We start from the raw sequence: 60,385 nt of genomic DNA on the forward strand, positions 1-60,385 counted from the left end.
GTTTGGGGGTCTGGGAGAGGCAACAGGACTCTGCTCTCCACAACTTGGGGCTCTGTGTTCTCATGGGAGATTGCAGTCTCTTATCTTGAGTCTGAAGACACAACCGGTCAGATGCACTGAAAGATGCTTCCAGGTGCTTACATGGGCCAGGTCTTTTATCCCACCTTTGTCACTCACCTTTCACTGGTCTCTTCTGTTTCCGCTTCTGAGCAAGCCACTTAAAGTCTTGGACATTTCAAAGTAACCACATAAACAGGGCTATTTAAGAAACGACCATATCCACTTAAGCAGTGTACACTTAAAAAAAAAGTTGTGGAGAGCAGCCAGAGAGATGGCTAACGTGCTTGTCTGCAATCCCAAGGACCCAGTGTGGATGCTCAGCACCCATGTGCAAAGCTGGGCACCGTGGTATGCATATCTAGTCTTAGCTCGGGATGTGGGCCATGGACGTGGAGACAGGGGCATGTATAACCAATCGGTGACTTCCAGGCGCAGTGACCCCCTGTCTCAGCAAGTAAAGAATGACTGAAGAACACACTCGGGGTTGACTTCTGGCTTCCACTGTCACGTGCACACCTATTCCTGTGCAAGCACACACCTAACGACCTGGAGAGACCTTCCATTTACACTGTAGGCCAATCCTTAAGCATAAGACAGTTAACAATGAAAAACAAACAAACCCCGAGGAAAAGGTCATTTCCAGAATCAACACGCTGTCAGATTCGAGTGTTCAATTGTCAATTTAAAAAAATCAGAAGTTTTATGAAGGTACATAAATATCTCTCATTCAATAGAACAACAACAACAACAAAAATTGACAGAAACTCTGCTTGAGAACAACCAGACGTCAGACACGTTAGGCACTGATGCTAAAATGACTATCTTAAAAATGCCCAGGGGACTGAAGGAAGATCTGGGGACAGCCAAGAAATTGAGGTACCAACAAAAAACGAGAGCACAAGAAGGGAAAAAACAAGACAATCTGAAGCTGGGAAGTAAAACTTTTGAAATAGACAATTGATGTGGGAGCCAAAGGCAGATCTGAGGGAAATCGAGACTCCAGTGACCGGACCAGGGTGTGAAACAATGGATTAAAGGTAATGGACCAGGGACTGAACAGGTCGAGGGACCCAAAGCTGCCACCAGAGACACCAAAGGACAAACTGGGATTCTGAAAGGAGAAGAGTGAGTGAGAGGGCTAGAGGCGTTGTTAGGAGAAATGTGTGTGAAAGGTCCCCAGTTTCATTAAGGAATGAACACCAACATCTAAGAAGTTCAGTGGATTCTAAGATGGCCTCACAGCTGTAGAAATTCGTGAATTGAGACAGTGGATAATTTATGATTTGGGATGGACGGGTGGACGCAGTGTAACGATGCGCTACTGATAACTGGAGTGGGCTGAGGGGCAGACCCATAAGGGAGCTGTTGAAACTGAGTACATGGAATGTCAGCTGTAGTGTTGTGATGTCATGCAGTTTGATGTAACCGCAAAGATTTGCTACACTGCGTGCTCATGTGAGTGCCACTGTGAAAATCTACTAAACAGGAAGACAGCAGCCATCAGGAAGTGTGGGACAAAAAACGAGAAGGTGCTTAGAAAGCAAAACGACACAAATAAACTCGTTACCAATAGATGCTGTTGGGAAACTCCCCAGTGAATGAGGACTGGGCTGGGAGGGTGGCTCAGAGGACAATGTGCTTGTGACGAAAGTGTGATGTCACGGGGTGGGTGTGGCAGTCCATCGGTGTGTAATCCCAGTGCTTGGAAGGCAGAGACAGGCGATCCCTGGAGTAAGCTGGCCAGACTAGCCGTATCAGTGGCCTCTGGGTTCAGTTGAGAGGCCCTGCCTCAGTGGACAAGGCGGAGACTGACTGAGGAGACTTGCCATCAGCCTCAAGCCTCTATGTGTGAATGCACACCAGCTCACATACATGTGCATACACATACACACATGCATACCACACAGACATGCAAACAAGAGATAGAGGTTAGCAGAATTTGCTTTTATTTATTTGTTTATTTTCAGAATTAGGCTTTTTATTTTTTGTTTTTTTAAAATATATTTTATTAATTTATTCATATTATATCTCAATTGTTATCCCATCCCTTGTATCCTCCCATTCCTTCCTCCCTCTCATTTTCCCCTTACTCCCCTCCCCTGTGACTGTGACTGAGGGGGGCCTCCTCCCCCTGTATATGCTCATAGGGTATCAAGTCTCTTCTTGGTAGCCTGCTATCCTTCCTCTGAGTGCCACCAGGTCTCCCCATCGAGGGGATGTGGTCAAATATGGGGCACCAGAGTTTATGTGAAAGTCAGTCCCCACTCTTCACTCAATTGTGGAGAATGTCCTGTCCATTGGGTAGATCTGGGTAGGGTTCAAAGTTTACTGCATGTATTGTCCTTGGCTGGTGCCACAGTTTGAGCAGGACTGCTGGGCCCAGATCTGCCCATCAAAATGTTCTTCTTGTAGAATTTGTTTTTAAAAAACGATTCAACTATGCACTGTCTGTGAGAGGCTTACCTTGTCTGTCTGTCTGTCTGTCACAGCAGTCCTCAACTTGTGGGTCATGACCTCTTTGGTGAACCTCTCTCTCAAAAAATATATTATGGTTCACAACAGTGGGAAAATTACAGTTATTAAGTAGCAACGAGAATAATTTTGTGGCTGAGGGTCACTACTACAACACCAGGAACTGTATTAAAGGGGAACAACTAGCCTATCATCTGTCTGTCTGTCTGTCTGTCTGTCTGTCTGTCCTGAATTCAAATCCTGGGCCTTGTGCATGCTAGATGAGTCTTTACTACTGAGCCACACTCCCTGGCCCAAAATTCTCTTCAGATACAGAGCCATGAACAGGTTAAAAGTGAATGGGCAGAAAAAAAAAGTAGGACAGTGTAGGCAGAAGGAAGACAGAGGGCTACCTTGCCAGTCAGAGACAAGTCAGAAGAATTGACTGCAGACAAAGGAGGTGCTCAGTAAAGGTACAATACAGTAAGAAGATGTATTTTTTAAATTTTTTCCTTTATTAATTTATTCTTGTTACATCTCAATGGTTATCCCATCCCTTGTATCCTCCCATTCTTCCCTCCCTCCTCTTTTCCCCTTATTCCCCTCCCCTATGACTGTTCCTGAGGGGGATTACCTCCCTCTGTATATGCTCATAGGGTATCAAGTCTCTTCTTGGTAACCTGCTGTCCTTCCTCTGAGTGCCACCAGGTCTCCCCCTCCAGGGGACATGGTCAAAGGTATGGATAAGAATATGTATTGATGACAAGTATTTGAGTATCTAGTGAGAAACCATCAGAACAGATGTGAACGCATGAGCTGCTGCACGAGAGACCAAAGGGGAATTCTGCCGACGAAAATAAGCCAGGTTGTGGAAAGATAGAGAGGCTGAGTTGGGGATGTGGCTCAGTGCCTCCAGTTCCTGCCTCGTATGCACAAAGACGACACAGGTTTCACGACAGTTCTGCATAACATGGCCATGGTGATGTGTCTTCCTGTAATCCCAACCACTGGGGAGGTAGAGGCAGGAGGATGAGACATTCAAAACTGCCCTCAGCTACGCAGTGAGTTCCGGGTTGGTGTGGGCTGTCTGGAACCCTTTGGAGGTCCCTGGAGGATTCGGCTCCATAGGAGAAAGGAAGTGGGATGGAGGAGGGGGTCCCAGGGTCTGGAGAGGATAATGAGGTTTTCGTGTCTAAGGGTGACAAGTTCAGTCTGTGAGTGAGTGGCTGGTGATGGTGGCGCGACAGTTGGTGTGCTCACCTGCCACTCAATAGTTTAAAAGGAGCTACAAAGGTGAGGTAGATGTTTGTGGGTGTTTTACTACCACAATAAAGTTTTATTAAAAAACAGACTCACTACGCTGGGTGTGCCAGTGCGTGCCTGTGCTATCGTCTCTTTGGAGGTGGAAGGAGGAAGAGCCGTAGTTCAAGGCCAGCCTGGGTTACAAGAGACAAAAACAAAAACACTCCAGAAGATGGCTAGACCTTGTCCTCGTGCTGCATCCTCAGGAAGACTGCATCAGGTCACAATGACCCTGAGTCCCAGAGACTATGGGTCTGGGAGGGATGGGCCTGGGGTCTGACTGTGGGCTGTGGGCTACAAATGTTGACCATTGTGGTCCACTCTCTACTTGGGGCAAAGTCCAAGGCTGGCAGGAGGCCTCCAGCAGTGGGGTTGGAAGCTGAAAGGCCTCTGCCATCCATTTTGGGGGAGAGCTTAATTCTCTTTGAGGAGCCCCTGCACTTGCTATTTGATGATCAGCTTAATCCTTCAAGGCAGAATCTCAGAGCTGGGCCCACTTCCCATTGGTCTGCTTAGTCAGTTGGATGCCCGATGGTTTAGCCACGTAGTCAGCTAAGACCACAGATCCAACAGCCTGAAATAATGCTACGCACTTATTCCTTTTGCTTCTGAGGTCAAAGGGGTGGGGTGGCCATCTGGACAGAAACCACCACACTCCTGTTTCTGGAGGGTAATATCCAGTTTCTAGAAGCTTTTCTGATGTATTCCCCTTCTTGTTTCTGTCCTCAGCGCTTTCAAGCCCTGTCTTCTGACCCTACAGCCTCACCCGTGTGTGTGTGTGTGTGTGTGTGTGTGTGTGTGTGTGTGTGTGTGTGTGTGTGTCCATGTGGCACTCACATACATGTGTGTACATGAACATGTGTGTGCATATTTATGGAGGCTAGAGGTCAAGGTCAGTTGTGGGTCCTGTACATATTCTCTCTGTGTCTGTGTCTGCCTGTCTGTCTGTCTGTCTGTCTATCTGAGACGGGGTCCCTCACTGGCCTGGAGATTACCAAGTAGGCTAGACTGACTGCCCCTGCAAGCCTTAGGGATCCATCTCTCCCCACTTCTCTAATGCTGGAGTTGTAAGCACATGCCACCACGCCCCACTTCTCATGTGGGTTCTGGGGCTCAAACTATGGTGCTTATGTTTGTAAACCAAAAATTCTGCTGACTGAGCCATCTCTCCAGCCCTCTGCCTCACTCCATAATCACACTTGAGGGATCCCAAGGTCATCTTCCCATGCCTCAATCTTTAGTTTATTTCTCTCTAGTGAATCACCTTTGGGTAAGGCAGTGCACCCCCACACACTAGGTTTAGAATGTGGACAGTTCCAGGTGTCTGCAAGATCTGATGACTTCCTACTGCTCTGTGTAGGTTGTCTAGAGGACCAAGGCAACAAACAAGCCTTCTAGTCTGCCAGCTATGACTGGTCAAGGTGTTGTCCAAGTCCCTTATCAGGAATGTCTGCCTCAATGGGCTGACCCCTGAGCCCTCATTATTCTAGAGAAGTCAATCACGACAACAGAGTGGCTGAGCTCACTCAGCCTTCAACCTTAGACTGCTTTTCTGGGACTAGCTATGACACCACCCATGTCTCTGGGAGCATGAGTGTGTCCATGAGGCTCTCAGCACAGCTGGTCCAGGGGCAGGAGGCTGCGGTGTCTGGCTGATGGCCAAGGTCTGAATGGGATGTGACCCCCGTCACTGGGGTTTCCTATGAGTCCTGACCAATGCATCTGCCTATTCATTGGCAAGCCAAGATGGGTAGGGTCACTAGACTGCCTAAATATTGCTGTGCCCCTAGGAGGGCGATGGCTGTCACTGTGCATCTTGTCTTGGAGCCTCAAGCCCGTCAGGGAAAAATTCTTAGCAACAAGATGTGGGCCTCAGGGGAAGAGACGTCTCTATACTCAGTGTGACCTGGCTGGTCCCTTCTCCCTCCGGGCTTCCCATTTATTTGCCATATAATGAGGATGGAATGTACATGTGTAGTACTGGAAGTTGGAAAGAAAGACCAGTTTCTACACCTGGCATCCTTGAATAGCTTTACAGATCTGAGTCCTGTTTAGCTAACAGTAATCCAGGAGACACTAGGCCACTTCCAGCACCCTGTCTTCCAGAATCCCCAGCCTACTGCTTCCAATGTCCTCATCCCACTGATGTCAGTGTCCCCAATTTATTGGCCCCCAGTGTCTCCGTCTCACTAATGCTCAGCATTCCCACTCCACTGACATCCAGCATTCTCAGCCCACTGACACCCAGTATCCCCACCCACTGACACCCAGTATCCCCAGCCCACTGACACCCAGTATCCCCAGCCCACTGACACCCAGTATCCCCCACCCACTGACACGCAGTATCCCCAGCCCACTGACATACAGCATTCCCAGCCCACTGACACCCAGTATCCCCTGCCCACTGACACCCAGTATCCCCCACCCACTGACACCCAGTATCCCCCACCCACTGACACCCAGTATCCCCCACCCACTGACACCCAGTATCCCCAGCCCACTGACACCCAGTATCCCCAGCCCACTGACACCCAGTATCCCCAGCCCACTGACACCCAGTATCCCCAGCCCACTGACACCCAGTATCCCCCACCCACTGACACCCAGTATCCCCAGCCCACTGACACCCAGTATCCCCAGCCCACTGACATGCAGCATCCCCCGCCCACTGACACCCAGTATCCCCAGCCCACTGACATACAGCATTCCCAGCCCACTGACACCCAGTATCCCCAGCCCACTGACATACAGCATTCCCAGCCCACTGACACCCAGTATCCCCAGCCCACTGACACCCAGTATCCCCCACCCACTGACACCCAGTATCCCCCACCCACTGACACCCAGTATCCCCCACCCACTGACACCCAGTATCCCCCGCCCACTGACACCCAGTATCCCCCACCCACTGACACGCAGTATCCCCAGCCCACTGACATACAGCATTCCCAGCCCACTGACACCCAGTATCCCCTGCCCACTGACACCCAGTATCCCCAGCCCACTGACACCCAGTATCCCCAGCCCACTGACACCCAGTATCCCCCACCCACTGACACCCAGTATCCCCAGCCCACTGACACCCAGTATCCCCAGCCCACTGACATGCAGCATCCCCCGCCCACTGACACCCAGTATCCCCAGCCCACTGACATACAGCATTCCCAGCCCACTGACACCCAGTATCCCCAGCCCACTGACATACAGCATTCCCAGCCCACTGACACCCAGTATCCCCAGCCCACTGACACCCAGTATCCCCAGCCCACTGACACCCAGTATCCCCCACCCACTGACACCCAGTATCCCCCACCCACTGACACCCAGTATCCCCAGCCCACTGACACTCAGTATCCCCAGCCCACTGACACCCAGTATCCCCTGCCCACTGACACCCAGCATCCCTAGCCCACTGACACCAGTATCCCCAGCCCACTGACACCAGTATCCCCAGCCCACTGACACCAGTATCCCCAGCCCACTGACATACAGCATTCCCAGCCCACTGACACCAGTATCCCCAGCCCACTGACACCCAGTATCCCCTGCCCACTGACACGCAGTATCCCTAGCTCACTGACATACAGCATTCCCAATCCACTGACATATGGCGTCCCTGGCCCACTGTTCTCTGTGGTGTTTCCTTTCTTTTCTGATTATGGAGTGAACATCACTATGGATTCCTTTTCTGTCCCCTGGAAGGTCATGGATTTATTGAAGGAGCCGAGGGACCAGAAGGAGCCCTCAGGACATGGGGTGGGGGGCAAGGGGGAATGCCCTCTACACATCAAGGAATGGGGCTTTGAGTGGATGTTCCCTATGAGCACTGTGGTCTGGGGCTCCTTACTCCTGCACCATGAAAAGACACTTTTCTGGTGTTTCAACCCATGCCTGGACCTTTTCTTAAGATTGGCAAGGAACAGACAGATGATGGCCTGGCAGGAATCATAGCAGCACAGCTGGCTGGGTTCGGGATTGGCGACGTCTAGGGGAGCAGGAGAAACGGAGGATGGGCATTGGGGAGAGGGTTTGGAGCGCTAGACAAAGCAACCTTGGAGTTATTTACCTTCCAACCACACACCCAGAGATGACACAGGTAGGTAGTCAGGGGTGAGAGAGGGACCAAAGCCCCACCCACCATAGCAACAAGGACTATAAAGACAGGCTGATCCAGTGCTAGCAGGACAGACATAAGCTCTGCTTGTCCATTGCTCAAGATGAGGACTTACCTGCTTTGGCTGTTGCCCCTGATTCTGCTGGGATCCTCAGGTGAGCCAGGAAGTAGGTACCCCTGTCCTAGGTCACCAGAGCCCCTGAGGACTCGGGTCGCATCCTGAGGGGTAGGATGACACCTGCCCACCCCCTCCCCAGATGATGTGGTCCTACTGTCCAGAGGAGGTGCTGGCTCAGGGAATAGGACTTGTTGGAGGTCCCACAGCCAGGCTGCCTGAGCTGAGAGTAGGACCACAGTCCAGCCATGGAGTCATTTCTGGGTACCTTTACTCACCTTAAAAAATTCTTTTATTTATTCTCTCTCTTTTCCCCCCTCCGTCCCTCCCTTCGCCCTTCCCTCCCTCCCTCCCTCCCTCCCTCCCTCCCTCCTTCCTTCTCTCCCTCCCTCCATCCCTCCCTCCCTCCCTCCTTCCCTCTCTCCCTCCCTCCATCCCTCCCTCCCTCCCTCAGTGTCATGAGTGCAGTGCTGTAGGGAACTGCTGCAGGCCTACCCCCTCTCTCCGTGTATATGTAAAGTGTGCATGTAGAGGTCAGATGACAACTTGTTGGAACTGATTCTCATCTGCTCTGTGGGTTTTGGAGATTGAACTCAGCTCTTCAGGCTTGGCAGCCAGTTCCTCTACCCACTGAGCCATCTCATGGTTCCCCCTCACTTTTTCTATTAAGCCTAAATGCTCTGCTGAACTTGCTGTCTCTTTTGCAAAGTTTTGTGGCATTAGCATCAATTGGCTGGTGACATTTTCCCCATGGCATATGACCAGCAGCACGGACTGCTGGCTGCTCAGAGCCTTGGTCTCCTGTCCCAGGACAGGGCCCTATGTCTGGTGCCTTGGCGTGGCTGCCAAGAGGCTGTCCATGTCGGCGGTTGGAGAACAGCCTGGGTTGCTTGGTGGTCATTGCTCTCCACGGAGCTGGGTCCCATGCTGTCATGTGTGGTTATGGAGTGCCTCTGTCTCTGACCCCAGCTGTGTCTCTCCAGCTCAGGCGCTGCAGTGTCACGAGTGCAGTGCCGAAGGGAATTGCTACAGGCCTACATCTTGCAGTGACAGGAACCGCTATTGCTTGACCAGCTGGTACAGTGAGTATCTTGGTCTTAGGTGCGTGGGTTGTGGGGCGGAACCTGCATCTGGCACCTGGGGATGCCAGCATAAGACAAAGCCTTCTGGGAGAATTGGGAGAAGCTGGGAAGATATGGCCCCGAGACCCTCCTGCATTTGTTCAGGATAGTGTTTTCAGTGCCCTGTCCTCCCTTCAAAATGGAACCAACACTGCTGCCTTAGAAAGAGTGAGTGGGATATCCCAAGTGAGCTCCTGTATGACACACGCAATTATGTGAAGCACGCACTTCTAACTGTTGTAAAAAGTTAAGTAAAAAGTGCTGTTTAGGCCGGGCTTGGTGGCACATCTCTTTAATCCCAGCACTTGGGAGGCGGATTGCTGTGAGTTCGAGGCCAGCTTGGTCTACAAAGGAAGTCCAGGACAGCCAAGGCTAACACAGAGGGGAAAAAAAGCGTTGTCTACTCAAAAAAGAAAGGACAGGGGCAGGGGAGAAAAATAGGGGAGTGGGTAACCCTAGTCACATACCTGACCCCTGACCCCCTGGATCCCACATTGAGCCTTGATTCCGGTCACTCTCTGAACCCTGATCCTGATCACGCTCTGAGCCTTGATCTTCATGAAACTGAGCCCTGACCCTGGGCTGGGCTATATACTAAGGTCTAACCATGGCCACATACTGAGCCCTGATCCTGGTCACAACTTGAGTTTGACCCTATTGACATCTTGCCGTCTGTCCCTTTGAACTGGAGGCTGTAGTTGACCTGGGTTTCCTGATGGGGCCAGGAGGGATCTTAGAGGTCTCAGTAAATGTCCCTCTGCCCTCTGTTTCCAGCACCCCCAGGCCAGCCAATGAACGTGATAAAAGCATGTGCGTACACCTGTCCCGACGTCAATCAAAACCAGGCCTACACCAAGGACTCCTGCTGCAACACGGACCTCTGCAACAGTACCGTGAGCCTCCACGCCAGCTGGGGGCTGCTGACTCTCAGTATATGGTATATCTATCTCAGCCAATAGGTGCAGAGCTCCCACGTAGGCTCGCAAGCTGCAGAATTAGGAACTAGGTGCCACCCTGTGACTGGAGTGTTCTGTAGCCCAAGGCTTGGTGCTTCTTTCACTCCAATCAGAAGGACTCAAAGAGAGGATGCCTTAGGCTGATGGAGACCCTCGCCACTGTCCAGGGTGCTGCATTCAGAGCTCTGTCTGCAAGGTGGCCATCTGCTGGCCTTCAAGTGCTGGTGCCAGGAAGTCCTGAACTAGTTACTGGGGCCTGGAGTAGGCTCCTCAGGAGGCCCAAGGAGCTATTTTGGGGCCTTTTTTTTTTTTTTAAAACACATCCCATGGCTCCCTTTCTCTAACTACCTCAGAGGACTTAAGCCTGTGTATCACCACTTCAAAAGAACTGAGCTCTGCAGCACCATTACATGCTGACTCCCGGCCTCGTAGTGAAGTGTGCTTCTTTAACCTGAGTCCGAAGACCCTTGGCAAATGGAAACCCAATGGAGAGGCCTCCAGTCTGGCTGGGACAGATTTGCTTGAACAAGGCTTGGGTCAGCCCTGGCATCAGCAGGTTTGTTGCATGCAGTGCCAGCCGTGTAACCTACAGCTCCAGAATAACTTGCTCCTGGGATGGACTCTGAGGATTCTATCCTGGGATGACAGCAATCTCATCAGGACTTCAGGAGCCCTCATGAACTCCAGTCTGTCTATTCTAGAGCAAAGGGAATCCAGAACCAGGAGGGTGAGGAGCAGGCTTAGCTCAGCTGTGAGTGAAGCCTGAAGCGTTTCCTGCCTTCTCTGCTTGTGGTCCAGCTCGGGGACCCTATCAGTCAGCCCTGGTGATTGTATATCCTCCATCGAGGAGAAGCTGTGGTCTTTCAGTACGCGTCTGCCTCTCTCCACACACCTGAAAGCCTGGTCAGTGCCACGCCGCAGTGAAAAAGTTGGACCTGGGAACTAAATTCCAAGCTGCAGGAGTTTTGGTGGGTGACCCCATTGGCTGGATTCTCTCTAACTTTCCAGAACCGTGTTTGGAGCAGAGAGTGGGTTCAGGCTCGTCACTCCCTTCACACCCTGTCCCACCCATTACCGGTTCTTTCTGTGGTGCTTTCCTAGATTGTGCCTAATGGAGACCCGATCACAAGGCCACATGGTGCCACTACCTCCTTATTGCACAAGGATGTGCTGTGAGGTACCAGATCAGTGCAGTGGGGACTGAGAGAGGGCTGAAATCTGGTGACCTTCCATCTGTCACTTCACCAGGTTCCAAAGACTTAGTGGGCTGTTAATGGGCTGTTCCTGGACATAGGACTGGTCAGGAAGGACAGAGCTGGTGAATGCGCTCAGAATCTTACTTTGTGCAGGTCTCGCGGGTCCTAGAGGAAAGCAGGTGAGAGCAAGGCATACTGTGTGGAGCTGCATGAGAGGCCTTGTTGCTCCAGAAATGGAGATTTCTATGAATACCCTGGCTGGTATCTAAGTTCCCCAGGTTGGTGGGCTGCTTGTACAGAGCATCCTGTGGTTGGGGGCCTCATCAATCATGCTTTGGGCAAAACCCAGGCATTCACTGGCTTCCTTTGCATGTTCTGGGGGACCCATGGCTTCTGAGCTGTCCATATCCAAGGCTGATGCCACAGAGATCCAGAGACTGGGTCAGGGGCTGGTATTGCATAGACTCCAGGGGCCTGCATAATTTACTTTATTATAGTGTCCATCCTTCAAGCATCCACTAAAGGATAGTCTTCCATTCTGCCACCCACAGCCTGCTGCCCGCTGGTAGGACCCATCCAACCTGGGAAGGGACCACCCCATGCTGCCACTTACTTCCATGTCCTCAGGCCCAGACCTTGATTTCTTTGGGCTTAACAATAAATTGAGAACACGACGAGGCTTTGTGTCAGAAACGTAGAAACAACAAATTAAGGCTCAAGGACATGGCTGAGATAGCAGAGAGCTTGCTTTGCATTCTGTGGGTCTCTGGGTTCCATCCTCAGTGCTGCGTCAACAGAACTTTGTGGTGCCCATCTGTAACCCCAGCACTCGAGAGGTGGAAAGCAGGAGGGTCACAAGGTCAAGGACATCTTTGGGTTCATAGCACTTTTGAGGCCAACCTGGGCGACATGAGACTGTCTCGAAATAAAGAAATGATTAAATAAAGCCAAACTACGCCACCATATAGCCACATCATGTCTCACTTGTACACCTGTGCGCTAACCTGTTACCTGTTGTTATGACAGTGTTCCCTAACTTCTTTTAAGATCTCTGCGGCACCTGGAAATGGTGAGGACTAAAGGGGTTGGATCACAGAGTCAGGCTGCTTCTAGAACTGCACATCTCTTAGGCAGTGTGCGCAGCGCTGAGCACCTCTGATGGCTGCTCACTGACTACCCTGTGTGTGCGCGGTGTGCGGAGCTGCAGGTTAGTGGGTTAACCCTCTGTCTGGTGATGCTAGTCTGACACCAAAGGTCAAAGGTTTCTTGGTGCAGATGCCGATCCCAGATTGTCCAAGGAGAGGAGCCCACGTGGGCTGCTGGAGTCACCCAAGCTGGTGGCAGTCCATCACTGCTTATCTTCTGCCCAGAGCATTCGTCTCTTGTCAGCTAGTATCTCTGTGAGTTGGGGCAGTTGATTTCCCAGTTCTCTTGAATTTCCTGTTCCTTATCTTATCTATGATCATTTTTCTTTCTTTCTTTCTTTCTTTTTTTTTTTTTAAAGAAACTTCCGAGGGTTCTTGAGATGAAGGTCTTCTGATTACCAAACTGACTTTGTCATTTGTTTGAAATGTTTTGTCCCATCCTCTTGAATAGACACTAAGCTGGACTTAAACTGCCACACCGATGGCCATGTCCCCTTTGTACATGTCTTGTATTATGCTATCATCTGCTGACATTCAATGGCTCTGCTAAGGCACACTTTAGGTCATTTGTCTTTGCTTTCTATGGACTTTTAATACATTTGTTTCATTATTGGCCTTCTGTGCAGAAACTACGAGAATGCTCACTTTTATAACACCGTTGCTCTTGGCTTTGGGCAAAACTGCCTAAACCACAGCCTTCTTTACATTGACATATTGGATTGTTCATGTCAGTTACTGAACATAGAACTAAAGAGAAAAATAGAATGTTGTGTGCAAATATTCACACTGTCACAAAATCAAGACATTATAGGCCCAAATGCCATGAGTCAGGGGTATCTGGGTATTGTGCCTGTAGGGCGTATTTGAAAAAAATATAGGCAGGACACTCCCCCACACCACTATATCACCCTGTTTATGACACTGTGAGCAATAGTCTGATTGCGTGTTTCCACGTAGAGTCATCCTTCCTGGTGTCTGGCCTACAGAGTGGGTGGTGCTGTACCTTAATGAGTCCTCGTCTTACCGCAAGCAACTGCATCCTGTCTACATTTGAACACTGACAAAATAATTAGGCTCATTGTGCAAGCACACCTTTCCATAGCTAAGCTCAACAATGTAGAGTCACCCCTGAAAGACTCCCCATTTCACTGACACATAACTCAGTGCTTGGTACAGATCATTTCCCAGCAAGTGCATGTTGGCTGGGCACATAAACAGGTGGGCTTGGCTACTTTAGGTTTTTATAGGCAATGACACAGCTGACCAATATTCTTCAGACACCAAAGGCTGATGAGCAGCCATTCTTTATATATATATTATTAATTTATTCATATTACATGAGCAGCCATTCTTAAAATGTGGTCAGATTTCTATAAGGAAGGCTTGGAGGATGCTTAAAGCAAGGAGGCTTCACTCACTGAGGTAGATGTCACTGAACACCTGTCTCTCCACCGCAGCCATGGAGGCTCTCCCATGGAGACTGCTGCCAATGCTTTTAGGGTCTTGGTGAGGCAGAGACTCAGATAGGGCCGACAGTCTTCCCACATCTAACAATTTCAAATCTTCAAAATCATATCAAAATGCACTTCTTTGTAGAAAGCACACAGCAGCTTCTGGAGCCCACAAGGAGGAGGGACCCGTACAAGAGGTCAGGCAACACAGGAAGCAGTTTAGCGAGTCCCTGGTGTGGGCACAGTTCCAACCTGTGTCTCATGGCCTAATATGTAAGGCGAACGATAAGGGGCTGAGATATAAGTCAGGTTCAAATTTGGAACAGAAACCTCACAGTCGGCCTATAGCCTCCAGGACTGTGAATTCCTGGGTAGGCTCAGCAGCAGCATCTATCCACCCACAGGGCAGAAGGAAGCATCCTCCTTCTTAACCAGGAGTGATAGCCCACGCCTTTAATCCCATCACTCAGAAGGCAGAGGCAGAGGCAGAGGCAGATGGATCTCTGTGAGTTCAAGGCCAGCCTTACCCTCAGAGTGAATTCCAGGACAGCCAAGGACAGAGAAACCCTGTCTCAAACAACAACAACAACAACAACAACAACAACAACAACAACAACAGAACATCCAACTCAAGGCATCAGGATGATTAAGACCCTGCACACTGTTAGATGCATGCTGATTTGTCAGAGGAGACTCTGCAGTTTGCATAGTAGAGACAGGAGGTGGGACTTGTGAAGATTTATGACTTTCTTTGTGTGTGTGTGTGTGTGTGTGTGTGTGTGTGTGTGTGTGTGATTATAGGAAACAGAAGGTTTCTCGTTGTTTCTTCTGAGCCCTTCAGGTCAGAATGAAACTGTGTTATTATCTTGGGTGGCCTATTTGGGATTAGCATTCTGTAATCTCCTGCATAGGTGCTCTCTCCAGTTACTTCTGCATTGATCTTCTTTCTCTTTGAACACATTTAAGATGTAGCATATTAATCTTTTCTATTCCTGGGGCATGGGAGAGCACAGGCTGGTAACAGGAAGAAAAAGATCATCACCTAGGAAATATCCCTGACCCATGTCTGGCCTGTGTGAAACTTCAGGTGAACCTACAGAGAGCAGTCTGCTATGGCAGCAGTCCCCTCCCCCTAGCCCTGCACCAGAGGCTTGTAGCACAAGGCCTCCTCAGAGGTGGGAAAAGGCCAGCAGTTCACAGCGCAGCCTGAACAGCTCTTGTGCAGTTCTTCCCCCCAGGAGCTGAGGTTACAGCTGTAACTCAGTCACCCCTCTCTTACACCTGTTATACCTCTTACAACTCTTTTGATGCCTCTGTTGCTCCCTCACTCCCTTCCTGAAACCTGGCTCCAAGGCAGCAGCAGCAGCAGGAGCAGCAGCAGCAGGAGCAGCAGGAGCAGCAGCAGCAGGAGTAGCAGGAGCAGCAGGAGCAGCAGCAGCAGCAGCAGCAGCAGCAGCAGGAGCAGCAGGAGCAGCAGCAGCAGCAGCAGGAGCCCCACATGCTATGAGTGTCCTGAGTCTGGGGTGTCCTGAGCTTTGTGCCACTCAGGAAGTATCTCAGCTTGACTCCAGATAGTACTAAGGGATGCAGATGTGTAAAGCCAACATCAAAGGAAATCCTTTCTGATTGTAGCCATAGTGGCCCACAGGGAGTGCAGCCCATGAGCACCTCTAGGAGACCCGGGGCACTGTGCCCGCTGAGGCTGCCCTGGAGTGCCAGTTCTCGGGGGCAGTATGGAGCCTTGGGAGCCTCTGTGCTGTCAGGGCTGGTGGAGGAGTTGCCTAGTAGTTTCTGAAGAACCAAGAGGCTGATGAGATAAAGCTTGGACGGACCCTCTGAGAAATAGGTAGACGCAAAATGTAGTTATGTTTGCCAAGGCCTAACCTACCTTGTCTTAATTAGTTTCAGCTATCAACTCGACACAGCCTAGAGCCACCTGAGAGAGTCTCAATTAAGAAATTTTCCAGACCAGATTGGCCTGTGTCACATCTGCAAAGGATTCTCTTGGTTGATGATTGATGCGGGAGTCTTCAGCCCACTGGGGGCTGTACCATTTCTAGGCACGTGGTCCTAGGCTGTATAAGAAGGCCAGCTGAGCAAGCCAAGTAGCGAGAGCCAGTAAACAGCACTCTTTGATGCTTTCTTTTTTACTTCCTGTCTTGACTTTTCTCAACAATGGATTGTGAGCTGGAAGTACAAGTGGAAATAAATATTTTTTTTCTCCCGTAAGTTATTTTGGTCAGAGTGTTTTATCACAGATAATTAGAACACTTCCTTAAAAAAAAAAAAAAACACCGGCTAAATAAAACCAAAGGTCATGAAGGAGGAGCTTTTCTGATAATAAAAGTTGTCATGATAAACTGTCTAGAGCCATGGCGGTGCATAACAAACGGAAACAAAACAAGGACAAAGCCTACTTGATAGTTTTAGAGAGCTTCCTAAAATACACACATATACAGTACACACATATACATACATGAGAAGAGCTTAAGAGGAGTTAGTTACCTTATAATAGGAGCACAATTCTGTTGTAGTATTAGTAATATTTAATATTGGTTCATATAATTATTAAGACATATGACAGTTTTTCTATTAATATTAATTAAAGCTAGTTATCAATACAGCAGCAGTTATTCCTTAACCTGCTATTTTCCACATAAAAGACACAAAGGCCTGTTAGATTTAATACAAGCCTTAGAGTTCTGGGCAGATAATCAACACTCTAGGCTGTCTTGTCTGCTTTCCATCCACAATACTTGCACATGTTCCATTTGGGCTGCTTTTCTCCATCACGCCAATCTTCGGGGCAAGCTGCTCTTGGCTGTGTGCTTCTTGTGCACGCTAACCCATGGAGACCTGCTGTCTTCTCTTTTCCTTGTGGCTCTTCTGCAAACCCTCAAAGCTCATGAATCTTAGCTCTGTCTCCCTATCTTCTGCCCAGCCCAGGCCGTAGGCAACTTGGTTAGCCAATCAGGCATAATTTGGGAGGCAAAGTTCATACAACATTATTTTGGATATGTGAGAATTTGCTCATAGGACGTTAAGGATCTTGAGGAGCAAGCTAATGGCATTTGAATACAGAGTAGCTCTAGATCATACCCAACATTTCCCCTTTTCTGTCTAAATAAAAAAGCTATTGTTTTTATATATAAAAAACTACATACAGTAAGAACAATTAGGAAACAACCAGGAAAACTGTATGTTATGTTCACAATGCTCAGTTTATTTGTATTTGGCAACCTGGAAGAAAATACTACCTACTCTGTCTTGATGAGTCTCAAGTTCTGCATCTAGATCATTCTCTATCACATCTTGAATTTATCAACCCAAAAACATCTTTCTAGACTTTTAAAACATTTTCTTAAATCCTAAACAACTTAAGCCTAACTGTGAAACTATAACTATCTAGACTTTAACCCCATCGGAGACTTGAGAAGAAATGAAATTATTACCTGAGTAAGCAGGAAGTGCAGGCAAGCAGCTTCCAGAACTACAGAGATGATGCAGACAGTTGACTGCCTGGAAAGTCCCATATATTTTTCTATAACATTGGAGCATCATCTTCAGCCTTCTGACCCAGTATGTCTGACAGGCATAATTTTGAAGCAGGAACTATGAAGGACTTGCTTGCCCTATCTTGGGAGAGCTAGGCAGTAGACTTAGCCTGCATCTAACTGCCCATTTTGGACAGCATTCTGTCTGTAGTTGAAGCTAGGACATTTTCTTTGTCCAGTGACTTGCTTGCCACTAATGAAGCTATCTCCAAATGTAGATTTTTTTTTCAATGCTCATGATCTTCTTTCAAGTTGAAATGAGGTGCTGCCAGGAGCTGACATGTCTCAGGTCAAGAAAGCTTTAAATTAATGAAAATATCTTTAAATGCCTTATTCTGTAGGTATCTGAGGCTTTTAAAGACCATTATCTATCTATTTGTATCTACATAGTATTCAATCATATCTATCTATCTATCTATCTATCTATCTATCTATCTATCTATCTATCATAAATATGAACAGGCAAACATTGTTTGTTTCTAGGTATTTATTATCTCTTCAACCTAGGATGTATATTTCTGTGATAAACTATACTAGTATCTGACATGTTCATGAGTTTGATTGAATAACTATTAACTGATATGTTTTTATTTCTGAGACAGGGTTCAGCCTTTGTAGACCAGGCTGGTCTTGAACTCACAGAAATCCACCTGCCTCTGCCTGCCAAGTGCTGAGATTACAAGCATGTACCACCATGCCTGGCTTAACTGATACTGTTTTTTAAAACCATCCTGAACAGTTTCTAATAGCAGGGACTGGAAGTAAACATTGGCTTTTAAAAAGAGTAGCATAGGTACAATACCTTATATGAGTTGAAACATGTATTATATTGTAACAAAAATAATCTTAATTTGTGTATCAATATACAAAGATTTATATTTATAAAACCTTAAACCTGTATCAATATACAACATTCTATATCAATGTATCAAAATATTTGAGAATAACAATCTGAAGAGCAGATTCAATAATCTACCATTTTATCTCTATTATTCCTGTATATTTTCTATATAATATTCTTACATTTCCCTTTCTTCTTCTCAACCTTCCCCCCTTATCTAAGAAAACTAGAGGAAAAAAGAAGGAAAGAGAGAAATACCCAAGTTTAAGTTCCTATACACTGTTTTCTCTCTGTTTAAGATCATTAATAACATAACCATTCCCTTTGTAATGACAAGCATCCATTACCCAAGAGAACAACCAAAACCCACCCACTGGGATGACAGTCTCTTTAAGATTATTTACTGCTGATTGGGGCCATAGGATTGCTTTTTGGGGGCCTGAAAGGAAATAGGGAAAAATGGCTAAATAAGCTAGCAGTAACATTTATTGTCTAGTCTCTAAATGTAGTGAAAATGCAGGCTTAAATGAAGGCCTGTTTGGAGCTGTTTGAAAGGCTGGGCCAGTTGAGATCAGCAGCTTTCCTCCAAGCTGTCCTGGAAGCAGGTTCTGATGGAAGGGCAATTGGAGCAGTGTGGGCCTTGGTCATGTGTCAGCGTCTTTCTCAGCATACTCCTGGGTCAGGGCCACTTTATTCTATTCTGCTCTGTAAACATATACATTCTTACAAGTAATATTAGGTTCTGTAATTAGCATAAGTATGGAATGTGTAGTGCACACAGCTCAATTAAAGATCATTTTCTGCTCTTTGTATGAGCAGATGAAAGACCCGTCTTATTTTTTTTTTAAAGCCAGTCTGGATTATGTACCAAACTGTAATACCAATTTTTCTCTATGCTATTTAAAAGACTAGCATGACAAATGCAAACGGACGATGTGAAAGAACTGGCTTGCTTTCTCATTGTTATTGTGCAATGTTCAAAATGGTAAAGGCTTGAGCCCGTGGAGGGGACCAGGCACACGTGGGTGCTATGCACACTCACTCTGCCTGTCAAGTGACACAATTATTTGAATGAGGATTCAGACTAGTTTTAATATATATTTTCAACTCCAGATTAATTGCTCAAAGAGAATGGGGAAAGGTGTGGCTAATATGGCAAGACAGAATAAAAAGACTTATACAAAATTAAAAATTTCAACTAAAACCAGAAATGAGAGAGAGAGAGAGAGAGAGAGAGAGAGAGAGAGAGAGAGAGAGAGAGAAACTAAATGTAAGAGCAAATAATATAGGCAACGGATGGAAAAACAGCCATTAATATGGCAGATATTAACTATTCCAGGAATCCCTTCAAATATCAGTGGCCTAAATACACCAATCAAAGGATAGGACCTAACTGGGTGTCATCTGTAAGAAACCTGCATTAAAAATGAAAAGTAAAGAGATGGAGACAGTGAGGAAGGGCCCAGTGGATAAAGGTGTTTGTCTGATGACTTGAGTTTGATGTTTTGATGCCTTGATAACTTGACTACGGGACTGACATGGTCAAAGGAAGGAACTAATTGCTGTGGGTTGTTCTCTGACCTCTGTACTCCACCTTCCCCAGGGGAAAGACACCCAGCGCCAACCTTTCAGAATGGCACAAATGCAAAACACGAATGTTAAACTGGTAAAGACGTTGTGCACCAAGAATCTCCATTCATTTTGGATGAGACCTCAGTTGCAGCCACTCTGGAAGACATGTTCAAGACAGGTGACAGCCTGAAAATGTGCATCTTGGCATTTATTCTAATAAATTGTAAGTAGGAGCCACAGAAACGTTGCCAGAGGCCTTATTCCTGGTCATCAAACTTGGGCGGAGTTAAGATGTTCTTTTATCGGCGAATAGACAAATAAACTGTAGCTTATACAGGGCCGGGGGTGTTACTTAATGCTAACAGGAAATGGTGGGTCCACCAAAGAAAACCCGAATTACTACGAGAAAGACGCCAATGTTACAAGCCTACAAGGTATATGACTCAACGCTGTGAGGAAAGAAGACAGTGAGAAGGCCTGGGCTGGCTCTGCAGGTGGAGTGCTTGTCCTGCCGGCCTGAGGATCTGAGTTAAATTGTGAAGCCTGGGTTTTTTTTTTTAAAAAGCTCACCCTAAGGCTGGAAAGATGGCCCTGTGGTTAAGAGCACTTATTGATCTTCCAGAGGACACTTGTTCAGTTCCCAGTGCTAATGTCAGGCAGCTTGCAGTTGTCTACGGCTTGAACTCCAAGGGAGTTCACTGCAAGCACCCGCATTTGCGCGCTCATGCGCGCACGCATGCATGCATGCACGCACGCACAGAGAGAGAGAGAGAGAGAGAGAGAGAGAGAGAGAGAGAGAAGAGAAGAGAAGAGAGAGAGAGAGAGAGAGAGAGAGAGAGAGAGAGAGAGAGAGAGAGAGAGATGAACGAGTGTAAAGGAAAAAAGAGTGGGAGAGTAGAAAGGTCAGTGATTGGCAGAGATCTGTGGAGGGGGATGAGCAGGCAGAGGCAGACATCTAAGGAAAGCATCCTATATGAGATTCCTATGATGTCACTCTACAGGTGTCAATCACACAGTGTGTGGAGTGCCAAGCCCCTGTGGAAGCTGAGGTCTACTATGAAGAGTGCTGCCAAGGCTGACGGGGGGCAGTGTGTGGGGGGGTATGCCTGGGGTGAGGTGTACTCATGGGAATTCTCTGTACTTTCTGGTCTTTTTCTTTTTTCTTCAATAAGCCCCAACAGTTTTTTTTTTAAAGATTTATTTATTTATTATGTATACAATGCTCTGTCTACATGTACACCTGCAGGCCAGAAGAGGGTATCAGATCACATCATAGATGGTTGTGAGCCACCATGTGGTTGCTGGGAATTGAACTCAAGACCTCTGGAAGAGCAGACAGTGTGCTCTTAACCGCTGAGCCATCTCTCCAGCCCCGCCCCAACAGTTCTTAAGGAAAGGTCTAGAAGTCACTTCTCTCATTATAGGGCTTTCATTGTGCCAAACAGAATACCCGCTTTGTTGCAGGCAATCCTAGTATATGTATTTGCCTGGGACTCTAGACATTGGACATGTTCACAGGAACATTCCCAATACTTTGTGTGTACTCTGATCCGCTAACCCTCAGTATTTGTTTAGGTAGTGAGAGAGCAAATGAACAGATTCTGAGTCCTGATATTCTTAAGAGAGAACCAAGGGCTGTGTTACCATGAGTCCCGAGGGTTTTCTCCAGGTGTGGGAGGTGAGGAGACTAGATTATGTCTATCCCCTCGTCATAAAGTCCCAAAGGCAAGCCAAAGTACAATTCTACCAGTGTGTACCCCCCCCCCCCCCAGGGAACCAAGGAGTTTACTGGACTTACTTACAGAGCAATGGCTGAGGGGTTTTGGGGCAGGAGCATCGATGGTCTGCACCCAGCTAGGATGCTGGCTTCCCCCATGGCTGTGTAGATGGAACCTCTCCCTTTGTTTTTCCTATCATATATACTCAGGCTTCTCTCAGAGACCTGAGGCCATTTGCAGCCAGGGTACAATGACGACATATAATGAGTTTGGGGGCGGGGTGATGTAATACCCGGGTGAGGAAGTGGGTTGGAGGGATGAACCTGGGTATCAACCCAGGTGAGGGAGTGTTGATAGTCAACAGGCTCAAATGTAAAGACCTTCTGTGATCAGGCCCAGTGGAACTCCTGAAGCTGGTGAGGTTTGACTTGGAGGATAGTCCTGTACAACGCCATTGTGCCAAGGATGCACACACCCTGCAAACCTGAGGCTCTGACAAGTGTGAGGAGGGGAGTTGAAAGTTGAGCACAAGGCTTGTTTGCCCAGAACACAGACGGTGCAGAGGACAGTCCTGGCCCATGAGCAGAACTGCTCTCAGGATCTCCTGTGCCACTCTGACGTCACCACCGGGATGCTACAAGTGTTAATCTTGTTTCACATGCAGCAACCACAAAAGGGTTTCTTCCTTTTTTAAGAATCCGAATTCAAACTTGTTGTGGAAAAAAATTAGAACGCTTTCTTGTTCTTTCTAGGTCTTAGACTTATTTTCACTAAAGTCACTAAAAAAGAGATGGTCTATTAAAAGAAACCAAGGCCTTCTGGCGATATCTTCAAAAGACAAATAAGCCATCCGTCTTCCTTTTTGCACGTATAAGGAGAAGAGAGAGATCTCAGCCCCCCTCCACCTCAGTGAGCTTAGTCCCCCATGTGGGCACTATACCTCCTCTCAGTTCCCACCCACCAGAAGGCTTTGCAGGTGTTAAAGGGCCGGCCATACACTTTTACTGACAGTTGAGCCCCAGCCACGATCACAGCCCAGATCTCTCAGGAAAGTCCAGGGACAATTTCTTCCATGACGTGATCAGTTGAACAATACGGTACTCAGGCAGGATAAAAGGCTGTGAGCTGAAGAGGAGAGAAGGAGGGAACGCGGTAATGACACTCAGAGTGAAAGCAGACATGTGGTTGGCGAGACCCTGGTGGCGCCTGCCCAGGACGAGGGCACTGGGCACCACAGCAGCACTGGCCCCCAAGGCACTGCAGCCCTTTGAAGCCATACCGCAGTACTCCAGAAACAAGTGGCTGAAGATGATACAAATCCTGAGGGAGCAGGGCCAGGAGAACCTGCACCTGGAGATGCACCAGGTCTTCCAGGAGCTGGGGCCCATTTTCAGGTAAGGGGCCTTCCTGACCCAGAGCTGAGCACAGACAGTTTCCTACCTCCCTGGTTGCTCAGGCTCTGCAGGGTATGAGGTACTGCATTCCCCAGTAGGCACCAGCTGTTTCATCCTTAGCAAGACAGGGAGGGAGCACAGTAGGTCATGGGCCTGACTCATGGAGACCGTGGCTGTCCATGTGGACAGAGAAAGGCAGTGCTCACCCAGAGTGCAGGAGCGCTGAAGTGGAGAGGAGTCAGGCAGTGGGAGAGCCCTCCTGTGGGGACAGCAAGGGCTAGGGGAGGGTGAGGTGAGGGAGCACCCTGACAGGTTTTCAGAGAGCTCAGGTGGAAGGCGTTCCACCCACAGCAGGGCTCTGTTCTTCACCCCACAGGGACAAAATAGGAAGAACCCAGATAGTGTCTGTGATGTTGCCAGAGGATGCTGAGAAGGTGTACCATGCGGAAAACTCACACCCTCGTCGGATGCACCTAGAGCCCTGGTTGGCTCACAGAGAGCACCGTGGCCTGAGTCTAGGCGTGTTCTTGCTGTGAGTGGACATTGAAAATGAGGAGGGAGGTGAGATTGGTGGCCCAGAGATAGGATGTAAATCCTGCTTGGGTTGTTACCGTGCCATGTAGATCCTTAGGTCTAAGGAGGAGGGAGCTGGTAGAGGAATGCCTTTTAGCCTCCAACTCCTGTTCTGAGTAGGCTTTTCCAGGGTGTGGCTCTCCTGTCTACCAGTTTCAAAGTTGGCCCAGGAAGGGGAGCCACTGGCTCAGGGCCATGACGAGCTTTGGCCACAGCCTGATGTCCAGCAATGCAGTCTCCCATTTGTAGGGGCAATTTGACTCACAGAGATTTGAAGTAAACTCTTCTGGGCACAAAGGGGCAGAGAACAAGAAATTGGAACTCCTGTGGCCTCACAATCAAACATTCAGGTGGTAAGAGAGGGGAGAGGTCCCTTCTGCAGCTGGATGCACATCTGGAGAGCTAAGCAGGGGCCCTTGGTGCTTGAAGTGGATAGGCTGGAAAGAGGTCCCTAGTAGGTATAAGGAGATCAAAGGGAAGTCAGGCTGCATGCAGGCACCACCAGTCCATGTTAGAGGGAATTCTTTTGTTAATAAAATTCCTTTGGGAAATGAGCACATGGGTTAGGCACTTAACAAAGGGAGTCTGGCAGGGAGGGCATATGCAAATGACAGCTGTGGGCAACGTGTGAGCATGTGTCTTTGAGAAAGCAAGGAGCCTGTGTGTGTGTGCATATGTGGCATCTGTATATATTCTTGCATGTATGTGAGTATGTGACCATGTGTGTTGTCTAGATATGAAAGTGTGTGTTGTCTGCATCTGTGACTCCCTCTCTCTCTCTCTGTGTTTGCATCGTTGTGCGTGGCTATTGTCTTAGTTTTGTGCACACAGGGACTTGAGGGTTTACACACATTTTTGAGGTTTTGTGTGTGTATGCATGTGTGTGTGCATGTGCGTGTGCATGTGCATGTAATCACTGTCAATGATTGCAAGCTTTGACACACAAAAGGACATGCTTTCTGCTTGTGTGGCTCAGTGTGCAAGCTCCTGCCTGTCATTTAGTGGAGAACCTCCATGGGAGCCCTGCGCTCTGCGCCCTGTGTCCTGAGCCCTGCACCCTGTACCTTGCACCCCTTGCTCTGCGCCCCACAGGATATTGTGAGTGGTCCTCTGCTGAGGCTCTTGCCCTAGGGAAGATGGGATCCCTTAGCTGAGATAGGCAGATGCTGATGTCTCAGAGACCACACACTCTACAGGACTGACAGGCTGAGTGAGCTCAGCTAGGGCTCATCCTCTGTGGGCTGGTGGTATAGGCCAGGTGGGCAGAGCTTGACAACAGATTCTCTCTTCTGCCTGGGTGTGGATGTGCCAAATCCACCTTAGACTTAGTGACCTCTGCCAACCTATGGAGGCTGCTTTGGAAGAAAGGAGTAGGGTAGGATGTGCGGAGTCAGCCTCTGAGCCCAACATCTCTTTCCCCCAAGTTCTTTGAGGGTCAGGAAGATGGGGCACAGGCCTGGGCCAGACCTTTCTTGGGAGGTGTCTGCAGCTCTCTGCTCTGCTCCCCTCTGCAGAAATGGGCCTGAATGGCGCTTCAACCGACTGAAGCTGAACCCAAACGTGCTGTCACCGAAGGCGGTTCACAAGTTTGTCCCCATGGTGGACACGGTAGCAAGAGACTTTGTGCAGAACCTGCAGAGGAAGGTGTTTCAGAATGTTCGTGGGAGCCTTACCATGGCTATCCAGCAAGACCTCTTCAACTACACTATAGAAGGCATGTGGCCTCGGAAAGGCTCCAGCTGGAGGGAGTCAGGAAGGGGTGTGTGGGAGGGAGAGGTGAGGCAGTCTTGAGGTCACCTTGTCTCAAGGATACCATTCTTTCCCCAGCCAGTAACTTTGCTCTTTTTGGAGAGCGCCTGGGCCTCTTTGGCCATGACCTGAGTCCTGGCAGTATGGAGTTCCTCCACGCCATGCAATCCGTGTTCAAGACCACCGCACAGCTCCTGTTCCTACCCAAGAGCCTGACTCGCTGGACAAGCACCGTGGCGTGGAAAGAACATTTTGATGCCTGGGATGTCATCTTTGAGTATGGTGAGAACCACTGACCTGGCCAGTGCCATGGGGACAGGGGACAGCAGGTCGGCTAATTTCTATTCACTTTTACGGAGAGCTACACCGGGGCCATCTTAAATGATGGTGACCGTTGCTTCCTGTTCTCCTAACACATCCCTCCCAAGCCTATTGGCTGAACTGACCCAGAGATAATGGGAGTAGAGCAAGGATTGCCATTGGTCATGAGGGTGGGCTGCACAACAGGGTACTGGAAACTGCTTGTATTCAACTTCCCATCTCACATCTCCAGCCAACAGATGTATCTGGAAAGTGCACCAGGAGCTCAGATTCGGCAACCCTCAGAAGTACAGTGGCATCGTGCCAGAACTAATATCTCAGGGAGTTTTGCCTCTGGACGCCATCAAAGCCAACTCTTTGGAGCTCACCGCTGGCAGTATAGACACGGTCAGGCCATCCTGTGGCTATCCCTTGTGACATCCCTGTCTCTGTCCAAGCATTTCCCTATGAACTACATTCCTAGGTTGTTTCTTCTAGGAGCCTGGTGCCCTTGACTGAAGGCTGTGTACCCAGAGAAATGCCAGAAAGAAGGGGGTGGATCTTTAGATGAAGGCGCAGCCGCAGCAGCAGCCGCAGCAGCAGCAGCGCAGAGAACAGAGAAAGGGAACCCTTCAGGGTAGAGCCATTTGCAAGCGGCACCACAAAGCTCCTGGGGTGGTGGCTGCCTAAGGGGAGACACAGAGAGAAAGATGAGGGCAGCAAGGGTGGGGGAGTCCCACCAAGAAAGGCCGTGCATCAGGTCTTATGACAAGTCAGATGAACACAAAGTCTGCGTACCCAGGTGGACCATGGCGGCAGGCTTGTAACATCAGGGGGAGATTTAAGAGGCTGTTCCTGTGGGCTGCGCCATGACAAGAAGTGTTCTGGGCATAAGGGCTTGGGGGCTCACCCGGGAGCTTCTCACTGAAGCAGAAGGAGGCAGGATTGGGAACTAGGACCCATTTTAGGCCTGTACAGTGAGGGCAGTGCTGAGGAGCCTGTGGACTGCCAATGTCAGTCAGACAGTGGGGGGTGGGGGGAGTAGATATGAACGTCAGAGTGTCCCCAAGTGAGACTGAAGCCCTACCACACTGGGTACCAGAGCAGGCTGTGAACACCAGACCCTGAAGATGCAGAGATAGTGGCCAGGACTGGGATGGAGGCTAGGTCTGTGGCCTGTCCCTCAGGACTTAGAGCAAGGATTCCAGGCAAGCATTAAGGCAAAAAGTCACAGGTTCACAGGGTCCTACCCTGTTCTGGCCATACACTTCTCTCAAAGAAGGGCAACCTCATGGTAGGTGTTCCTTTTGTGAAGGACTAGAGAGAGTGAGATTGCTCTGTCCCCTGCAGACAGCAATCCCCTTGATAATGACCCTTTTTGAGCTGGCTCGGAACCCAGGTGTTCAGCAGGCCCTTCGGGAAGAGAGTCTGGCAGCTGAGGCCAGCATCGCTGCAGATCCTCACAAGATTACATCAGACGTGCCCCTGCTGCGGGCTGCCCTTAAAGAGACCTTGAGGTAGGTGCTGGCTGCCCCTCCCCTGCTGCTCTGTGCCCTCTCTTTTCTGGGGCTGAGGACAGCCATGTTCTCTGTCCTTCTTCCTATGGCTGCTGGGTGCTATTGCTCCTCTGGAGGTTGCCTGAGCTCAGCAGAGCCAGGCACCACAGATCCTCTGGAGGATCTGAGGGAGAAATGCAGATGTGGACAGGAGAAGCCCTTCAACTCTGAGGCCTCTCCCATTGCTTCCTCTTCCCCAGGCTCTACCCTGTTGGTCCCTTTCTGGAGAGAATGGCAAACTCAGACTTGGTGCTTCAGAACTACCATGTCCCTGCTGGGGTGAGTGAGCCTCATACAGCCACCACTTGGCCTGTTGTCCATCATCTCAGAGGCAGCTGACCTTGCCCTTGACATTTGCCCACAGACATTGGTCCTACTCTATCTCTACTCCATGGGCCGAAACCCTGCAGTGTTCGCGAGACCTGAGCGCTACATGCCTCAGCGCTGGCTGGACAAGAAAAGGCAGTTCCAGCACCTGGCCTTTGGCTTTGGGGTTCGCCAGTGCCTGGGGAGGCGCCTGGCAGAGGTGGAGATGCTGCTGCTGCTGCACCATGTGAGCGTCTCTGAGTGGGGCCTGTGGGATGCGGGGTGCTGACTGGCAGTATTTGAACCAAAAGCACAAGCCTTTGGTTTGATGAGGTGTCTAGGGAGGGGCTGGACCCTGAGGCCTCTTCGCAGCATAGTGCCAGCATTGAAGGGCTCAGCAGATGAGCCAACGCTCTGCCCTGCTGAGGAGGCCAGATAGAGACACCTCCCTCCCTTCTCCCCCCACATTGTGTTTCAGGTTCTGAAATCCTTCCAGATGGAGACAATAAGGCAAGAGGATGTTCAGATGGTCTACCGTTTTGTTTTGATGCCCAGCTCCAGCCCCCTCCTCACTTTCCGGCCTGTCAGCTAGTCACTTTTGCATCTGCTCTGGGGTCCCAGTCAGGCCACTAGCCTACCTCTGTCCTGACACCCAAGGTCACACTTCTTTGCCAACAGAATTTTTTTTGGGGGGGGGAGGGTGTGTTGTACTGTCATCCTTCCACACCTGCACAAAGTTCACAGCTGAAGACCTCGAGGGTCTGGGACTGGCCAGGCCAGGGAAGGGACTGGGTGAATATTGGTGGCAACAAGCCGTCTCTGCTGGGTGATTTTCCCCATCCTTTCCAGTGGTCACTCTAGGTACCAATGGCCTTCTAAGTGCCTTCGAATAAAACCAGGAGCCATTCTCTTCCATTTATTCCCCATTATTATGACATGAGCCGCAGAAACACATCTTACATTTTCACAGCACACATATGGGTTTGTGGGGGCAGAAAGATAGAAGATAAATAGATTGATGATAGATAGATAGATAGATAGATAGATAGATAGATAGATAGATATCTCTGTGTTCTGGTTGAAGTGGTTTGACAATGGAGTTGGAACATATGAGCTGGTGACTCTGTATAGCACATGTAAGAGTAGGGACATCTACACTTGCTAAGGACTGGGTGGGGGTGACATCAGAGATGCAGGCAGGAGGACTTGCTGGAGCCTTATAACATGTGAAGTCCCTACAGGGATGGTTGTCTGCTTTGAGGTATTGACTGACTTCTGCCAATACCCCCTTGGACAAAGCTTTAATCTCCTGAATTGTGAAAGTGGCTCACAAGACAAGCATTCCGCAGGTTTCTTTTCAGCTGTAATAATTCTGGGGGCAGGGAGTTTTGGCCAAGAACAACTCTTTCATAGGATTTCCTGTGCTCAGTACTGAAGCGCACTTACCTGAGCTCTGTGTGCCAAACTCCAAAGTCCAGAGCCTTTGAGTAAGAGCCAGTGTGAAGATAGAGCCTTTATCTAGGTAATTCATGTGAAATGAGGCTGCTGGGTTGTACTTAATCCAGTCTCCCAGAGAGCCTCACAGGAAGAGAGTAAGGTCACAGGTCCACAGAGGCAGCCTCCATGTGGAAGACAGGAAGTCAAGTCTTCTGCAAGGCAGGAAAAGAAGTTGAGAATTTCTGCTCTGTTAGCTCCTTCACTCAGTCTCTCACCTCCTTGGTTATGAAGAATAAGCTTCTGTTGTTGAGGTCCTAGTTTGAAGTCTTTTGCCGTCAGAGCCAAATACTATGACCTGCTAAACAGGAAGTACCTATGGCTTAGTAGTCCCCTAATACCAAGGTAAAGGGTCCCAGCTCATGGTACTACTGAAGGGTGGTGGAATCTGATGAGATGTAAGCTCAGTGGAAGGAAGTCTGGGTCTCAGGGGTGTGTTCTTGAAGGAACTATTAGGATCTGAGGCTCAGGTCTCTCATTTCCTGGGAGTCACAGGGTGAGCCACCTCTTCTGCCTGCCCTCTGCTCATGGCGTGTTGTCACATCTAGGCCTGAAACAACTTGCCTGTGTGCTGTAATTAATTCTTCAATATTAGTATTTTTAAAATTAGTACACAAAATATTGGTTCCATCATGATGCTCTCACACATGCGTGTCCTCACAGTGGCTGATCTTGATTTTCCACTAATAGATATGGTTCTCTATCTGGGAAAACCTAAAGACTTCACAAAGCTCTGAGCTGGCAGGAATAGTGTGCATCCATACTGAACTTGCTCAGGCAAAAAAAAATCACAAAATCTTTTCATTCACAGTCACTCAAAATACCCCTTAGCCATGAATTAGCCAAGGAAGTGAAAATTGACAATAAAAATTACAAAAAACCCAATTGAACAAGAACTGAGGTTAGTGATCTGCATTTAGAATTTCTCTCTGCATGCTGATCTTGTTGCTTGCTGAGTTTTACTGTCTTGTGTTTTAATGTCCTTTTGGGTCAAACATTTTCTGATTTCCCAACTCCAACTTTAACTATTGGTATCCAGTCAGTATGTGTTTACCATGTTATTTGCATTTGAGAGTTTCCATTCTTGCTTGCAGTGGTTACTTCTAGCCCTTGTTTTCCTTTGTGTCTAGTTTAAGTTCTCTGGCGGGTTTTGAGGCAGTGTGCCCAGGCTACCACACCGACTGAGATGCGTGTAACATAGTGGAGGAGCAGAAGCCAAAATCAGTCTTTACTCTTCAGCCGTTGTCAGCAGAGCACCTATCCATGGCTCCTTACACCATAGTCTGTAAATTAAATTCACTTTGAGCTCTTACTTCCACGTAGCAATAGGGGAAGTACAGAAAACTAGAGAGAAAAAAAACCATATACGATCACAAGGACCCTACCAATGCCTGTAGAGACAATCTAGAGACTAGAAGAAAAAGAAAAGTGAGCCACACATACCTCCCAAAGTATCACAGCCTCCAAAGATAGCACTACCAACTGGGGGACCCAGTGTTCAATCAGCTCAATTAGTAAGAAAACAAATGACAAGGGTTAGTAAATGGGATCTGAGCAGACAGTCTTAAAAAGAGACACCAATGATAGAGGGTACATAAATGATGCTCAACCTCACCAGTCATCCAAATTCTACCCACTGGGAGAAACACCTGATGTTTGTGAGAGTGACAACTATGAAAAAGACAAAAAGATCACAAGCACTGAGGAGGGAGGAAGGAAAGGGGAGACCTGTGCCTTGTTGGTGGCAAAGTAAATCGTCATAGCTACAGGGAAGAGAAGGGGAACCTCAGAAATCAAGCCCGGAGCCCTCATACATGCACCAACTCCCACAGTTTACACCCAAAAGATACAAAATCTTTATGTCAAAGGGAGCTCTTCGACCACCATAACTGTAGCATGGTGTTCACAGAGCCAAGACATGCCTACAAACCAGTGAGTAAAGAAAACAGTCCAAGCAGAGCAGTAATGGTGCATGCGTTTAGTCCCAGCACTCGGGAGGCAAAGGCAGGTGGATCTCTGTGAGTTCAAGGCCAGCCTGGCCTACAAAGTGAGTTCCAGGACAAGTAGAGCTGTTACACAGAAAAAATTTATTAAAAAACAAAACAAAACAAAACAAAACAAAACCCTCAAACAAAACAAAACAAAACAAAATAAAAGTAAAAAAAAAAATTAAAAAAGAGAAGGAAGAAGAAAGAAAGAAGAAAACAGTCCACATATAAGGGAACACTACTTGCCCTGAACAAAGAGGGAATTTAACATGGCATTTGCGTCAACATGAAAGGACCCAGAGGGTGTTAGGTAAAGCAAGCAAGGCACAGGGAGACTAAGAATGGGCATATAAGGAGTAGGTGAGCTAAAGAAAACTATACTTACAAAAGCAGAAATTTGAAAGTCAGTAGAAACCATTGGTTGGGGCACTGGGACAAGGTAACTGTCAGGGTGGAGAAAATGCAAAAGTGGTAGGCATGAGTGTTTTTTATAGTCCCCAAATTAAGATCTATTCCTACTGTCTTCCCCTCCCCCCCCACCAAAGTGAGGAAAACTCCAGAGTTGCAGTCTTCTCATGCTGAGTAGCATAGTCTCACCCCCCCCAAAGATCCTGTCTCCCTGGGGCTCAAGATTCCCCTCCCTCCCTCCCTCCCTCCTTCTCTCCTTCCCTCCCTCCCCTTTTTGGACCCACGTGGCAGACTATCTACAGCACTTCGATCCTAAGATGAACTGAGAGGCACTAGACAAGCAGGCACCGGCTCCTAGCTCGGGAAGACAGGAGCCTGGTGTGCCCCAGTTATTTGTGATTCTCTGGTGGGCTCTAAACAAACCTCATCTTGAAGGCAGAGCATCAGGATTCGTTTCTTATATGAGTAGAAAGGACCTGGATAGCCCAGTAGTCATGACTGGGCCTGGATGTGGGGGCTCAATTAGGAAAGGGCTAGGGGAGGGGGAGGGGACTGGAGCTGATAGGGCCACAGAGGCTTCCTTTCAAAAGTCTGGAGGATGGCTCCATTAGAAAATCAAAGTAGGAGAAATGAGACTCAGCTGGGACATATAAAAAGGTCAAGGAAGAAGTGGGAGTCTGAAAGAGAAAGAGAGCTTCAGAGATATCCCCTGAACAAAGGAAGCACCCGATTTCTAAAGCTTTTCAGAGTGGGGATAGGAAATAGCGCTCTGAACTCAGTGCCAAGGACTCAGATACTGGATAAGACCACAAATTCCTCTCGTAGCTCTGAAGGGGAAGGGGCTGGGCCTGCTTTCGTCCTTTCCCAGATCTCTGTGCTTTTTCACAGCAGGGACTTGTCTGCTGCAGGGCATAGCTTGCTTTCTGGGAGCAAAGGCAGTTAGAGCATCTGTGATCTTATAGAGCTTGGTAACAAGCAGCCTAGTCTACAGAGTGAATTCTAGAACAGCCACGGCTATACAGAGAGACCTTAAAAAAAACAAAACAAAACAAAAAACAAAGCAAACAAACAAACACACAAACAAAAACAACAGAAAAGAAAAACTCTTCTGCATCAGGAATGTGTATGCAAATATATACACATGTATATACCTAAATGGGAGAGAGGTTTGACTCTGTGCGTGTATGTGTGTGTGTGTGTGTGTGTGCGCGCGCGCACAGGGTTTTGTACTAAACCTAGACTGTTCACATTTGACTATAGACACTCTGGAATCTTCCTTCCTTGTCTTTCCCAGCGCTGGGGTAATGCTCTCACACTGACGTGTCTCACTTTTACAAGGTTCTGAGGGATTTGAACTCGGGTTCTCAAACTTATCCCACTAAGCCATCCCCTATGATAAATATGCTTTTGATTTCCCAAGTAGAAAAGAAATGAGAAATTTGTAAAATGCAGATACTTAAATGTGAATCAGGACAGTTAGTAAAAGCCCACCTGCCTCAGGGCTGGAGAGATGGCTTAGCTGTTCAAAGCCTGGCTCAAACCTCAGCACCCACATGGCAGCTGACAGCTGTCTCTAACTCCAAGATCTGATACTCTAACACAAACACATCTACAGGCAAAACATCAACGCACATAAAAAAAAATAAATAAATGTTTTTTTAAAAAAAAACGCCACCCACCTTATCTGGCTAGCGATCTTCAAGTCAGGATGAATCACTCAAGGCTCCACAATAATTCAAAATATGTCCATCTGACTGCTTTCACCTTGGGAAGGAGAAAGAGGGCTCTGCCCATTAGTGGACAATTTTCTAGTGTGCATGCAGAGTCTGGACTTGATCTCAGCTCCCACCCACCAGTAGGCATTGCAGGGATAGGACTAGGCAGAAGGCCATCTCCTTCCTCTACCTCCAGCAGAGCCATCAGCTCTGAGTTGATTTCTAGGGCAAGTCCAGGGACATATCCTGCGGTGACATCGTCAGTGGGCAGTTTATGTCCTCAAGACAGGATAAAAGGCTGTGAGCTGAAGAGGAGAGAAGGAGGGAACGCGGTAATGACACTCAGAGTGAAAGCAGACATGTGGTTGGCGAGACCCTGGTGGCGCCTGCCCAGGACGAGGGCACTGGGCACCACAGCAGCACTGGCCCCCAAGGCACTGCAGCCCTTTGAAGCCATACCGCAGTACTCCAGAAACAAGTGGCTGAAGATGATACAAATCCTGAGGGAGCAGGGCCAGGAGAACCTGCACCTGGAGATGCACCAGGCCTTCCAAGAGCTGGGGCCCATTTTCAGGTAAGGGGCCTTCCTGACCCAGAGCTGAGCACAGACAGTTTCCTGCCTCCCTGGTTGCTCAGGCTCTGCAGGGTATGAGGTGCTGCATTCCCCAGTAGGCACCAGCTGTTCCATCCTTAGCAAGACAGGGAGGGAGCACAGTAGGTCATGGGCCTGACTCATGGAGACCGTGGCTGTCCATGTGGACAGAGAAAGGCAGTGCTCACACAGAGTGCAGGAGCGCTGAAGTGGAGAGGAGTCAGTCAGGCAGTGGGAGAGCCCTCCTGTGGGGACAGCAAAGGCTAGGGGAGGGTGAGGCGAGGGAGCACCCTGACAGGGCTGGTTTTTCAGGGAGCTCAGGTGGAAGGCGTTCCACCCACAGCAGGGCTCTGTTCTTCACCCGCCCCACCCCAGGTACAAAGTAGGAAGAACCCAGATAGTGTCTGTGATGTTGCCAGAGGATGCTGAGAAGCTGCATCAGGCATACAGTAAATACCCTCACCGCACAACCTTGGAACCCTGGCTGGCCCACAGAGAGCACCGTGGCCTGAGACGAGGCGTGTTCTTGCTGTGAGTGGACATCAGGAATAAGGAGGGGGTGGGGAGGTGAGACTGGACTCCTGAATACAGGAGAAAGAACTGGCTGGGGGCGGAATGTGAAGACCAGTCACTGCCATGCATAGACTGGTGCCACGTGATGGAGCTTATGGGTCTGGGGAGGAGGGAGATGTCCAAAAAGGTACAAGAGAAACAGTGATTCTCCCTCTAGCAGTAGGTCTGAACAGGCTTTCCTGACAATGGGCTACAGAGCTGTTCCAGGAAGGTCGGGTGGGAGATCCACTGGCTCCAGGGGGCCACAGCCTGATGTCCAGCAATGTGGTGTCACTTCCCTAGGGGGTGCTTTGGTCTTAGAGATTTAGGGTAGACAGTCCTGGGGACCAAGGGACAGAAAGCAGATGGCTCTTGTGGGCTCACCATCAAACATTGAATGAGGTAGTGGAGAGAGGGAGGAGTTTCCTCCTGCATCTGAGTGCACATCTGGAGAGGCTCCTGGTGGCTTAGGTTGGATGATCTGCAAATGAGGTAATTCCTACTGGGGGTGAAAAGGAAGTCAGTTGTGGGCAGCTCCCTGAGACCACATCAAGAGCAGTATTTTCTCAGTAATGGTTTAGAGAAACGAGTTCCTTGGAAACTTGACTGAAATCATGTAGAAGCAAGGACATGCTCAGCAACAGGGCAGAGCCATGTGTAATATGTATGTGCACACCCCTTGCATCTGTATATTTATGGTATTTGACTTGTTAGTATTTATTTGAAAGTATGACCCTGTGATGTGTCCAGATAAAGGACTTGACACTCTGAAGGCAGGTGAACTTGCCTCAGTGAGCATGGCTGTTTTCCTAGGTTTATGCACACAGGGACTAGGGTACTCACGCATGTTTTGTTTTGTTTTGATTTGGTTTTTCGAGACAGGGTTTCTCTGTGTAGCCTTGGCTGTCCTAGACTCACTTTGTAGACCAGGCTGGCCTCAAACTCACAGCGATCTGCCTGCTTCTGCCTCCTGAGTACTGAGCTGAAAGGCGTGCGCCACTACACCCAGCTCTCACATGTGTTTTTTGACATCTTGTGTGGGTACATGTGTGTATGTGCGTGTGATTACTGCCAATGGCTGCAGGCTTTTGCATACTGAATAACAGGCATTCTACATGTGTAGCTCAGTGTGCAAGCTCCTTCCTGTCATTTAGTGGAGAATCTCCATGGGAGCCCTGCGCCTCTACCTCCCGCCCCCGGTGCCTGGGCGGTGGTTTGTGGATATTGTGAGTGGTCCTCTGCTGAGGCTCTTGCCCTAGGGAAGATGGGATCCCTTAGCTGAGATAGGCAGATGCTGATGTCTCAGAGACCACACACTCTACAGGACTGACAGGCTGAGTGAGCTCAGCTAGGGCTTATCCTCTGTGGGCTGGTGGTATAGGCCAGGTGGGCAGAGCTTGACAACAGATTCTCTCTTCTGCCTGGGTGTGGATGTGCCAAATCTATCTTAGACTTAGTGACCTCTGCCAACCTATGGAGGCTGCTTTGGAAGAAAGGAGTAGGGTAGGATGTGCGGAGTCAGCCTCTGAGCCCAACATCTCTTTCCCCCAAGTTCTTTGAGGGTCAGGAAGATGGGACACAGGCCTGGGCCAGACCTTTCTTGGGAGGTGTCTGCAGCTCTGCTCTGCTCCCCTCTGCAGAAATGGGCCTGAATGGCGCTTCAACCGACTGAACCTGAACCCAAACATGCTGTCACCGAAGGCCGTTCACAAGTTTATCCCTATGGTGGACATGGTAGCAAGGGACTTTGTGCAGAACCTGAAGAAGAAGATGCTGGAGAGTGCCCATGGTCGCTTCTCCACGGACTTCCGGTCCAATTTGTTCAACTATACCATAGAAGGTGTGTGGCCTGGGGAAGCTTGAGGGAGACGGGGAAAGCTGAGGCCAGGAAGGAGACAGCACTGAGGCCAGTGACTGCCTTGGTTCAGCGATAATATTCTCTCTGCAGCCAGCCACTTTGTTCTTTATGGGGAGCGGCTGGGCCTCATTGGCCATGACCTGAGTCCTGACAGCCTAAAGTTCATCCATGCCTTGCATTCCATGTTCAAGACCACCACACAGCTTCTGCTCTTGCCCGGCAGCTTGACTCGCTGGACAAGCGCCTGGGTGTGGAAAGAAAACTTTGAGTCCTGGGACCTCATCTCTGAGTATGGTGAGGGCCACTGACTTGGGCGGCACCATGGGGCAGGGGAAAATGGTCACGTGACTGTCATTCACGGTTATTCACTTCAAAGAGCTGTGGCTGGTTAAGGCCCTTCCTGCAATTCCTCGGTGAGTTTAGGATTGTATTGTGCAGCAATGGTGGCACACAAGCCCAAAGACCTAAGTGCCAGGGACACAACAGCTATGAGGGTGAAGCAGAGGCCTGTCCCAGCATCACGACTCCACATTTTCTCTTCTCCTACAGTCACAAAATGTGTCAAGAATGTGTATGAAGAGCTGGAAAAGGGTCGTCCACAGTCCTGGAGTGTCGTATCAGAGCTGGTAGCAGATGGCACTCTGTCAATGGCTGCCATCCAGGCCAATTCTATGGAACTCACTGCTGGAAGTGTAGACACGGTCAGGATCAAGTGGAGCCTGAATTCCACCCTGACACCTCATGGTTTTTCCCCAAAGCACAGTCACTCACAGTTCCCCCTCACCTGCGCTGCCCAATCCTGTTCCCTTTTGTGGCTATTTGCTGTGAAACTAGTGAAATATTTGAACAAAGGGAAAGGGGATCCTAGCTGGGCTGTTTTGAGTCAAGGCCGGCACATCCAAGTTCCAGGCACAAGCCAAGTTAGACAAAACCTGTCAGGTAGCAGCCTACCCCTCATTTCCTCCAATGCCCAAGTATCCTATGAGCCTAGAAGAACAGTGAGCAGCTTGGAGTCCTCTGTTGGACTGTAGAGTAGGCCTCCAAGTCAGTGTGAACTTGAGGCAAGGGAAGACAAGGCTGAAGGGAGCGATAAGCACCCAGGTCCCACTGATGCCAAAGGGTGATGATGATGGTAGCGCAGTCTAGTAGTTGGGAGGGAATAAGGGTTCAGGAGCACATTTCCTGCCTGTCACAGACTCCTTCTCCAAGGGGCTGCTCTGGGCTAGGATCCTTAATCTAGAGCCTCGAGTTCTAGAGACGAAAGAGTAAAACCACGATGCTCCCACCGTGGAGCTGTTTTTGGGAGGGGTTGAGGACCAGCACAAAGCTTGTTGGAATAAGATGATGGAGGTGTCAGAACAGTCCAGGGACCAGAGAGACCAGAGAGTCTAGAGTCAGAGTTGTATGTACACCCTCTGGGGCTTAGGGAGACAGCAAGCTACCTAAAGTGGAGGGACATAGGGCCAGATGAGGTCCACAGTGATCTGGGCCCCATTAGGAAGGGCCTTGTGTCAACCATAAGCCCAGTGTACAGCCTGAAGGCACCGGTGACTTCAGGAAGGGACCTATGAGACTGCTTTTGTGGGCCATGACATTGAAAGAGGCATTTTGGATCTAGAGGTTCAGGGCTCACACTAGTCAGGAAAAGTCAGGGTGAAGAGCAAGGCCAATTCCAAGGGGCATGTGAATAGCTGGTGTAAATCATAGATTAGGGAAGGTGGAGGTGGGTGATACAAAGAGGCCATCTCAAGGGGCATCAGATCACATTGTCATACTTAACTCTAAAGGTGCTAAGATGTTGGCCCAAGGTAACATGTCAGGGGGCTTTCCTTCAGGATGCAGGGCAAGGAGTTCAGGTGAACATTAGAGAAGAAAGTCAAGCTTCCCAGAGTCCCACCTTGCTATGACCAGGCTCTTCTCCAGGAAAGGACATCTTCTCAGTAGGGACACCTTTTGAGAGCGTGTTTGAGGTTGCTGTCTGTCTCCTGCAGACAGCAATCCCCTTGGTAATGACCCTTTTTGAGCTGGCTCGGAACCCAGGTGTTCAGCAGGCCCTTCGGGAAGAGAGTCTGGCAGCTGAGGCCAGCATCGCTGCAGATCCTCACAGGGTTACATCAGACGTGCCCCTGCTGTGGGCTGCCCTTAAAGAGACCTTGAGGTAGGTGCCAGCTGCCCCTCCCCTGCTGCTCTGTACCCTCTCTTTTCTGGGGCCGAGGACAGCCATGTTCTCTGTCCTTCTTCCTATGGCTGCTGGGTGCTATTGCTCCTCTGGAGGTTGCCTGAGCTCAGCAGAGCCAGGCACCACAGATCCTCTGGAGGATCTGAGGGAGAAATGCAGATGTGGACAGGAGAAGCCCTTCAACTCTGAGGCCTCTCCCATTGCTTCCTCTTCCCCAGGCTCTACCCTGTTGGTCCCTTTCTGGAGAGAATGGCAAACTCAGACTTGGTGCTTCAGAACTACCATGTCCCTGCTGGGGTGAGTGAGCCTCATACAGCCACCACTTGGCCTGTTGTCCATCATCTCAGAGGCAGCTGACCTTGCCCTTGACATTTGCCCACAGACGTTGGTCCTACTCTATCTCTACTCCATGGGCCGAAACCCTGCAGTGTTCGCGAGACCTGAGCGCTACATGCCTCAGCGCTGGCTGGACAAGAAAAGGCAGTTCCAGCACCTGGCCTTTGGCTTTGGGGTTCGCCAGTGCCTGGGGAGGCGCCTGGCAGAGGTGGAGATGCTGCTGCTGCTGCACCATGTGAGCGTCTCTGAATGGGGCCTGTGGGATGGGGCGGGGTGGGAGGATGCTGGAAGGTGGGTAACTAAGACAAGGCCTTCAGAGTTTATCTGAGCCTGGGGTGTCTGGTTCACCAGAGCAGGCACCTAAGGAGGGGGGAGCCTTAAGAATAAGGTTGAATAGGATGGGACTTTCAAAGTAGTATGGGCTAGCTGAACCTAAATATGTCCTTAGTGGTAGCTTGGTGGGATAGGATGGTTTCTAGAACAGGGCTAGGTTCTCAGGGCCCAACAGGGGGTCGGTCCTCTTTGCAGCATAGGGGCAGCAGTGAGCAGCTCAGCAGGTGAGTGTTGAGACCCGCTGAGGAGGCCAGATGGAGTAATCTCCCACTCCACCCCCCCCCACCCCCCCAACCTTGTGTTCCAGGTGCTAAAAACCTTCCAGGTGGAGACACAAGAGCACAAGGATGTTCAGATGGTCTACCGCTTCGTTTTGATGCCCAGCTCCAGCCCCCTCCTCACTTTCCGGCCTATCAGCTAGTAACACAACCTTTTTTGGTGTCTCAGGAGGTCAGCTCTTCCTGTTCCCTTGAGGTGCTCCCCCTCTTTTCTCCCTCAGGGTCCTATGCCTGTGGTCAATGTTAGCCTCTCATCTAGGATCTGACAGGCTGTGATTCAAGGCCCGGGAATGGCTCTGGTCAGGGGCGGGGTTGCTGCCCCTTCACTGTCATTTCTCAGCCTCCTACTGCAGTCATCCAAGTGAGTTTACATGCTGGCTTCCTGTCTGGTCCCAAATGTCTTCCTGACTCTTCTCAAATTTCTTTGTATTATTTGAGTGTTGTTCAAGAGAAACTCAACACCAGAAAGGACATCTCATGTAGGCAGTTAAAGCCCATAAGATCACATTGTCACGTATGACGAGAGACAGAACTGGCCACGCAACTAATGTGTGTATGCCGCACACCCCAGATGCCAGGCACAGTGGGTGCTGAGAGATCACCTTCCCAATCCAGACTATGTGTGGACCCTGGGGATGCTGAGACAAGCCAAGGGCCTCAGGTGTGGCGAAGCAAGCTTGTAGAAATGTCCTGGTAACACAAGGGTCAGAAATTGGTTAGCTAATTTCATAATGGTTTCTGTATGTATCTTCTCTGGTAACAAATGAACACAAGCCAGACTCACTTGAGCCATTTGGAGTGGCTTTTTGGAGTGTCAGTGTGTAATGTCTTTCGGGCCTCATGTCCCTGGTCAACACATACCACCAGCCAAAGCATAGTGCACCATTCAGGGATGAGATGTGCCCTGGGTTACAAGCATACCTAGGCATACTCTCTTTGTCTCATTCTTTCTTAGCTGCCCTGATAAAATATAAACTATGCCTCCTTTTAAAAAAAAAGTCTCTTATAAACAACAGAAATGTGTCTGTTCTTGCATTGGAAAAAAAAAATCAATCCACTCATCAATTATTTAAAATCCAACTAGTAAAAAAAATCCAATTAGTAAAAAATTCTTATAACATTCAGTATAAAGGTTTTAAAGCCCTCAATATTTTTATATCACTTTAAGGGCTAGAGAGTTGGCTCAGTGGTTAAGAGTACTTGCTGCTCTTGCAAGATTTGGGTTCGGTTCCCTCCCCCCTCCCACCCCCCACCCCCACCCCACGCACAGCAGCTTACAACAGTCTGTGACTGCAGGTCTTCAGGATATGACATCCCTTTTGAACACCTGCCACAAACATTTAGGTAAACATTAAAGAAGAAAAGTAGTTTGAGAAGAAGAGAAAACATCAAAACCCCAATGGTAAAAGAGTAAAAATGCACAAACAGATAACAAACACATATGCAAAGAAAATACAAAGTAATCTCTGTCTCTTCAGCTCTGAGTGTGCTCTCCCAGATGTGAAAACAGTCTACTCACCAGAAAGTGCAAGATGAGCCCACATCTACTGATGTGCTGCAGAATGCCTGAACAGAGCTTAAAGTATCAGTCATAAAGCACACAAAAGAGACCGGCCTAGGACATACACTGACCACACACCACAAGAGGTATCTTGGGTTTGGACCCTAGAAGCAAAACTAATGGATGTTACTGGAAAAATTGGTGAAAATAATTGTTTTCTATGATTCAATTAATATCATTATATAAAAGAAGTGTGTTTGCACACATGCATGGTTGCTTATGAAGACAGAGTGGCCACTGGGTGCCTGCCCCTGTCACTCCCCACCTTAGTTATTGAGACACGGTCTCTCACTGAGACTAGAGTAAAACAGTTGGTAGACCCACCCCACCAGTGAGCTCCAGGGATCCACCTACCCTGGTCTAGCTCTTATGCAGGTACCGGGGGTGGGGAGGGGGGCAAACTCAAGACCTCATGACAACATGCTAGGCACTTTGCCAGTTGTGCCATCTGCTCAGCCCATCACAGTTAATCTTTTTTTGTATTGATAAGTATTCCATGATTACATGAGATATCTGCTCCAGAGCAAGTTAGGAAAATGATGGGGAAAATTCTTGGCACTTGTTACAACTCTTGGGAAATGCTAAAATGGCTTCCAAGTGACTACTAGGAAGAGATACAATTTAGTAATACGAGCTGCATATTTATATAAAAGAGAGTGGTGGAAAAAAATGATGGTTGGTCCTCAAACGGCTGAACCTGCAGCTTTTTCTTGCAGGGAACAAGATGAGGTAGGTCAGAGACCAAAGTTTTCTCCTCACCTTTGAGTCACCTTTACATCCATGATCCGACCATGACAGGACATGGTTTGGTTCCCAGCACTCATATGTCAGACTAAAAATATGTATAACTGCAGTTCCAGGGAATCAATACTCTCTTTTGAACACATATGAATCACAGACATACATGCTGGTAAACCACCTACACACATGCAGTAAAAGAAATTTAGAAATAAAAATATGTATATACAAACATATGCCCACACACATAGGCACACAGCTTGAACCCAACTGCAGGGCGTTTTATAATTGGAACAGTGCTCAGATCTTATGGCACATCTTGCTGTTTATAACACTCATCAAATTCAATGACCCCTGTGTGACAATCAGACACAGCTCAGACAAAACTCCACATGGTTTTAAAAATGTAAATCTCAACTTGTCCATTTCTTCTCTTGTCATCTCAAAGTTTTTAAAATCAGAGTCTGTTGGTGTTACCATGAGGAAGTTAAAATAACCTGTACTAAGCAAGCATGCTTCAGCACTTACCCCTACTGCAGGCATGAACCAGACAAGCCTGTCATTTTTAACATTCGACCCTTTTAAATGAATCCTAATATAATGAGACTTAGTGATATTACCAACTTAACATATGAGCCAATTAAAAGAAAGTTGTACCCAAATGACAGTCATCAGAAGAGGACTACATGGACGATGTTAAACACTTTTGGGTCATAAAACTATCTTGTTACCAAGAAAGGCACAGACACTTGTTGTTCAATGAAAAGTTTTTGAAAACAGCTGGGCGTGGTGGCGCACACCTGTAATCCCAGCACTCCGGGGAGGCAGAGGCTCTCTGGGAGTTTGAGGCCCGTCTGGTCTACAAAGCAAATCCAGGACAGTCAAGGCTACACATAGAAACCCTGTCTAGAAAAAACCAAACCAACCAACCAACCAAACAACAAAAACAACAAAAAACCCTGAAAACAAGTTTTGTGAACAAAACCATTACAGTAAAAGAAAACCCCTAATGAGTCAGTTCTGAAACACCTAAGGAACCTTTAATAGAGGTTTTATTTGTTTTTCAAGATAGGGTTTCTTTGTGTAGCCCTGGCTATCCTAGAACTCAGTGTGTGGACCAGACTGGCCATGAACTGTGAGATCTGCCCACCTCTGCCTCCCCAGTGTTGGGATTAAAGGTGTGCAACACCACCACCCACTGGCAAGTGTATGAGCTCAGGAGTGATCATAAGTCTTACCATTCACGTTAACCTTTTTAAACATAAAATATAAATGTTAAACATGAAACAACAAAATAAGTCATATACTATGTGGTGAATGCTTGCTAGCAGAAAGATGATAGCTGATGATAATTACTTACTTGGTAGTGTGGGCAAGAATCCAGAAAAGAAGCTGTGTAAATAAAGACTGATTAAAACTGCAGTTGGGGCTAAAGAGATGGCACAGTGGCTCAGAACAGTGACTGCTCTTCTGGAGGACCCAGGTTGAAACCCCAGCACCCACATGATGGCTCACCATGACCTTTATTTTTAGTTCCAAAGGATCGGACACCATTTGACCTCCACTGGCATGGCACACACATGGTGTATAGACATACATGAAAGCAAAACACCAATACTCATGAAAAACAAAACAAAACAAAAATCAATAAAAATAAAAATGTAAAAAACCTTCAGTGATGTGGAGAGTCTATAATGTTGCAGCTCCAGAGTCTAATTACTTATTTAGTCCCCAAATAGCATACCTTTGACTACCTCTGTATCAGAATTACTATCATGTGACTAATAGACCAAAAGCTTGGGATCCATTAACTTAACAAGTCACCAGCTTCCACAAAACAAAAGTCCAAAAGCTGATCAGATAGGATCTTGGGCCCATAGAAATGCTTCTTTCATTTGCCTGTAGCCCCCTCTTTGTAGGACTCACCAATATATTTAAACTTGCCTGTATTCATAACTTCCTTTGTTCTATAAATCTATAAAAACCTTCACGAAACTGCTTCCCTGTTGAAACATGAACCTTGAAGTAACCTAAATACATGTTCCCAGGCTGTAATCACTAAACAAATAGCTTTGACAGAATAATTATTTCTATTCCCTTTAAGATTAGAGCTGTGGGGAATTTTCTGTTGTTGTTGGTTTTTAGATTTTCAGGTGGTTTTTTTGTTTGTTTGGTTTTTTGTTTTTTGTTTTTGTTTTTTGCCACAAACAGAAGCAACACTCTGAAAAAAGTCATGATTAAGAGTCATTATCATGGGCTGGAGAGATGGCTCAAAGGTTAAGAAAACTCACTGTTTTTCCAGAAGACCAGAGTTCAATTTCCAGCAGCCACATGGTGGCTCAAAAGGATCTATAATAAGTTCTGGAACGCTCTTCTGACATGTGGGTGTACATACAGGCAGAAGACTGTATATGTAATAAATAAATCAATAAAATTGAGAGGGGGGTTATCATGTATTTTTTGGGTTCCTTTTGTGTAGATACACCCTTTTCTTCTTTCTTTTTTCTGTGATATCATCCCTCAATCCTTTTTTATATAAACAAAAAGCTGGGAACATAAAAAATGTGATGCTGGAGTCCAGCTGCTGCCGAGGCCACAAACGCATACCCAGAGGAGGCCTGACACTCTCACAGGTATGATGGGCACCCTACAGACACAGTGTGTCCATGGTCCCTAGCTACAGACTTCCGGGTACCAGGATTTCTCACCTGGGAAAGTGAATTTACATGAACACAGATATTGGTGGCTACACTTCCAAGAGGTGAAACTTGAAGACATTATGCAAGTTGAGAGAGATTATATGTATGTATATAATTGTGTGTATGGTTATACATATTTATAATGTATCCATAATAAATGTATGTATGTGTATATATATACATACATATGCGTGTGTGTAAATATGTATATGTATATATATATATGTATGTATATCATAGTGCAATGAGTTATCAAAGGCCAAGCATCATGGAAGGCCAATCTTAGGTGATGTCCGGAACATAAAAATCTATACAGACAGGAAATGCAGTAGTACAGGCTGGTTGGTTACTGGGTAAGGACAGTCTGGACGGTTCAGGAAAAGGGCCATGAATGGCCCTGAGGTTTATTTTATGGAAAAGCATTTGAAAATCGACTGTGCTGGAGACTGGCAGAGCCACAAACACAGTATGCAAAACACCTGAATTTCATGTATGAAATGGGTGAGTTGTACATTATGTGATTTGTATCTTACAAAGCCATCAAACCTAATGCCAAACATTGCACAAAACAGGCACGGAGCCCTCTTGTGTGTTCCGACATAGACGGTACTACTAAAAAACAAAACAAAACAAAACAAAACCCACAAAAACAAAAAACAGAAAACAAAATACAAAACAAAAACAAAAGCCAGACAGACATAGAGGAACACAAGATAATCAGTTTGAAAAGTGATAGTCCTTGTCCTCGTCCACTTAGGTGTCGTCCCTACGCATGGGAGCGAGGCAGCCTCATATGACTGCTCTGCCTATGGTGGCTCAAAAATGTGACCGGCCTTACGTCCCTGGACTTCCCAAAGATGGGGGGCTTCGGTGCAGTCTGTTGAGAGCCTGGTGAGCAAAGACTGAGGGACATTCCAACGAGATTCTCCTCAGGACACTGTACCCTAGGCACTCTGTGCTTCTATCCTGTGGGTTGCAGCATTTGGACTCACGGCTGGCTGCCTTGTCAGTCCTGAGCTAAAGCCATAGCCTGACACCTTGCCCCACCAACTTAGATAGCCAGGCCTATCCCAGCCATTTCTCTGCCTCTCTCTACCATACTCTGCAGTGCATTTGTGTGCGTGCATATGCACAATTCTCGAGCATTTTAGAGGTGGAGACCCCCTCCCCCGTTCCAAAAGAGGGCCACCTGCATGCATGTAATAAAAAATTTAAACTTGGTGGAGACTGCCAGGGGTTAACAATGGGGAAACATCCTGCCACTTCAGTGACAGCAGGTGGTGGGCAAGAGGCAAGCCAGTTCCCAAGGAATTTGTCCCACAGCATAGGGAAAACACAGGTGTGACTGTCAGGTCCAGTGGGCCAGGTGGCTCTCACTGCCAGGCAGCAGCCCTGTTCCCTTCTCCCAAGACTGAAGCCTGAAAGGATTGTGCAAGAAATTAGGTCCTCCCGGCTCAGCTGGAACCTGTCTTGGGAGCCTGTGTACTCACTAGGCTCAGAACACTTGCCAGGAGTCTGCGCAGAGAGCCCAGGCTGAGTGTGCCAGCAGAGCAGGAAAACAGTGGCCAGGGGCGGTTTCAACAAACACTGTCTTTATTTCTTCCTTACAACAAGCTTAGGAACACTGTCTCTGCTTCACGAGGAAGCAACAGAGAACCAAGTTGCTTTCAACTGTGGGAAGACGAGGACAGCCCAGAGAGGGGGCTCTCAGGCCAGTATGCGGCTGGAGAGTATGGAGGCAAGGCTCAGGAGAAGGTTGAACTCCCCCAGACACACAGCCCTCTCAATCGTGGTCTCCTCAACCACCAAGTCAGGTAACAAGTCCCTCTCAATATTAGAAGGGCCTATATCGTTGCAATTGTGGGTCACACAGCAGTGCACATAGTAGTAGCTATTGGTTTCGGTAAGCTTCCTGTACACCGGTTTGGGCAGGTGAACTTTGTATATGAACGAGCAGTCCTCCAAGCAGTTCTTGTAGGTGAGTAGTTCTCGAGAGTTCATACCTAGAAAGGAGGCCGTCAGGACAGTTACCTACCACCTTCATACCTTCATGGCAAACTCACCACCACAGCCGACCACAACTAGCTAGCTCCAAAACCTTATTGATCCGAGACATTGACAAGAGGGCCCGACTGCTCCGGTACCAACTTCTGCACTTCCCTTTCTATGCATGCTACCTACCATCTTTCCATCTGTCCCTGTCTCTCCCCAGTTGGCATCTTAGTCACAGGACATACAGATATGCAGATGACATATCCTGTTCGGTTTGGGTTCTCCTGTTACCCTAAGCGTTCCTAAGGTCTAGAACGGAACAGTGACCGGAAGCGGTGCTCCTTCAGACTCTAGAGAGGTTTTTCACAGACATGCCTGCAGTCACGACTCCAGAGTGAACTCCTTCCCAACCCTCTACCTGGCTTCCCAAGCTTTGGCACCTGTGGACGAAGCACAGGGGCCCCTGAGGACTGACATGTTCTCTAGGACAGACAGATTCGATGGCCCATCCCTAGCAAGGCTCCATAGAAACCAAGAGTCCAGGGACACTGGCTTCAGCCCACTAGAGCTGGCTGGCTTGTGTGGAGGAATGCCTTGAGTGGATGTAGCAGTTGTCAATAAAGTGCTGCTTAGCCAATCAGATGGGCAGAAGGACAGGCAGTGGAAGGCAGGGCCTCCAGGAGAGGAGGAGGAGCTGGGAGTTGACACTTGGGAGGGAGGGGACAGTTGGTGAAGAAAAGCTGCCCTAGGAGGATCAGATTGGCAAGTGATTGGGAGACATAGCAGGTTGTGAGGACCCAGGATTAGAGTCGTTTAGTTTAGTTGACTAGTAGATTAGCAGTGGGTTAGATTCTGCCCAGCGTAGTGCTGGCAGCTTTCAAAACGGATCAGGTATTGGTTTCCTTGGCCATACAGACATGGCCCCCACTGGCAACACTGGGCTGGGACCCCTGGGCTGAGCGAAGTCTTGAGGCCTCGCTGCTCCTTATTGGCCTCATGGTCCGCAGCCATTATTTCGCTCCTCCGCTGTGGAACTCACTCTGACTGCTTCCCCTTCCACAGTCCCGAGACTCGCCCAGCGCCAAACAAACAGCAGAAGGAGCTTGCGGTCATGAACCGATCGATCGATCCATCGATCGATCGGCCGCCTCCTCCCCATAAACTCCGTGTTACTCAGCAGTTGAACTTCAGCTCTCTGTCAGGGCTCTCGACTCAGTCCTCTCTTTACAAATCATTCAGCTCCCAATATTTCCTCCTTCCGGGGGTGGCTTCTCTTGTCTATTTGGGAAAGTGCCTTCCTGTGTAAAGGAGCCGACAGCCCCTACCCTCAAGGTAATGTACAGGTTTTTAGTTGTACTGTGGTGGAGAAATAACTCCATGTAGCGCCATTTGGGAGGACCTTACCACAGGCTTCCATTAATCCCGTGGGCCTGAGTGGGGACCATGGGAAATGTGAACACGTGGCCATTTTTATCTTGGTCTTTTATGGGGATTCCCACTCGTTAGCGGTGCTGTCAGATTGTCGCTTGCAGATGTGGGCAAAGTAAAGCTCAGGAGGGGGCAAATCCAGGCCCTCAACTGCCTCCAGAAACAAACCCCTGTTGGAACAAATCAGCGATGTGTCGTCTTAGGGCGACTTCCTCCTGGAAAGAGGCACAAATCCTAAGACCTTTGCTGTCTCATCCTTTCCAGATAAAGTTCTTTTCTCCTCGATCTAGAGACCTAGTGAGTTTAGCCTCTGTGCTGTCACTTCTAGACACCACGGCAGGGGGCGTTTAAAATGGGGACTTTAGAACTGCCTGATTGCCTGCGTTTTAGAAATGCTGCTCTCTGCCCACTTCCCAGCCCAGTAGCTGTGTTCGTCAGAGTTACTCCATGTACATGCACTGAGGATGGTTATGTCTTCTCTGCAATCCGTCCTGTCGCCTCCACAAAGTATCCCTGCTCATCTAAGGGCTATTTATTTTGCCTGTGTGGGCGCCCTGATCCAGCCCCAGCCTTTCCATCTCAGATTTCAGGCCTCACCTTGGGGAACTGAGGCACCTCAGTGTTTGAGTTTGGCTAGCTGGTGTGTACGGTGGTGTGGATGAGAGCGTCCCCCACAGGCTCCTATGTTTGAATACTTGGTCCCCAGTTGGTGGAATGGTTTGGGAAGGATTAGACTGTGTGGCCTTATCAGGGGCTTGTGGTGCCTCGTCACTCATCACTCGGGGGTGGGGTGGGGTGGGGGGAAGGCTTTGAGGCTTCGTGGGACTAGCACCCTTCACAGTTAGCTCTCTCTGTTTCCTGCTTGCAGTTCTTGGTGTGAGCTTTCAGCTATTGGTGCCACCGTGCCTTGCTTCCACCACCATAGACTCTGACCCTCTGAAAACACAAACCCAATTAAATGCCTTAGTTTAAAAATGGCCTTGGTCGTGCTGTTTTATTAGAACAATGGAAAAGTAATTAACACAAGATGTGACTTGCACAAGACTAGAAATCTATATGTGTGCACAGATTCATTCACAAAAGCTGAGCCTGGTTGTCTGCCCACATGAATAGTAAGAAACCCCCTCAAGGGACAAAGGCCTGGAGGGACCACAGCAGTCTCATTCCCTGGATACTTGGGCTGTCTAGACTGTCGGCTTACCACCAACCACAGGCTCTTGGCTCCATGAGCTGACGAGCCTTGCCCTGTCAGAGGGCTGAGCCCACAGGGCTGTGAACAGATGAGTGCCAGATGAGGAGTGGAGATAGCTCCAGAGAGAGCCGACCGACCCCACACCCTAAAACTGTGCAGGTAGGCTTAGTCATTGTAAGCGACCAAACCGCAGATACTTACGTACGGCCAGTACTGCACAGTATTTTTCCCACTCATGGCATTCCTTGGATCTTGGGCAATTGAAGGTGTTCATCTCTGAACAGTGTTTGCATGTCAGTCTTTCACCCGCTGAGGAAGGAAATATAAGTGGTGAGCTTTTGCCCCAAGAAGACTTTTTACCATTATACTCCCACCCCAAGCCCTTCCTCTCTCAGGGCTGTTTCCCAGTGCAGTTTTCTACACAAGCCACCCCAAGGCTTGCAGAGCTCAGATCCTGGCGTAGTCTAAGGCAGGGCTAGACGAGCTCCCAGGAGAGCAGCGACCCCATCTAAGACCTTTCCTTGCTCTAAAAGACAAGTCACATGCATAACAACTGAACACTTCAGAGAAGTCCATCCATCTGTGGCACCCCTCCAGGGCTTCTCTGGACTTGGCCCCTGCTGTCCCTGCTGGGGCAGTGCTATGGCAGACCTCCCTTGGGTCTTCTGCTCAGCAGCTCTCTGCTGGAGCCTTCAGTCCATTCAACAATCCACTGTTGAATCTTGGGTCTCAAGTTAACACAACAATACTCAAGCTACCTGGTTCTGGTGAGCCCAATTCCAAGCAAGCCTTCTTATAACCCTAGTCAACTCTAGGTGGATTGTCCTTCCATCCAGCACACTGGGTGTCTTGGGATCATACTTACATTGCCTAGGCTCAATGTCAATGCTCAGGCCAGTGGTACTGTTGTCCAACCCAGTGGCATTGTTGACAGTAGTACCCACCCATGGGAGCCCCAGGAGAAGTAACAAGAAGAAGGGGAGCATCGTTTCCAACAGACAGGCGGACCTGAAAGTGAAGAGAGACATGTCCCCGTCAGTGACATTAAGGCTCCTTGCCACAGGTCCACAGCCCCAGCATCAATGCACAGAGCCACAGCTTCAGCAGCCTGTCCTATTGCTCCTACCACGAGAGCTTCAGGTCCTGCCTACTTCATCCTCCTCGGCTGTGTGTGCACATCTTGTTTCCCACTTCTGAAACTGTCCTGATGGCTCAGCCATCTTCCCCCTTCTAGACCTTCTTGCTCCCATGGACATAGTCCACACCCTCCCCTCCCAACCTGACATTGGCTTTGGTTATCCTACCCTTGTTAGAATCCTTTCCTCATCTGCCTACTTCCCCATTCTAGAATCATCCTGCTGGGTGCCCTGACTTTTCCTTATGCAACTGGCCCACGAGACTAGATCTTATCTCGTATCTGGAACTTCACTGCTTCACTGGAATGTAATGTGCCATTCTGGAATGTTCCAGGCTAGTTACTCAAGCTCTGATAGCACCTCCTAGCTGCTGGCCCCACTGGACTTGTCTGTGTTCATGGGAATGTTCTAGAAGGTCCTTCCTGAGGAAGGTGGGCAACATCCTCCCCCTGGAGACCACCCTGAAGACTTTCTCCATGCAAGGGCCAGTGTACCTCTACTTCTTCCTTTAGGCTTCACAGTCTGGAGCACTGTTTCCTCACTCACAACTCTGACCACCACTCTGAGTGATTCACCCAAGATGGAAACCTCTCACCTGCTATTCTTCCTGCGGGGCTCTGAATTTCTACTGTTGCCATCCCTCAGGCCTTGAGACACACACACTCTCTCTCTGTGCTTCTCCCTCAAGACCTCTATCTAGGTGCCTCTGCTTTGGGGCTACCTTCTATTGAAGCTCTGCTCTTAGGCTGTGATCATCTCCGACCATCTCTTGGTACCCTTTCCTCAGGCCTCTGAACATAGTGGCACGCTTCTTTCAAGCGTCTGACCAACTCTTGGCACCACTTCCTCAGAGCTTCCAACCTCTCTTGGTGCCCTTGCCTTGAGGGTCTCTCCCCCCACTCTCTCTTCAGCACCCTTCCCTTGCATCCTGACCCTCCCTTCGTGCCCCTCCTTCAGAAATTTGGCCCTCTCTTGCTCCCTCCCCTCTGAACTGGGATCCTCTCCTGGACCCCTTCCTTCAGGGCTCTAAGCAGCTCCTGATTCCCTTCCTGCAGGCTTTCCATTCTCTTGCTACCCTTCCCTCAAGCTTCAGAACATGTCTTCATCCCCTTTCCTCTAAGTATCCGACCTATTGGCATCCTCAGGGCTCTGGCCTTTTCTTGGTTCTCTTCGCTCATTGTTCTCTCTCTCTCTCTCTCTCTCTCTCTCTCTCTCTCTCTCTCTCTCTCTCTCTCTTACCCTCCTTGAACCTCACATGGTGCCTTTCCAAGAGGTCTCCTGCCCTCTCTTGATGTCCTTCTCTCAAAGTTCTCACGCTCACTTTGTGCCCTTCCCTCAGAGCTCCCTTCCTCTCCCAATGCTCCAATTCTCCCCTAGGGCCCAGGGCCTTCCCACAGGGCTCCAGTTCTCTTGGGCCCCTCCTTCAGTGAACAAAACTCCTCTTGGAACCCTTCCCTCAGTGCTCAGATGCTTGTTTTGGGGGACCCCTCTTTCAAATTCCAGTTCTCTGTTGGTACACTTCCCCTGGGCTTCCAACCCTCTCTTCCAATGACCTTCCTCTGCATACAGTTCTCTCAAGATCCTCTTGGGGGGGGCCTCTTTCAGGGCTTCAACTTTCTCTTAGCACTCTTCCCTCACTGCTCAGAAGCTCTCTAGGACCACTTCAGTCAAGGCATATAGCCCTCTCTTAGCATGATCTGATTCCTTCCTGAGACCCTTTCCCTCCAGATTTCCACCCTCCCTGCATTCAGGCCCTGCTGCTCCCTCTTTGTGCCTCTACTTCAGAGCCCCAACCTTAGGTACCCTATCCTCAATGTTCTGGGCCTCTTTTGGTACATCTCACTCAAGCCTCTTTTCTTGTTCCTGACCCTTGGCTCCATTTCTCAGGGTTTCCGCCTCTCTTATCGTATCTTCGTCAGGCTACCGTCATTTCTTTGGTGTACGTCAGGGCTCCTACTATCTCTGTCAACCTCTCTTGGTGCTCTTTTAAGAGTAATCTCACTCTCTTGGTACCCTTCCTCAGGGTTCCAAGCCTCTCTTGGGCTCTTTCTTCTTCAGTGCCCCAAGTCTCTGGGAACCCCACCTTCAAGGCTCCAACTTTCTGTTGGCACCTTTCCTTCAGTGCCCCTGGTATATCTTGGGGCCTCTCTCAAGGCCCTACAGTTCTCTTGGTGCCCTTCCTTTTTTGGTTCCAACCCTCTTGGTGACATTTCCTGGCCTTTCAGACTTCCCCTCACCATTCTCTCTCTCTCTCTCTCTCTCTCTCTCTCTCTCTCTCTCTCTCTCTCTCTCGGGTTCTAACCATCTCTTGGTGCCCTTCCTTTGACCTCTGACTATCAATCCCACCTGCTGGCCTCTCTTTTCTTAGCATCTCTCCCTAGGGCTCTCTGAAGCTCTCTTGGCAACCTCTCAAAGCTCTGATCCTCTCTTGAAGCTCCTCCCTCAGAAATCTGACTCCCTTGGTGGCCCACCTCATGTCTCTCCTTCTCTTGACACAGCTCCCACTCCCTCTTAGCACTAAAGATCTCAAGACCTCTCTCTCTCTCTCTCTTTCTCTCTCTCTCCCTCCCTCCCTCTCTCTCCCTCTCCCTCTCTCCATCTCTCCCTCTCTCCCTCTCTCCCCCCAACCCTCAGTGTCCTTCAGGCCTCAAAACCTATTTGGAGCCCTTCTTTTAGGCCTCAACTCTCTTAGGCACTCCTTTGCGTACCTAACACCGCTTCTGGAACCCCTCCCTCAAGCATTCAACTTAGTATTGGTGCCTTTTTCCCTGTGGCCGCCCCACCCATCTCTTTTGGCGCCTCCCCTCCCTTTGCTCTAATCCTCTACACTTGCCCCTTCTCTCCTTCGGGGTATCTAGCGCCTTTCCTTCAGATCCTTGCCTCAGGGCTCCAAATACTTCTTCCGGCTCTTCCCTTAAGACCTCTCTTGGTGCTCCTGCCTTGGTGTTCTAACTTTGTCTTGGGGCCTGCCTTTGTGTCCCCAGTTATCTATTGGTACCTCTCCTTCGGGGTTCCAACTCGCTTGGTGCGCTTCTCTCAAGGTTCTGAAACCCTGTTCTAACCCCTGGAGCTCTAACGGTTTTAGTGTACTGCTGTAAAGGCTCCGACCCTCTCTTGGTGTATTCTCTTCATGTTCCGACCCTTTCCACACAATTAAACCTGCCTCTCTCAGCTCATTCTTCCCTTATTCCTATCCCACGTAGGGCCGGAGCCTTTACAGCAGTACACAAAAACCTCCCAAGTGGCGCTACATGGAGTTATTTCTCCACCACAGTACAACTAAAAACCTGTACATTACCGTGAGGGTAGGGGCTGTCGGCTCCTTCACACAGGAAGGCACTTTCCCAAATAGACAAGAGAAGCCACCCCCGGAAGGAGGAAATATTGGGAGCTGAATGATTTGTAAAGAGAGGACTGAGTCGAGAGCCCTGACAGAGAGCTGAAGTTCAACTGCTGAGTAACACGGAGTTTATGGGGAGGAGGCGGCCGATCGATCGATGGATCGATCGATCGGTTCATGACCGCAAGCTCCTTCTGCTGTTTGTTTGGCGCTGGGCGAGTCTCGGGACTGTGGAAGGGGAAGCAGTCAGAGTGAGTTCCACAGCGGAGGAGCGAAATAATGGCTGCGGACCATGAGGCCAATAAGGAGCAGCGAGGCCTCAAGACTTCGCTCAGCCCAGGGGTCCCAGCCCAGTGTTGCCAGTGGGGGCCATGTCTGTATGGCCAAGGAAACCAATACCTGATCCGTTTTGAAAGCTGCCAGCACTACGCTGGGCAGAATCTAACCCACTGCTAATCTACTAGTCAACTAAACTAAACGACTCTAATCCTGGGTCCTCACAACCTGCTATGTCTCCCAATCACTTGCCAATCTGATCCTCCTAGGGCAGCTTTTCTTCACCAACTGTCCCCTCCCTCCCAAGTGTCAACTCCCAGCTCCTCCTCCTCTCCTGGAGGCCCTGCCTTCCACTGCCTGTCCTTCTGCCCATCTGATTGGCTAAGCAGCACTTTATTGACAACTGCTACATCCACTCAAGGCATTCCTCCACACAAGCCAGCCAGCTCTAGTGGGCTGAAGCCAGTGTCCCTGGACTCTTGGTTTCTATGGAGCCTTGCTAGGGATGGGCCATCGAATCTGTCTGTCCTAGAGAACATGTCAGTCCTCAGGGGCCCCTGTGCTTCGTCCACAGGTGCCAAAGCTTGGGAAGCCAGGTAGAGGGTTGGGAAGGAGTTCACTCTGGAGTCGTGACTGCAGGCATGTCTGTGAAAAACCTCTCTAGAGTCTGAAGGAGCACCGCTTCCGGTCACTGTTCCGTTCTAGACCTTAGGAACGCTTAGGGTAACAGGAGAACCCAAACCGAACAGGATATGTCATCTGCATATCTGTATGTCCTGTGACTAAGATGCCAACTGGGGAGAGACAGGGACAGATGGAAAGATGGTAGGTAGCATGCATAGAAAGGGAAGTGCAGAAGTTGGTACCGGAGCAGTCGGGCCCTCTTGTCAATGTCTCGGATCAATAAGGTTTTGGAGCTAGCTAGTTGTGGTCGGCTGTGGTGGTGAGTTTGCCATGAAGGTATGAAGGTGGTAGGTAACTGTCCTGACGGCCTCCTTTCTAGGTATGAACTCTCGAGAACTACTCACCTACAAGAACTGCTTGGAGGACTGCTCGTTCATATACAAAGTTCACCTGCCCTCACCGGTGTACAGGAGGCTTACCGAAACCATTAGCTACTACTATGTGCACTGCTGTGTGACCCACAATTGCAACGATATAGGCCCTTCTAATATTGAGAGGGACTTGTTACCTGACTTGGTGGTTGAGGAGACCACGATTGAGAGGGCTGTGTGTCTGGGGGAGTTCAACCTTCTCCTGAGCCTTGCCTCCATACTCTCCAGCCGCATACTGGCCTGAGAGCCCCCTCTCTGGGCTGTCCTCGTCTTCCCACAGTTGAAAGCAACTTGGTTCTGTGTTGCTTCCTCGTGAAGCAGAGACAGTGTTCCTAAGCTTGTTGTAAGGAAGAAATAAAGACAGTGTTTGTTGAAACCGCCCCTGGCCACTGTTTTCCTGCTCTGCTGGCACACTCAGCCTGGGCTCTCTGCGCAGACTCCTAGAAAGTGTTCTGAGCCTAGTGAGTACACAGGCTCCCAAGACAGGTTCCAGCTGAGCCGGGAGGACCTAATTTCTTGCACAATCCTTTCAGGCTTCAGTCTTGGGAGAAGGGAACAGGGCTGCTGCCTGGCAGTGAGAGCCACCTGGCCCACTGGACCTGACAGTCACACCTGTGTTTTCCCTATGCTGTGGGACAAATTCCTTGGGAACTGGCTTGCCTCTTGCCCACCACCTGCTGTCACTGAAGTGGCAGGATGTTTCCCGATTGTTAACCCCTGGCAGTCTCCACCAAGTTTAAATTTTTTATTACATGCATGCAGGTGGCCCTCTTTTGGAACGGGGGAGGGGGTCTCCACCTCTAAAATGCTCGAGAATTGTGCATATGCACGCACACAAATGCACTGCAGAGTATGGTAGAGAGAGGCAGAGAAATGGCTGGGATAGGCCTGGCTATCTAAGTTGGTGGGGCAAGGTGTCAGGCTATGGCTTTAGCTCAGGACTGACAAGGCAGCCAGCCGTGAGTCCAAATGCTGCAACCCACAGGATAGAAGCACAGAGTGCCTAGGGTACAGTGTCCTGAGGAGAATCTCGTTGGAATGTCCCTCAGTCTTTGCTCACCAGGCTCTCAACAGACTGCACCGAAGCCCCCCATCTTTGGGAAGTCCAGGGACGTAAGGCCGGTCACATTTTTGAGCCACCATAGGCAGAGCAGTCATATGAGGCTGCCTCGCTCCCATGCGTAGGGACCACACCTAAGTGGATGAGGACAAGGACTATCACTTTTCGAACTGATTATCTTGTGTTCCTCTATGTCTGTCTGGCTTTTGTTTTTGTTTTGTATTTTGTTTTCTGTTTTTTGTTTTTGTGGGTTTTGTTTTGTTTTGTTTTGTTTTTTAGTAGTACCTTCTACGTTGGAACACACAAGAGGGCTCCGTGCCTGTTTTGTGCAATGTTTGGCATTAGGTTTGATGGCTTTGTAAGATACAAATCACATAATGTACAACTCACCCATTTCATACATGAAATTCAGGTGTTTTGCATACTGTGTTTGTGGCTCTGCCAGTCTCCAGCACAGTCGATTTTCAAATGCTTTTCCATAAAATAAGCCTCAGGGCCATTCATGGCCCTTTTCCTGAACCGTCCAGACTGTCCTTACCCAGTAACCAACCAGCCTGTACTACTGCATTTCCTGTCTGTATAGATTTTTATGTTCCGGACATCACCTAAGATTGGCCTTCCATGATGCTTGGCCTTTGATAACTCATTGCACTATGATATACATACATATATATATATATATACATATACATATTTGCACACACGGATATGTATGTATATATATACACATACATACATTTATTATGGATACATTATAAATATGTATAACCATACACATAATTATATACATACATATAATCTCTCTCAACTTGCATAATGTCTTCAAGTTTCACCTCTTGGAAGTGTAGCCACCAATATCTGTGTTCATGTAAATTCACTTTCCCAGGTGAGAAATCCTGGTACCCGGAAGTCTGTAGCTAGGGACCATGGACACACTGTGTCTGTAGGGTGCCCATCATACCTGTGAGAGTGTCAGGCCTCCTCTGGGTATGCGTTTGTGGCCTCGGCAGCAGCTGGACTCCAGCATCACATTTTTTATGTTCCCAGTTTTTTGTTCATATAAAAAGGAGATGAGGCAGTGATTTCACAGGAAAAAAATAAAGATGTTTTTATATAACTTATTTTAGTGCTGGAAAAATGGCCCAAAGATTAAAATCGTTGCCTGTTCTTCCAGAGGTCATGAGTTCAATTCCCAGCAACCACACGGTAGCTCACAACCATCTATAATGAGATCTGGCGCCCTCTTCTGGAGGCCAGGAATACACGAGGGGGGGGAATACTGTATGTAATAGAAAATTTTGTTTAAAAAGAATTTTATTTTATTGTGTCTCTGGAGTTTTGTTGTTTTCTTTTTTCTCTTTAATTTTGTTCTAGAAAATGTATTCTTTTTTCTTTTATTTTCTTTTTAGTACTCGGTATTGTTTTTTCTTGAACTATAGTGTAATTTTTTATATATTAGTTTGTGAGGGTTTTTATTATAAGTTTTCCTTTATTCTGAAGCATATCATGCATTTCTACAATGAAATATAATCATATTTACCCTCTTTCCCTCCTTCAAGTACCCTCCATCTTCCCCCAACATATATCTCTTCTAAATTATTTTTCCTTTATTTATTTACTTAAACACTTTATAGCCTGATTCCAGCTTCCTTCCTCCACTCCTTCCAGTCCCAGCCTCATGCCTCCATCGCTCATCTCCTCTCAGGGAAGAGGAGGCCCCCAGTGAGTACCAACCCATCCTGTCATCTCAACTGACAGCAGGATTAAATGCATCCTGTCCCACTGAGGCCTGACAAGGCAGCTCAGCTGGGGGAAAGGGATCCAGAGGCGGGCAACAGAGTCAGAGACAGCTCCTACTCCCATTGTTAGGGGACCCACATGCTGACCAAATTGTGCATATGCTACATATGTCTAGGGTGTCTAGGTCCAGCCTGTGCATGCTTTTTGTTTAGTGTTTCAGTTTCTGTGAGCTAATGGCCAAGAAGCACTTAAAAATGTTCCACATCCTTAGTCATCAGGGAAATGCAAATCAAATTGACTCTGAGATTCCATCTTACACCAGTAAGAATGGCTAAGATCAAAAACTCAAGTGAAAGCACATGGTGGTAGTGCAAACTTGTACAGACTCTGTGGAAATCAATCTGGAGGTTTCACACACCCCAAAAATTGGTAATAGTTCTACCCCAAGACCCAACTATACCATTCCCGGGCACATACCTAAAAGTTGTTCCCCCATACCACAAGGACACTTGCTCAACTATGTTCATAGCAGCTTCATTCATAATAGCCAGAAACCAGAAATAATGAAGGTATCCCTCATCCAAAGAACGGATAAAGAAAATGTGGTGTATTTACACAATGGAATACTACTCAAGTATTAAGAACAAAGACATCATGAAATCTCCAGGCAAATGGATGGAGCTAGAAAGATCATCCTGAGTGAGACAATCCAGAGCCAGAAAGACATGCATGATGTGTACTCACTTATAAGTGGATGTTAGCTATAAATACAGGGCAACTGTGGTACAATCCACAGACTCAAAGAAGCCAAGGAGGACCCAGGGAAGAATGCTTGACGTTCACTCAGAAGGAGAAATAAAGTAGACATTTGAAGTAGGTGGAGGGAAGGAAGTAAATAGGAGAGGGGGTGGGGAGGAGAACAGGGGTGAGGATCAAGTGTGGGGAAAGTGGGGGATGGGGTGGGAGAAGACAGAGAGAGACAGAAAGGATATTGGTAAAGGGGTGGCATTTCTGGGATGGGAAGGCTCCTGGAAGTCTATAGGAGTGAACCTCCCTGAGACTTCTAGCAGTCGGGAGTTAAGGAGCCCGAAGTTGCCACCTCCTGTAGCCAGGTGTGACTTCTAGTGGAGGGAAGGTAATACCAAGCCACCCATGAAACCTTCCACCCAAAATTTGTCTTGCTTACAAGAAGTGTAGGGATAAAGATGGAGCAGAGATTGTGGAAATGGGCAACTAATGACTGGCCCAAAGTGAGACCCACCCCATGGGAAAGAGCCAGTCCCTGTCACTATTCATGATACTCAGTAGACAGGAGCCTAGCATAACTGTCTTCTAAGAGGCTTCATCCAGCAGCTGATGGAAACAAATACAGAGACTCACAGCCTAAGAAAAGGCTGAGCTCAGGGAGTTTTGTAGAAGAGTGGGAGGAAGGACAGAGGGAGCCAAAGGGGTCAAGGACACCACAAGAAGACCTACAGAGTAAAACTTTCTCTTTATTCATTGTTTTACTCTTTAATCATTTAGCAATGGGTTGCTTCATCTCCATGAGTTTGTAAGTTTCTAAAGATTTCCTTTGGTGTCAGTTTTAAATTTTATTGCATTGTGGACAGATAGAGTACTGGATGTTATTTTAATCCTTTTGAATCTTAAATTTGTTTTGTTCCCCTAGATGTGGTCTGCTTTAGAGAAGCCTCCATGTGCTGCTGAGTAGAGTGCCTTTAGTGTGTGTGTGTGTGTGTGTGTGTGTGTGTGTGTGTGTGTGTGTGTGTGTGTGTGTGTGTGTAAGTTTCTGTAGATATCTGTGAGGTCCACTTGATGCATAATGTCATTAAATTCTGGTGTTTTCTGCTTAATTTTTGTCCAGATGGCATGTCTATTGAAGAAAGTGGGGTACTGAAATCATCTCTTATTAAGTGCACTTCATATGAAATTTGGTACACTAGAATGTGGTGTATATATGTTTAGGATAGCAATGTCTTCTTATTTAACTGTTATCTTAATTATAATCAAGTGTCCCTCTTCATCTCTTCTGACTAGTTTTAGTTTTAAGTCTGTTTTGTCAGACAGTAGGATAGCAGTACCTTCGTGCTTTCTGATCCCATTTAATTAGAGAACTCTTATCTATCTTTTCACTCTTAGGTCATACTTATTGTTAAAATTAACGTGTATTTCTTGTAGAAAACAGATAGATTGATTTTGTTTCAAGCCTTTTAGCCAGCCTATGTCTTTTGCTTGGTAGAGGGGGACATTAATATTTAAAATTATTATTGAAAGTGAGTGTTGATTGCAATCAGGGTATTGTTGACCTTTACTGGTAGTGGTATTTTGTGTTTCAGTAATTATAGCTTTATTGCCTTTCTACAGTCTCTTGGTTATGCTTGCTTTTCTCTCCAGCTTGAAATATTGCTCCGTGTGTTCTCCTTAGGCTTGATCTTGTATATAAGTTTGTTGGCTGTTTATATCATGGAGAGCTTTTCTTTCTCCTCCCTCATTGATGACATATTGTTTTACTGAATGCATTAGAATAGGTTGCCAGTCACAGTCTTTTAGGACTTGGAATTCATTGCTCCAGGCTCTTCTGGCTTTCAGAATTCCATTGAGAAATCAGCTATTATTTGATGGGCTTTCCTTTATGTGTGACTATGTGATTTTGTGCGTGCAGCTTCCAATATCCCTTCTATATACTTTGTGTTTTAACTATGCTGTACGACGGGAGTTTTCTTTTCTGGTCTTGTTTAGTTGGTGCTCTGTATGCTTCTTGTTATCTGTGTGGATGTGTCATTATCCGTTAGTTTAGAGACTTTTTCTACAATCTTGTTGAAGATCTGTCTATGCCCTGGCCCTGACAGTCTTCTCCCTCATCTATTCCTATAATTTGAAGGTTTGGTCTTTTCTCCATGTCCCACATTTTCTGTATGTTCCTTTCTTGTGTGTTTTTTTCATATTCTTTGTTTACTTCAT

At 48.2% G+C, this 60,385-nt stretch overlaps 4 protein-coding genes across 4 annotated transcripts; 3 read left to right on the plus strand and 1 right to left on the minus strand.

The window, feature by feature from the left end:
* Nucleotides 1-7,998: 7,998 nt before the first annotated feature.
* On the plus strand, nt 7,999-12,214 carry LOC311578953 (lymphocyte antigen 6D-like). The gene is made up of 3 exons (XM_084749090.1): nt 7,999-8,082; nt 9,026-9,124; nt 9,938-12,214. The coding sequence occupies exons 1-3, from the start codon at nt 8,031-8,033 to the stop codon at nt 10,120-10,122; spliced, it is 336 nt and encodes a 111-aa protein (XP_084605216.1). The 5' UTR covers nt 7,999-8,030; the 3' UTR covers nt 10,123-12,214.
* Nucleotides 12,215-22,627: 10,413 nt separating this feature from the next.
* Nucleotides 22,628-28,185, plus strand: LOC311578414 (cytochrome P450 11B2, mitochondrial-like). The gene is made up of 9 exons (XM_084748233.1): nt 22,628-22,990; nt 23,367-23,522; nt 25,078-25,281; nt 25,395-25,594; nt 25,866-26,020; nt 26,963-27,129; nt 27,369-27,447; nt 27,533-27,721; nt 27,953-28,185. The coding sequence occupies exons 1-9, from the start codon at nt 22,752-22,754 to the stop codon at nt 28,064-28,066; spliced, it is 1,503 nt and encodes a 500-aa protein (XP_084604359.1). The 5' UTR covers nt 22,628-22,751; the 3' UTR covers nt 28,067-28,185.
* Nucleotides 28,186-33,311: 5,126 nt separating this feature from the next.
* On the plus strand, nt 33,312-40,190 carry LOC311578740 (cytochrome P450 11B1, mitochondrial-like). The gene is made up of 9 exons (XM_084748756.1): nt 33,312-33,653; nt 34,047-34,202; nt 35,864-36,063; nt 36,172-36,375; nt 36,631-36,782; nt 38,073-38,239; nt 38,479-38,557; nt 38,643-38,831; nt 39,237-40,190. The coding sequence occupies exons 1-9, from the start codon at nt 33,415-33,417 to the stop codon at nt 39,348-39,350; spliced, it is 1,500 nt and encodes a 499-aa protein (XP_084604882.1). The 5' UTR covers nt 33,312-33,414; the 3' UTR covers nt 39,351-40,190.
* Nucleotides 40,191-45,794: 5,604 nt separating this feature from the next.
* Nucleotides 45,795-53,844, minus strand: GML (glycosylphosphatidylinositol anchored molecule like). The gene is made up of 4 exons (XM_084747895.1): nt 53,822-53,844; nt 49,683-49,825; nt 49,019-49,126; nt 45,795-46,208 (listed from the first exon to the last, which is right to left on the minus strand). Exons 2-4 carry the CDS (start codon nt 49,801-49,803, stop codon nt 45,913-45,915), a joined length of 525 nt encoding a protein of 174 aa, XP_084604021.1. The 5' UTR covers nt 49,804-49,825; nt 53,822-53,844; the 3' UTR covers nt 45,795-45,912.
* Between the last annotated feature and the right edge of the window lie 6,541 nt (nt 53,845-60,385).

The sequence above is a fragment of the Acomys minous genome (assembly GCF_964271855.1).
Source record: "Acomys minous genome assembly, chromosome: 12".
NCBI classification, from domain to species: Eukaryota; Metazoa; Chordata; class Mammalia; order Rodentia; family Muridae; genus Acomys; species Acomys minous.

Excerpts from the sequence above, each read along its gene's own strand:
- LOC311578953 (XM_084749090.1), top strand. The coding sequence starts at position 8,031 with ATGAGGACTTACCTGCTTTGGCTGTTGCCCCTGATTCTGCTGGGATCC. Across the intron at positions 8,083-9,025 it reads GATTCTGCTGGGATCCTCAG|CTCAGGCGCTGCAGTGTCAC; the intron begins GTGAGCCAGGAA and ends GTGTCTCTCCAG. Across the intron at positions 9,125-9,937 it reads TTGCTTGACCAGCTGGTACA|CACCCCCAGGCCAGCCAATG; the intron begins GTGAGTATCTTG and ends CTCTGTTTCCAG.
- GML (XM_084747895.1), bottom strand. The coding sequence starts at position 49,803 with ATGCTCCCCTTCTTCTTGTTACTTCTCCTGGGGCTCCCATGGGTGGGT. Across the intron at positions 49,127-49,682 it reads TGACATTGAGCCTAGGCAAT|CGGGTGAAAGACTGACATGC; the intron begins GTAAGTATGATC and ends TTCCTTCCTCAG. Across the intron at positions 46,209-49,018 it reads CTGTGCAGTACTGGCCGTAC|GTATGAACTCTCGAGAACTA; the intron begins GTAAGTATCTGC and ends CCTCCTTTCTAG.
- LOC311578740 (XM_084748756.1), top strand. The coding sequence starts at position 33,415 with ATGACACTCAGAGTGAAAGCAGACATGTGGTTGGCGAGACCCTGGTGG. Across the intron at positions 36,064-36,171 it reads GTTCAACTATACCATAGAAG|CCAGCCACTTTGTTCTTTAT; the intron begins GTGTGTGGCCTG and ends TTCTCTCTGCAG. Across the intron at positions 36,783-38,072 it reads CTGCTGGAAGTGTAGACACG|ACAGCAATCCCCTTGGTAAT; the intron begins GTCAGGATCAAG and ends TGTCTCCTGCAG.
- LOC311578414 (XM_084748233.1), top strand. The coding sequence starts at position 22,752 with ATGACACTCAGAGTGAAAGCAGACATGTGGTTGGCGAGACCCTGGTGG. Across the intron at positions 23,523-25,077 it reads AGTCTAGGCGTGTTCTTGCT|AAATGGGCCTGAATGGCGCT; the intron begins GTGAGTGGACAT and ends TCCCCTCTGCAG. Across the intron at positions 26,021-26,962 it reads CCGCTGGCAGTATAGACACG|ACAGCAATCCCCTTGATAAT; the intron begins GTCAGGCCATCC and ends TGTCCCCTGCAG.